Below are 72,089 nucleotides of genomic sequence, written 5' to 3'. Positions count from 1 at the left end.
TACTGATACCTGTCCTGTATGTTCAGAGTGCTGTTCAAGGGAATACAGCACCCTTTCTTCCTATAGTGAAACATTATCACCATCTCTTTGCCAGAAATCATGTCCTCTGCTGTTTAGCTATGGTGCAAATGAGGCTTCAGAATTTGCCTAGGTGGCTGCCCTATGAAGATGGTCCCATCACTGACCATCAGCAGCCCCCAGGTATCCTTCTTAGCAGGGTCAAAGGGATTCAGCCACAAAGTTGTTGCAATTTTGAGGAGCTGAAATGACCATTGCTTGCTTGGCCTTATTTTTCCTGGCAGTCCCTTTCTTGACCCAGGCTTCTATATGATGTTTTCTTTAAGACTGTCTTCTGTTCAATTAACAGGATAACAGTTTACTCACATTTCTAATGAGAATGACTTTTGTGTCTGTTTTACTTTACACAGCTAATCCTGCGTGTGAAATGATGCTAATAAGGTCACTGATGACAGTAGATATTATTGCCTGGGTTAAGCAGATGACTCAGGCGTTCAGTCATTAATTTTTTATTGTCTTGTTTTGTTGGGGTTTTTTTTTTGCTTGTTTGTTTTGCTTTGTTTTCCTTTAGTTTGCTTTGCTTTGCTTTGTTTTGCTTGGGGGTGAGGGGACAAGGTGGGAGGTGACACTTTTCCCAGTGAGAAAACTCAAGTTGTTTAAGAACACCTGAAGTCTAATGTTAGACTTTCTCATCTAGTCTTATCTGAACCTTTGAAATGCAACAAGTCAAAAACCTGCCATTTAGTGAATATCTACAAATGTTTTAAAACAATAAAGAGTTACTGAGTGAGTGATACTTGTTTAAAAATGTAAAAGAGTTTGAATAAGAAACACATCTGACTCTAATATGTCTGCTAGTGAATGTGAGATTTGAGATTACATTACATGAATATTTATTTAAAGTGAGCATAGGACTTCTAAACTAAAAGTTAAGTTTCTTTCAGCATTATAATAAATAATAAATCCTAAATATTTCCCTCAGGAAAAAATAAATCTCCTCCCTCCCATGTATAATGTCCTCTAACCCTTGTCCTGATCTTTACCAGAAACTTTTAGCAGTTCCTCTGCTTCCAGCAGCCTCTCTTCCTTCCCTGTTCTGAGAAAAAAATCTTTTCCTTCCTATATCCTCTGGGAGGCCAGGCTGTGTGCCTGCTCACTTACCCTCTCTGGGGCTTCCCAGCCTCTCCCTGCTGTGGACCCTCTGCTTGCTCTGCATCCTTCACACTCTGCTACTCCCATCACATGCTCCAGAATGTATCACACTCTCCAGAAGCTTCTCCCAGCTGAGCAAGGTCAGCTGCTGTCAGGGAAAGCAGCATCTCCCCTTCGTCCAGAGGATTTCTCCTGACCCAGGCTTGAGCTGTGTTAAAAATGCAAAGCAAATATTTTTCCTCCTTGCTGCTCATCTAGGTCCCTAAAATGGAACAGAATCTAAAACAAACAAACAAACAAATAAATAAATAATAATAATTGCACACAGAACAGACATGCATCCATTTTAATGCAAAGTAAAGCCTACCTCTTACAAATAGCCTCTAATTTTCAGTGTTTGGAAGCCAGAGAACTTGAAAAGAGATGCTGGTTTTAAAATTATAGCCCACATCAGATATAAACAGGGTCACTGGAACAGGAGATTAATGTAACCTGCTAAGGGTGAAACAAATTATAAGGATTAAAATGTGTCTCTGATACTGTACAACATTTTAGGTGGTATTATATCATTTTTATCTAACTTCCTTGATGTTACTATTATCATCACATTAACTCTGTGTATCAATTTCATCCTCGTAATAGCTGCATACTACTGAGAGGAATTATTGATGGTGTACTTGGAGAAGTTGTAACACTGAAACGCTAGGGATGAGATCTGGTACTGTGTGTAGGCCTCTAAAATAACCTTTATTGCAACTTTGGTCCTTAAAGTAAATTTTTGTTCAAAATTAATCCTCTGTGGTGCTCTAACCCTGGAGGTGCCTAAATTTCATAGACTTCTTGGTTCTTCAATTGTAGGATTTTACTTAGGGTTCTGAGCTACTCAAGCACAGATTGGTGCAAATTTGGGTTTCCTCTGAGAGTCCAGGTACAATACCCAAACCCCAACTTAGCCTGTTGCAGAGTTTTATGCAACAGCAACTTGTCAGTTGAAATGCAAAGACATTTTAGGTTTTCTTTGAAAAGGAAAGGAGACTGCTGGTACCCTTTGCTGGCATTGTTTCCCCTTTCTTGTTTAGTAGGAGATTAAACATTTCCCTGGGGTGTAAAAGTGGGTTAATTCCATTCTCTGTCTCTTGGAATTTAAATACACTGTTTTCCAGATAAGTGCCCTCATCACCAAGACCATGTTTCACCTACAGCCCTCATGAGCTTTTCTCTCTCTGCACAGTGACTTTGATGGAAGGGCTAAACAGCCCTTTTCCCTGGAGAGCTGAGCAACCAATCCACTTACATAAAAATCCATTTAAAGAGAGCTTTAAATTCACATCTTTCTAGGGATTGCTCTAACCTAAAACATGCTGCAAAGGGCACATTATGGAAACACCACAATCAATGCAATCAAAATTGCAATTTGTTAATGTTTTGATCGATGTTAATCCATAACTAGAACATACCTATTTGACCAAACTCCCCATAACTAAATGCATGGTACCATCTAGTTTCTGAATATCAAGAGGCTCCTGTAGAGGAGCAGAATATGAAAATTATATGAGTGGTCATGAAATCCCTGGGATGAATGAGGAGACAGCTAAAGACATGCAACTGGCTGCTTAGTGGCTGCTGAGATCATAATTTTGGACTACATGCCTAACAACTAAATTTGATATTCATATTTTCTTTTTGAGGAGGTTGTAAATTTGGAGCTTTAATTCTTTATTTTAGCAGTCCTCAAAAATCTTAATTTACTGCATTAAATTTTAACTGCTAGCCACAACTTTTCCAAAATGCATATGTCATATACTTAAAACCATAGACATTCAAAATAAATGCAGAAAAGACACACAGTTGTATGTTGAATTTAATATTGCCATGTCTTGATCTTTGATCCCCTAAATAGTGACTTTTTTTGAACGGAATACTATTGTCCACTCCATCTGTAACATCTCAGCCTGACATTCCTAGGACTTCAACCAGCAATAAGCCCCCTTCAAGTGAAGACAAAAAATGATTGCTAAAGATGTAAGACAAGAACTTATTCTGGTTCACTTTTTTGCTTTACTAATGGTTTAGCATTTATTGAGAAAAACTGCACAGTGGAAACAGCATTCCTAATTCACAGTCCTCACACCCTGTGCTTTTTATTGTTTGCAAAATACTGCTGTCGTTTTCATCTATAAAAGATGTGACACTAGGGGGAAAAAAGTGATTGTTCATATAAGTAGAATGCTCACAGGACAGAATAAGAATCTATATCCATTGGTTACCAGGTAAATTGAGATAATTCTAGTTCAAACAGAACCTGTTCCTCCTTATTCTAAATTTGCATTACAAAACTACGAAAGAATCCTTCAGGGAGAACAGGGAGAGTTGTAAGGGAACAGTTTTTGGACAGCTGAAGGAAAAGATGGGCACCTGCTGTTCAGTAAGTTGAGGGAATTGGTGCATATTGCAAATTTTCTGTGTGCTACCAGGACAAGCAGATGGCCAGAGACAGCATTTTCTCCTTATGTGTAGTTTATCTCCTTACATCTTCTAATGGCCTATATTAAGGTTTCCCAGCATTAAATTCAGTTCAATTTAACAGAGCTAATATACATTTAAGCAGTACCAGTTGCTGTCAAAATTGCCTACTTGGAATAGATGACTCTTTCAAATACTTTAGCAAGGATGGCAGTAAAAGGGAAACACAGTTTGGATGTAATTTTGGGTGCTAACTCAGACCCCTGGGAATAAAACCCCTGCCTCATTCAAAACACATTAGTCACTTGTGTTTTTCAAAAAATTGTTTTGCCTTGCTGAGCCTTCATAGGGAAAAGGATATAACAGCATTTGTCTCCTGAGAATTATTGTGAGGTTTAATCTATGCTGACAATATGCAGACCTGGCCAATGCTGGTTTCTCGTTAATATCACACCAACTTTTCTTTTTTGAAAATGTTCTTTTGTTCATAAAGTTACACTGTTACATATCTTTGTGGGAAAATTATGCCGGCCTTTAATTGGATAAGGTAACACCTGTAATACTTACTGCTGTTAAATATTATTGGATGTTATTGACATGTATATTTAAATTATTAAAGTACATTAAAAAGCAGTGGATGTTCTTAAGCAGAGAAAACAGAAGGAAATATGGGGAGTCAGTAGCATTCAGTAGTATCTGAGTATATTTATCAAGATGCAGGAAAAGCTGAGATTGCTTGTTTTCTGATACTTTTTCCCTATTAGACTGCCTCCTTTCCAACAGCTGATAAAATTAAATAAACCAAAAAAGAATCTCTGAAAATAAAGGCTGGATCCCAGAACTCCTTTCTATTTCTTATTTTTACTTCCATTTTGTATTTTCTTGAATGCTATATTCTTGTCTGTATAACAGTTTAAACAGCACAAGGTTTAAGTTTGTGGTCTCCAAACTGGTGTAGTTTCACTTTCGGTCTAAGACTGAAAATATCTAACATCTGTGTTGGACAGCTATGTCTCTTTTTGGAAGTAATATTCACCATGCAGTTGCAACCACAATCACAAATCAGACAAAAGACTCCATTATTTTCACTTCAGTGGGATCCCACACACAAAATATTTGCTGTTCCAGTTTTTCCAGTACACATTCCAGTTTTTAGTTTTAATTACTTTTTTTTATCTGTTAGTTTTTTATCATCATTTATAGTGAGATCTGTTACCTAGACCAGATCAAATGACCAGAGAATACAAGAAAAAAATCTTTGAGAAATGGAAATGTATTTCACTTTTTTTTTTCTTAAAGTCAGTGTCAGCTGCTTAAGGCAAGATGATTCCTGAGGAAATGCTCTGTCAGAAACCTTCTGGGAAAAGGCTAAGAACTGGACACTAAAGCACCGCCAGCCCCATTGAATCAGCTTTGACTAAGAGATTTTTATCTCCAGACAGAATCCTGTTAAATTTGAAACAGTGATAAGTGAAAAATAAATAATTTCCATTTCTAAAACAGAACTTGAAGGAACATTTTTGTATGACATGCAAAAGTGCCACCTCCACAGCACAGTACAACAAAATTTTCATCCCAATTGGCTACTTCATGTTACAGAACATTCTCAGTTATTATAAATGAGCCGAATTTACAAAAAAACTCAAAAAAAGTGTGCTCTAAATCACTGGAGATAGATTTAATCTAACCAGCTCTCAAAAAAGTACCCATGACATAATGTTTAGAGTTGTGACTATATATAATTAAGACAACCATGTAAGGAAATATCCATTTAGCTGATTCCTCCCTTACACCAACAAGGTGGTAATGTCAGGTGTGTAAACAACGAAAGTTCATGCACCTCTATATAAAATAAATGACATTATAGAATTGTATGATGCTACTGATGCCAGCCTGAGGCACAGAAAAAAACTTACACTTGTGATGGAATAACAAATCAAAACAAATCTCCACAAAAGCAAATCAACTTCTAAATTTCTATGGATGTCCATTGTACTGAAACATTCTTCTGTGATGACACAGGATTTTACTGACTTTGGCTCACTCCATTATTTTTAGTGTATGCAGGAATAACAGTCACACTAAAATATTGGTTGGCTTGGTTTTGATAAGCATCCAGAAGTCCTGCTGCTCATTTAAATTTTGATGCTGCAAAATTGCTTTCATTGCATTCTGTCATTTTACATTGATTTTATATTTCAGGGTTGTGGGTTTTTTTTCCTTTGGAGAAGGTCTGAGCATATCCTTGTTATCAGAAGGGTCAAATGGACAGTAAAATATGCTGAAAATATCAAAATGTGATAGATATCTTTTTAATGACATCAATTTGAATTCCACACAAACTTCAGCAAATAGACTGAATTTACCATATTTTCATTTCTGCAAGATAAAGTACAGAGAATATTTTTATTACTTGTTTCGTTTCATTGCTAAGTGATTTTTAACAGAAATGTTGAGTTTCTGGTAAATAATTATTTTTATCACTTGAACTTCAGTGATTACTTTTAAGATGTCCAGAGCTCCAAGGTGTGGGGCTGTTGACACACTGGAGGGAAGGGATGCCATCCAGAGGGACCTTGACAGGCTTAAGAACTGCACCCATGTGAACTTCATGAAGGCCAAGAGCAAGATCCTGCACTTGGCTGGGGCAATCCCAAGCACAAATACAGATTGGGCAGTGAATGGATTAAGAGCAGCTCTGGGGAGAAAAATTTGGGTGAGTTAGTGAATAAGATTATCAATATAACAGCAATTTGTGCTTGTAATCCAGAAAACTATCCATATCTTTGGCAGCAAAAAAGGGCAGTGACCAGCAGGTTGAGGGAGATGATTCTGCCCCTCTGGTGAGACCTCACCTGAAGGTTTTATTCAGCCCTGGGGCACACAATGTTAGAAGGACATGGAACTGTTGGAGTGAGTCCAGAAGAGGCCCACAAATATTGTCAGACACCTGCAGCACCTCTACTGTGAAGACAGGCTGAGAGAGCCTGGAGAAAAGAAGGTTTTAGGAAGACCTTATAGCAGCCTTCAGTACCTGAAGAGAGTGTGCAAGAAAGACAGAGAGGAACTTTTTGAAAAGTAGTGACTTGGGGGACTTGATTCAAACTGAAAGAAAGTAGGTTTAGATTAGATATTAGGAAGAAATTCTTTACTAGGAGGATGATGAGGCACTGAAACACATTGCCCAGAAAAGTTGTGGGTGCCTCCCTTCTGTGCAGGTGCTCAAGGTCAGGTTGGATGAGGCTTTGAGCAACCAGGTCTAGTGGAAGGTGTCCCTGTCTGTGGCAGGGGAGTTGGAATCAGGTGACCTGTAATCACAGAATCACAAGGTTGGAAGAGACCTTCAACTTCATCGAGTCCAAGACACCTCAACTAAACCATAGCACCGAGTGCCACATCCAGTTTTTTGTTAAACACATCCAGGGATGGAGATTCCACCACCTCCCTGGGCAGTCCATTCCAGTACTTTATCACTCTTTCTGTGTAATATCCAACCTATATTTCCCTTTGTGCTGCTTGAGACTGTGACCTCTCATTCTGTCAGTTGCTGCCCAGTGAAAGAGACCAACCCCTACCTGACTACATCCACATTTCTGAGAGCTGTAGAGAGGGCTAAATTCGCCTCTGAGTCTCCGTCTCTTCCAACCTACAGCCATTGCATCAGTCCATGATTGTATAAGGTGTTAGGTGTAAGATTGCATTTGTCAACCCCAAATTCTGGCAGCAGGAATGTTGATGCAGTGCCATGTTTCCTTTGGCATGCTTATTGTAGGTACAGCATCCTTGGAGCTGTTTGCCTCACGGCTCTCCGCACCCTAGGCCTGACCCTAATGGCAGCTTGGGGGTGAGGCTGAGGTTCTCAGCATCATAGGTGGCCCAGATCAGAAATTTCTTCAGAGATGTCTGAGCAGTGCTGTTCCCTTTTGGAATGCTTTTTTCCATCTCTCCTGTCCCCGAAGCTGTAACATGTGTTGCTACATGAAGGCCACCCCTGACCTTGACTCTGAGCATAATTTAACTATGGGACACAGGCAGCCCATCTTAGAAGCTGTGAAGGCAATGATGTGGGTGCAGTGCTGCGCTTCCATTGGCCTTTCTCTTCCACTCCTGTGTCCCTGGAGGTGTAGGCATTGCTGGTCTCCAAATCCTTACTCCAACTTTAATGACAGCTTGAGGTCCACTACCATGGCTGGTCCAGATTAGAAACATGGGCAGGCAGCAGTGCTGCTGCAGTGCTGTGCTTCCCTTGGCATGTCTTTGCTCACTGTCCCTGGAACTGTGGCTTTGTGGCTCCCTGGACCCCACTGTCACCATAAGTGCAGTGTGGGTCTGCAGCTGAAACCTGCAGTGCCACTGGTGGTCCAAATCAGAAAACTCTGGAAGGAGTGCTGTGCTGCTTTGGTGTGCCATTCCAGGTACAGCATTCCTGGAGCTGTAGGCTTTGTGGCTCTCTCAACCCCACCTAATGGCAGCTTGGGGCTGCTGTCTATGTTTATCCAGACTAAACCTGAGTAAAAAAAAATTTCCTTTGTATAAATATAATTGACAATCTCACTAGTAATATATCCCCCACCACCTAAGTCCAGGAAGGAGAATCAAGCCTTATTATTGTTTGGCTTGAAGTCCAAAAAATCACAAAAATTATCTGTGGGTTTGGCCTGCATTTATCTAGGGGATGAACAATACCCATATGTTCACCAGATGACTACAGAGCAGAATTGTTTGAGTCAAAGTTCAAGGCCACAACAAAGGACAAACTGTTTCTTCAGGACTGTTTTTGATTAGATTGTTGTTTACAAAGAATTTTTTTTAAAATAAATATTCCAAAACGTGTGGGAGGATCATTGTTCCTTGTTATCTCTTTATTTTTCAGTTATGTTCTATTAAATACAACTGGTTTATGGGCTATTTTCATTAAGCATTTATTTCCATCACAGTGACTCACAGTTGGAATTACAGCATATGTAGTTCTCTCAGTTCAGAAGCCATAAAGCTGTAAATTAATTCTGAATATAAATATCAGGGAACGTGTATGCTCACTCTCATGTTCAAACTCTGTATACATATATGGCCATACATGCATACAGGGGCATTAAAAAAAAAAAATATATATTAATTAATGCACACATGCACACACAAATATATCCCTATATATATACACCTGGTGTTCATATTTATATAGTGTTTTTTACAGGTATTGTAGGGATATTTAAATACATAGGGATTTGTGTATATGTGTGTGTGTCTCTGTGTGTTTGTGTGCAAGCGTGCATGCAAAATTTCGATTTTCTGTTCTTCATCCATTGAGTTACTTAAATTTGGAAAAGAGATGGCATAAGAATCTGAATGTGTTCTGCATCATAATGTCCTTAAGCAAAACCTTAACATTCTCTTATGTTCCAGTCTTTCTCTAAAACAGCTACAGCAAAAACATTAACAATTTTTCCTTGACTAATGTGTGCTTTGTACATCCCAGAAATAGTAGTGATCTGGACTCTGAACATAATTCTTTTATGTTTATGTAAATTGAAATAATGCAAATATAAATCTCCTTTATTCTTTTGTGCAAGGCTATTTACACCTTGAATTTAATGGAGTTATGCTGTGCCTTGAATAGGCAAGGAAAGACTTAGAGGTAGGTAGGAAACATGTCCAAAATTTTTGCTGTTTATCTGCAGATTATTACAGGCTGAGAAATACCTTTTCCCACTGAGATAGAAGGATGCAGTGTAAAATCCTGTTTCTATGTATCAAATGCCTTCTGAAGGCTGCACCTGGAGTGATATGTTGAAGGAAAAATCCTTCCCAGAAAGAATAATAAAATTGCAGAAACTGGAAGAAAGCCTTGCTGTAACCCGAAGGCACATATTGGTAAGTCTGCTTTACCATTACCAAAGGTTTAATTAAATAATTGTTTTTCTTTGGAGTAGAATAATTTAATTGGTTAAAATAATGTTTATTTAACTAAAAATGAAATTATAGGCGATTATATAATGCAGTCCTGCATAATGCAAATAATCGAAAAAGCTGGGAAGAAAGGGGGTGAGAAAACCTTCCAAGTTTGAGAAAGACACTTTGGCGATGCTCACATAATACTCAGACATTTCTACAAGACCACAACATATTGCAAAGTAAGCATGTAGATGGCTGAGTAAAGAAGGAAACAAAGTATTTGCCATTTGCAAAGTTGTATTTTTATACCTCTGTTGATATGAGAGGAACATATCCAAATTTATTGGAAACACAAATATCACAATGAATGATTTTCTAATATTACAACAGAAACCCCTCCTACAAAAGAGTATGGAAAAAAAGCAGCAAATCCTAGTGACATAGAAATATTTATTTCTTGAAACATGGGGAATTTAGTTGCACATTATGACTTTTTTTTGTTATTACTGTTTTTATTTTTTAATCATGAGAGCAGTAAAATCCTGTAGCAAGCTGCCCAGAGGGGTAGAGGGATCTCTGTCTTGAGAGGTGTTTTGCAACCTGCTTGGATTAAACCTGCTTTGAGTAGGGAGTTGGACCAGGTGACCTCTGGATACTCCTTCCAACCTTCCAATCTATGACTCTGTAATTGTATCATTTTTTGATGAACCATCAGAAGATTTTAAAACCATACTAAAATAATGAATTCATAATCTTAGCTCTCTTGTGTTGTACAGGCTGGTTTTTAGTGGCAGTTTTAATATTTTTGTTCACGACAGTGCCATAGGCTATGTTGCCTTCCCTGTTTAGCTGCACCCCTCAGCTGTGTTTGGATATCACCACATTGGAGCCATGTATCTATTTGTCCCCTGGGATCTCAGCTGACTCTTGATTTTAAGCCTATTCATCAGTACAGGATTTGTCAGCTATTACTTCATGAACATAAAACCCAACATTGATCATTCCTGAAACAAGCTGACTTTGTAGTAAATAAATAGTTCTATCTGCCACAGGACATGCTAGATTTTCTACAGTTCTTTATATATATTGCAGACAATATTTGAATACCAACAGGTACTTGAAGTAACTTGAAATGACATTAATTACTCTTTCCAGGTATCTTCTAAATGAGGAAAGTAAATAAAATTACGAATATGTTCAGAGTCTTTTGCAAATGAGAATAAAAAAGAATAAAAGAAGTTGGAAAATTTGGAAAAGAAGTTTCCTTGGTCTTATGTGAAAGAGCACAGACTCCAGTGAAATATCATTCCCAATAATTCTCAATATCAACTTTAAGAAACATGTAGAGTTGTGCTTGTATAAGATATATGTCTGTATACACATACACACTGAAATGCATGGGTCAACAGTGAGTTTTACAACTATACCAGTTCTTTTGGGATGATTGGGAGCAGGTAAATGACCAAATATCAAACAAATAATTAGTTAGATTCCCTAGTAGTTCTTTTTCCTACATGTTGGTTCTCTTGTAATTTTCTCTCACATCATGGGAAAAAGATCCTCAATCTCAAGTGCACTGCAACCTTCCAGGTTTATCAGAATTGAAATAGAGTTTCACTGCCACTTGAAAAAAATCATTGGTTGGAAAAGCTATCATCAGGACCACAAGAGGAAACGATGATAAAAAACAAAACCAGCAGAAACTTATTCTGAAGATAAGTCCGACTATTGACAAAATGCCTGAACAATGAGATGCATATGATACTTATCAGTCTTCCTAAAACATATAATCCATTGAATTTCTTTGACCTAATTGCACAAGTTTTGCATCATTCAACGTTTTTGGTATTGGAAGTTTTGTCCAATGAGGAAAAGTTTTCTTGCAATGTTCCAGAAGTCCAACCTTGAAACAGGAATTTCCATGTAATAGATTTATCATGTTGTACCAGACTCCTACCATTTTTATTTTTGGAGTGGGGTATACAAAAAATATCAGCTGAATGATAATGGGGAAAATAAAATTATGGAATTGGATTAGCCTTGTATTTGCTTATCTATACAGGGAAAAAATATATTTTAAAAAATTGAAAATAGGGTATTTACTAACTCAGTTAAATTTGATTTGGAACCAATCTTCAGTTAAATGTGTATAAAATGCATGAAAAAATATTTCAGTATGTTTTGACCTTCTGCCACTATAAGGAAAATATTTCTAAGATGCCCAGGAACATGAGAAACTGCCTGAATCTTGAGCAACTGTACAGACACACACAAAACAATGAACTCATGCTGGCATGAATCACAGAAAATGCCAATTTGGAAAGGACCCACAAGGATCATTGACTCCGGTTCCTGCCCTGAACAGCACCATCCCCATGAACCACATTATGTGCCTGAGTATTATCCAAATGCTGCTTAACTCCACCAGGGTTGGTGCTCTGACCACTTCCTTGGGGAGCCTATTCCAGTGCCCAAACATTCTCTGGGTAAAGAATCTGTCTGTAATATCCATCCTAACCCTCCCCTGACACAATTTCAGGCCATTCCCTTGGGTCCTCTTACTGGTCTTGTGAGTGAAGAGATCACTGCCCCTCCTCTTCCCCTCACAAGGAAGTTGTAACTGCAGTGAGGTCTTTCTTCAGCCTCCCCCAGGCTGAACAGACCAAGTGACCTCAGCTGCTCCTCATAACGCTTCCCCTTGAGGTCCTTTACCGTCTTTGTGGCCCTCCTTTGTATTCTCCCCAATAACTTTATGTCTTTTTTGTATTGTGGCACCCAAAACGGCCCCCAACAGTCAAGGCGAGGCTGCCCCCAAGGTGAGGCTGCAGAGCAGAGGGGGACAATCCCCTCCCTTGCCTGCCTGGTGATGCTGTGCCTGATGCCCCCCAGGACAGGGCTGGCCCTCCTGGCTGCCAGGGCAATGCTGGCTCATGTTCAACATGCCATCAAACAGGATCCCCAGCTCCCTTTTCAAGAGCACTGCTCTCCAACCCCTCATTCCCAGCCTGTCCGTACATCCATGGTTGCCACATTCCAGGTGCAGAATGCAGCACTTTCCCTTTTTGAACTTCACATGGAGTGTGACTGCCCAGCCCTCTAATTTGTCAAGGTCTCTCTGCCTTCCAGGGAGTCGACAGCTCCTCCCAGTTTTGCATCATCTGTGATCTTGTTTAGTATCCCTGAGTCCAAGTGATCTATGAAGATGTTGACAATGGCATCATAAGACTACTACAGTTTGTTTCATCAAATAGTGACAGAATTTTTAAAAAAAATACTGTAGTATTTTTAATAACTGTGATTTTAATTTTTTTTGCATTATCTGCCATTAAAATGCAGCAGTTTAAATCAAAAAAAACAATACCTGATTTGAAAATTGTTGAAATAGGTATTGCCTTTAACCAGTTCATTTCTTTTTTTCTTTTTTCTCCTCTGAAACAAAAAAATGTTCAGCTCTCTTAACAAAATTTCTAGTTTCCTCATTTAAATGAAGGTTGCTTTCATCAAAACTTTTTCAGTATGCAAACTGTTAAATCCACAATTAAACTCAGATCTGAAGGTCACGTGAAGGAAGCAGCTCTTATTTCATGTCATCGATATGAAACATCACACTTTTTCAGGATATAATAATTGAATTTTCCCTTATAGTTGGTGAATAATGTAATCTGAATAAGCAAGAAACAGTTTCAGGAATGTTAGTTTAAGCCTTATCTCAGGACAGGTATCACCTTGCCTAATAGGAGTACTGCAGTGTAGATTTGTACTTCATGAGTGCTCCTCATAGCTGATGGAGACAAGTAAACAGGTTCAGCATACTTCTGCATGGGAAATAAATTGCCATGTCTTTAGCTGAAGCACCTGTAAAGAATGGCAAGTGGAAACTTCAAAACCCAACCACCTGCGTTGCAATTCCAAGAAAATAAATATTTAAAGCAAGTTGAATATAAAAATAGAATACAAAGACATTTTGCAATAATAAGACCTTTCTTACTTTACATTCTGCTTAATTAATATGAATGACATATTCGACTTATCAAAAGTCTGAAATTATGTTTCCATAATCTATTTTCAATTCTTATATTAAACCTACAGGTCTACTTAGCTTCATTGTATGTTTTATATTTAAAACAAACATAATATTTTTATTATTATCAAAGTTATATTTATGATCATATATTATTATAATATGAATAGCAGTTTGATAGACAATTCTGTCAATCTGATTGTCTAACACTTAAGGGAATAATTTTTCAGTCCTGTTCTACACATACCAATTAAATTCTATACTTCAAAAATAAAAAGGCATATGCATATTTTATTTTATTTTTCCAGTTTTCAGTTCTTAATGACTTCAGGACAGGATATTTTGAAGGGATTAATGATCTGCTAGAAGATGTTCATCGCCCAAGGTATAGAGATTTAGGCTAGTCATTAATACTGGGGAAATATTTTGTACTTCGATCACTGCTGTCAAGTTTTTTAATGTATTCAGACTTTAAATAAGCTCTTAAAGACTGTGATAATGCAAATTTCAAACTCAAAGCATTTGACAAGGCTCACATTGAAACAACCTCTTACGAGAAAAGTCTTCAGAATATCTTTTCCAGCCCCTTATCTATTTTTTTTTCCTTTCTATCTGACCTACTTTTCTCCTGCACTTGTCCTCTGAAGTCCTTCAGTAATCAGGTTGTACATCTATCTAAAGCCCATGAGCAAAGTTTTTGGCCTTTGGCTGAGAAACTTTAAATAGCAGTACTGTCGTATAGCCCACAAAAAGACAAATAGGCATTGTGTGAACTGAACAAGTTTGTTCAGAGCTGGATACATGTAAGCACACACACACATTGATATGCATAAGTGCATGAACATAGACAAGCACACACATTTGCCTTTTTGCTGAGACTGCTGAAAAAACATAAAATATTCAGACTAAGACTTTATTAAGGGTAAAGATCAGAAAATCCTTACTTTGTAGCTCTGATTTCCATTAATCTGTCTGTGATAACTTCACAAGAAAAGAGCCTTCACTAAGGCTTTTTTTGTCATGCTAAGTAAATCAAAGAGAGTATAACAAGAATTTACTATTTAATTTACTTCTTACTTTGAAAGTATCCAAAATATGGTGACTCGAGCATTTTTTAACCTGACTACATTCGGAACTTTTTATTCACATAACATCAAGTTTTTTGCTTCTATTTGGTTTATTTGGTTTCTAAAGGCAGGCTCTTATTTTTACACATGCTGCTGCGGGAACACCTCTTCTGGATGGAATACGCTGCAACACAAGGAAATACCTGCATTACCACCCTCATTCTTGAATTTCTGTTGCAGAGAGTGATACAGTGATACTTTACAGGTACTTGACAGATAGAACTCCACTGAAGCCCAGATGTGGACTTGCCTCTGACTTAGATCGTCCCTTAGTTGTCCTTATACAGTCACTACCTTCTCCAATTTATATTCTGTCCCGATGCCTTCCAGCACATCAGTCTTGCCTCTCTGAAGTGAAGAAAGCAGGAAGACATCATACCATTCCGGCTTAATAGTTTGCCCAAGTCTATGGCAGAAGAAGTTCAACTTTACCCAAGTTCTCTTGCCTGATATCAAAATTGTTCACGTGCATTTCAGATCAACTACAAGGGATGATTTAATGTTCGGATCCATTTAGATTAAAAGAAAAAGTGCTATTCCAGATGCTTTCAAACCATCCCCAAAGGCACCAAATTTAGCCTGGCTGTGTGGTTATGAGAACTGAAGTATTATGGTTATAATCCTAATCTGTTGAATGAGAATTTACCTCTCATCTTGAAGGTTGCTAGTGGTTGTTAATTGAATCTTCTGATTCAATTATTTAATTCAAGAAGATGAGTAAGAAAGAAAAAGTGGATGCAAGGCTGAGATTTAAGTGCTTTATTAATTTAATGAACTTACTTTGCCAGCTTTATTAAATCTTTGATGATCTTGAAAGTATATGTGGCTTAAATATATACAGCCTATGATAAATTTATGTTATTGTTATCACAGTTAGCAGTTTTAAAATATTTACCTAATTGCAAACTTGAAATTTGTCCTCTAGTTTAATATACCTGTATGTGGCTTCATATTTGTATCTTGGAGCCTACATGGACGTGCTGAGCTCACATGTAGGAATATATTTAAATTTTTCAAATTAAATTATTGTAATTCATCTTGAAACGAAGGCAAGCTGAGTTGAGTATTTCCTCATCACCACCAGCATCATCATCAGTACCATATTTTCTGCTGGTCACCTCCTCCCCTTTCACAGAATCACCAAGCCACAGAATGATTAAGGTTGGAAAGAACCACTGTTGGGTTATCTGGTCCAACCTCCTTGCTAAAGCAGGGTGACCTAGTGCATGTTACTATGGATTGTGTCCAGAGGGCTTTTAAAAACCTCCAGTGAGGGAAATGTCCCAACCTCTCTAGACAACCTGTTCCAATGCTCAGTGACCCTCAGATACACTCCAATACCTTCATCTCATGCTATCAAATTACCTTTGAAATCACCTTTAAGGTACTTATTTAGAAAATAAGACTTGGTGATTCAAGTCATGACTTATGAGTCAGAATTGTCTGTCTTGAATCATGTCAAGTGTAGAGTACTAAGAAGGTTAAAAAAAATCTTGTTTGCTTTTAGCACAAGCAGGTATTTACAATATTAAATGCATATCAGGAGCATACCTGTTTTTAAAACTACTACATATACATCTGTCAGAGAGATGCTCACGTAGGTAAGCCATAAAATCTACTCTGGGTTTTTATGGGATAGAAACTTTTTCTGGGATAGAAAAAGCAGTAATTCCCCATAGGGCAAGAGTGTTATGTAAGCAGATACATGCTCCCCACTTAGAGCAGGGGGATCTATTTACATGTGAGTCATATGTATCTTGTTGGGCCATGATTATCAGTCTGAGATAATCTCAGCAAGTCAGGTTAATAACCCATGTACCACTTAGCACATCTTAGCCTTAAGGCTGGGAAAGTGTTAATATTCATATGTAAGGCTTTTGCTGGAAGCTTAGAGTTTGCTTAAGCTTACAATTCTAGTACCAGGTATTCAAGGAAAAAAAAAGTAAAAGAAAATAGAACAAGAAAAAAATCCTACATCTACCTATAAGTCAAGGATTCTATATAGAAATTTGATGTGGGATTTGGTTTATCTAATTTTCAAAAAGATGCTGTGTAATAGAGGCATGTTGTCCAAATTAATTGTTGGTATTTAAAGAAGAAAGCTAAAAATCTTGAGAACAGTTCACCATCAGTCAGACAATTAAAACAGGTGAGGATGTACGGTTCACTGGAAGTGTTCACCTTTTGCTATTGACTGAATACAATACTAGATTAGACTAAAAGTCTAGGAAAACTTTAGACTGGAAGAAAACCTTTTTTACATAAAAATCTGAGGATAACTGCCTTCTTTCTAAGGGAAACTGATGTACCCAGCCGGTTGCAAATGAAATTAGGAGAATTCCAAAAAATATGTGCTTACCATAGAATAAGGATGATTGCAAACCAAACAGAAAGGTTTTTCTTTCTTTTTTTGTCACAAATAGATTTTGAGAGACAGTTGCTTTTTTCTTCTTTGTATGCAATTTTATTTTCAGATATTATTTACAAAGTTAATTGGTATGGCCTATATCAAATGCAAGATAGAGACCCTATTCCAATAAAGGCTTTTTCATGTTCAATACTGTGGCTCTGTGGCTTCTTTGATGTTTTGAGCTTTTTTTTTTTTTTTTGTGGTTAAATGGGTAGCTCAATTTAAGTCGAGAGGCACCTCACTGGACAACATGCTCAAACACTGACTCAATTTACCAACATATGAAAATGGTGAGTTGACCTCTTTCACAGAGGACCAAGTTAAGGCAAATACTTCTCAATATAATGATAAAGGAATGCTGTCTGATCTGGTATTAACTAGAAAGTCTTCCACCTGTTTTCTGTGATGTTCCCTGTATTACAAAGGTGTTTTTCTGTTGCTGTTTCATGTGTCTGTGTTATTCATGCTTCATTATAACCAAAGTGGATGTTAACATAGCACACGTATCTGATGCCTGCCAGTCACCATCAGAAAACAAGATGATCAAGTAACAGTAATGGAAGAAACAGCAGATGTTAGTGAACCCAATATCCCTTACTTTTTGATCCAGTTTTAAATATTCTCATCTGTTTGAATTTGAGGGAAATATGCAAGTTGGACCAGAATTTGCTTTTGCTGCCAGAGTCCCTGCTTAGTGGTTCTGGTGGTAGTGATGATGATAGCAGGCCCAGAAGCAATGTATGCCCCCTTCTCATCACAGAATCAAAGAAAGGTCTGTGTGCTGTGACTGAAAGATATGCAGTTGATTTAGCTCCTTGCAAGACTATTTGTTTCTCTGAAGGCATTCCTTGCTTTGATCAGTAAGTTACCATAAATAAAAAACATAGCAGTTGCATAAAAGAGTCTTTTTCTTGGGAAAGAATAATGTATCCTCAAAATTCAGCAAGCCCATAATCTCTACAATGTGGTATGGCTCCAGATCAAGAGCAATCCTCTCTGCTATTTCCTGGTGTATAGATAATGCGGTTGGATGATTTGTGGGATGTTTTGTCTTTTTCTGGGAACAGCCTGTGTAGCAAAGATTTGGTTGGTGTCTGGTTTTTTTTTTCCCCCAACTAAGTGCAACCTCTTGCTTCAGCATAATAATGACAGTTCAAAGTCAATTATTTAATATTGGAAAAATAAAATGTTGCATTTTTTATTGGACAAATATAATGCTGCAAAAGAAAGAGTCCTGATTTATACAAAAGGAGTTTAAAGGACACGTCCAAGAACAGTTCAAATAAATTAAAAGAGTTCAGATTGCTAGTGTTTGGAACTGTACAAAATAGAAGTAGAAATAGAAGGAAGTAGAAATTATCTCCCTTCTCAGTAGTGCCCTGAGACAGGAACACAGAGAGAAAATAATCTATTTCACAGAGATTGGAATTATGCAGAAATATAGTTTTCCATCATTGTCCATACTATCTTCCCTTTACTGGAAGAGAAATTTTATCTCATGGATTATAATTCTTCCATGCACACAGCACAGCTCATGTGAGTGCAACAAATTGAAAAAACTGCAAATCTGTGTAACTATTTTATTTTGTAGGACTGTATTGGTTGATCTGAGGTAAGAGACTGAATTATTCTTTTAGTTATATGTGATAATATATCTCAGAGCAGCATGTCTGTGATCATTTTACAGAAGAGCAAAAATTCTTTTCTCTTTCTCAGCCTCCATAAGGATGCTCAATTACTGGATATGTTTGCATTCTCTCTGTATCCTGGATGTATCTCTTGCACCCTCTTGGAGTCAAGAAAATAAATCTGTGCCTTTATTCATTAGAATAAAGTTTCCTAATGTACAGAATGGGAGAATTCAAACAAGTATTAAAAGTTCCACACTGGATTGGAATTTTCATTGTTCTTTGGGATTTGAGAAACCTTTTAGGGACATCTCCTATAATTTATAGAATTAAGAAAACACGAATTAAGATGTATATAGCTATAGCTTGGGTTGGCTAGCAGCAGGACTTACATAAGCAAAAATAAAATAAGTTAGGAGGAAAAGAATAATTCATGTTTTACATAGCAGTAACTGTAGTCTCCTATGGCACTAAGTAGTACACATTCTACAAGATGTGATCCATTATGCAAAGTTAAAATTTAATTCACCTTTCAAGACAGGTCCACACAAAGAGATAAACTCATTCAACCACATTTTCTGTACACAGGAAAGTGACAAAAAAATTTGCTCAGCCAAACCACGGAGGACATCATGCTACATCCTTCAGATGTGAGATTACATTACATAATACATATAAAACATCTGGAAAACATTATACAATACTTTGATTCTATTTATGAACTGTTTTGTCGTAGATGGTACATATATTGTGTAGCAGCAATAAATCTTTCCATTTATTTCTTGCAGTTATTTCCAAATAAGCACAGTATATGAGATAAAAATTTGTTTTATTACAACAAGATCTTTGACATGAGACTTTCCAGTTACAGTGCACCAAAGGCACTTTTCTCTTAGACTACTCTCACCTGAAGCAAATGAACAAATAAGAAACAAATGTAAAATTTTTTTATGGGTGAGACAAGATCATGTACCTTTCAATATGAAATACAGAATATCCTAAACAGTTTGGGATTAAATTATGTTGCTGGTTATGGTTCTTTGATAGGCCTTGCCTTAGTCTTTGTGAAGGTCCACCCAAAATGAACGGGTGACGAATGATTTTTGGGTGCAAAAATAACCAACAAAGGCACAGGGGTTTTGCAGTAACAAATCAACAAGGTGCAATTTTATTGATTATAACCACAGCTAAATATGCATTAGGTTAAGGGATCCGGGGAAGAGAAGGGTAAGACAAGGAAAAAAGGGAGGAAAGAAGGTCAGGGAATGGGGTATAGCTACCAAAACGTGACGTCTTCGGGGTCCCGCCGCCGAAACTCGCTGGTACACGTCTTGGGGAGTACTCAAAGGACAGTCGGACCGAACCCCAATATATATACTGTTCTTGGTTGGGGGAAGGGTGGCTGAAATTAGGTTTCTATGGAGGGGAGAAGTCCATTGTTTTCACGGCCGAATGCCCACAGGTCCCAGTCTCTGGAAGGAGGTTGCCATGGGGGTGCCATGGGGGTGCCAATAGGGTGCCAGAGGGGTTCTTGGTTCCTTGATGAGGGGATTCGCATCTCTGTTGGTCTGTCACGGTGGTTGAAGACAGGCAAGAGGGGTCTTCTCATGGAGCAGGGGGGAGCCACCCCAGAGCTCAGTCCAGCCAGATCAGGAGTTTGGAAGAAAGTCCAGTTCAATTGTCCAGAAAAGGGCAGCATGCCCCCTTCGAGTACAGCATGGCGTGTTCTGCAAACATCACTTGTGAGCACACTAGATAAGTAGGAGACTTTCTTTCCCAACTGGCTCAGCAGTTTTAACCCTTCGGTAGTTCTCATGACAGTTGTGAGGCAAAAAATGAAGGATTTTCGGATGGACTTCTACAGTCTTCCATCAGTTTTAGTCATAACTCCATGGAGACAAATTATTCCTCTCTGCTTCATTTCATAATTCCTGAATATTGGAAACAAGTTGTTGAAATATTGTTAAATTCCTTCAACATATTCTGTCAGTAGAAAGTCCCTGCAAATGAACATAATCACACTCTTGAAGAGACCAGCACCTTGATTAAAGATGTAGATTTTTCTGGAAATGCCACTTTAATTATATTATGAAAGATACCTACAACAGTCTCAACTCTGACTTTCTTACACAGAAGATTAAATTCCTGAAAGAGATGACCAATTAGAACAGTAGGCTATTCAAATGAGATGAAAAATTACAAAGAAATATTGTTATTCTTGAAAATAATTTGTATATTGATTTGTATATTGACTATTCCATTACACTCCAGAAACACTAATTTTTCAGAGTTTAATTAGAAGTCTTAATTCTTAACTCCATAAAGCATACAAGAAGACCATGATTCTCATAACTAGTTAATTTATTCTGTTAGCTTCTTGAAAATAAATAGCAAGCAGGAATTACCTGCAGCAGCTCTGTCAGGACACCTCCTTATAAAAAAAAAAATCTGTAAAAGAATTCTATGGTCTTTTTTCTTCTTCTTTGCAAAGGAGGAAAATTTTCTACATGCATGGTAAAGTAAACAGGACTTCCTATTTGGAGGATTTTCCCAAAATAATTTCAGTTTCCTAGCGCTGTCAAGAATCAAAAAGCAGGAAGCTATTTTCTGGGAGATTATTTGAAATAACCAATCCACACTGAAGGGAAATCCTAAATTTCTGTGGGTGCCCACCCAAGCAGCTGCATCACTCCTCTTTACCGATAGACAAGGGAGAAAAAATATAACAAGTGATTATAATAATAATATAACAAATGGGCTGAAATAAGGACAAGGAGAGATCACTCAACAGTTATCATGTCACCACATTAAAACCAGACTCAACTTGGGAAAATCAGTTTAATTTATTAACAAATCAGAGTAAGACAATGAGAAATAAACCCAAATCTCAAAGACACTTTGCTATCACCCTTCCCTCCTTCCCAGGCTTAAATTCACTCCTAAATTCTCTACCTCCTTCCCTGTAGTACTAGAGTACAATGAGAGTTGCAGTCAGGTATGCAGTTGCATCCGCGGCCCACCCTCCTCAGTGGGAGGACCTGTAACACCCCTCTCCTGCTTCTGAGTGAGGTCCCTCTCACAAGAGACAGTCCTCCACAAATAACTTGTGTGAGACCTTGTGAAAGGGCTCCAGGTCATCATGACCTTCTCCAGGGTAGGCCCTTTCCATGGAGCGTGTCTCTTCAGGAAGAGGCAGCTCCAGCGTGGGTCCCCTATGTGGTCACAAGTCCTGCAAGTCTACTGAATCAGAGACGGGCTCCTCTCTTCATGAGTCACAGATCCTGCCAGGAGCCTGCTCCAGCATGGGCTTCCCTTGGGATCACAGCCCCCTTCAGGTACACCCAGCTGCTCTGGCATGGGGGGGATCTCTGCGGGCCCATGGCCCTCCATGGGCTGCAGGGCCACACTTCCCTCATCATGGTCTGCACCAGGGGCTGCAGGGGAATCTGCTCCAGTGCCTGGAGCACCCCATCCCCTCCTTTTACACTGACCTTGATGTCTGCAGAGCTGTTTCTCCCACATCCTCACTCATCTCTTGGGCTGCAGTTGCACAGGTCTTTCTAAATAATCCAGATTATTATAATCCTTTCTAATAATCTAGTTATCCCAGATATGCTACCACCATCACTGACAGGCATGGGCTTGGCCCTGGCCAGCAACTGCTCCATCTTGGAGCAGCTGGCACTGCCTTAGTTGGACCTGAGGAAAACTTCTAGGAACTCCTCATAGAAGCCACTCCTACAGCCCCTCCCACAATCAACAACCATGACCATCCCACCCACAGTTAAAAAAATCTGGCCATGAAAACCAAATAAAACTTCCAGCGCTTCTCTTTTCAGAATGAAAATGTTACAGATAGGTAAAGAAATTTTGGCTGCAACAGAACTGTCTTGTGAAGCAAAGATCTAGGAACAAGCAGCTGAGGACATAAAGACTATTAAAAAAAAAAAAAAAACAAACCAAAACAAAACAACCCAGTTTATAAATCCTATAAAATCAAACAACACAAAAAAAAAAAAACTTTTGATTTATTTTATATTCATACTGCAGGCATTTTATCATGCTTATTTTTAGTGAAACAATCAACTTTTAGCAATATCACATTTCCCTCCAAGCAACATTCACAATAATATTTCACTTTTTCTTTGGACAATTATTTCCTCAGTTTTTCAACAAAGTAGTTGCAGTGGGAGATCTACCATCCATGGAGGATTTCAAAGTGATTCACCCAGCTGAATAGAAGCTATTATTTTATGCTTGATAATGACCTTGCTTAATTACAGCTGAAAGCACAACCTGACTTCACAGAGCAAACTGGTAAAAAAGCAAAATATCAGCTGTCTACCACACCACCTGGTATCCTCAATCCTTCTAAGGCAGTCCTTTAATCTGGGGAATAGTAGAGTCAGTACTTGCTGCTTTAGCTTGTAACTTCCTTCTATCCAGAAACAGCCAAGTGTGTCATTTCTTATAATACCAAATTTCCCCGTGGTACTTGGTGCAGCAAAACCTCCAGTGCTGCTGTCCTGCCTTCCAGAGATGACAAGGACAAATTAACATGCCCTTCCAGTCAAGCTGAACCTCTTGGCTACCTAGCTGTTGCCAAGGAAATGTCCCCTCATCGCTGGTACCTGCACATCTGGAGGACAGTGGGGCTCAGTGGCGCTTCCAGCCTAGTCCAAAGCCATGGGAAGCTGATGGGGGGAATGGCTGATGGCAGCAGGAGAGGCAGAGCGCTGTTCATCCCCTCTGCTAAGCGTAAATAGCACCACCTTGTGTTCCCGCAGCACCGCCTGCCAGACTGCCCTACTGTAAATCACTGCTGTACACTCCTTTCTGTAGTAATTAAAACAACGCTCTTTGCTGTGCCCCTGGGTTAATACAATTTGTTTTATTCACAGCCTAAGTCATTTGCCTCCCTGCAGCACACTGCTATATTATGTCTATCCAGCAGTGTTGAGGGAGCAAGTGGAGTACATTTCAAGGTGTACATAAATCCAGTTCAGGTTATTTCAAATGAAATAATAAGGTAAGTGCTATGTGCTTGACTCCCATAGGGAAAACTCATAGGAAGATAAAGAAAGACTCGGGAAAATCAAAGCTTTGCTTCAGGTTCCTTCATTTAAAAAAAATGAGGAGAGGGAGAAATACAAAGAGGAAAATAAAGAACTGGGCACTCTGGAAATGCCATATAGGACAAGGCTATGGCCACCAGGGGAATTCCAATCTCTGTTTTGAAAGTGGGTCCCAGTATCATACCCTTCTTTCCAAGATGATTGAAGTAAAAATATCCATTTAAAAATATTGACACATTAAAATCAGAGGAAATCTCTAAAGATCTCTAAAAGGACCTGTCTTAGAAACCAAATATTACAGAAAAAGCCACAACTAGCTAGTCCAGTTCATCTAATGAAGGAAAAGAATAGAACAAGTATATATAATTGTGATTTCCTCTCAGCTTCTGACAATTTTTCATTTACAGATTTTCCTATATATTTTATGGTTCAAATATAGACATAACAGATCTTACAAGTATTTCTAGTAGTTTACACAATTTTCTGTGGAAATTAATTCTGTCTCTAGGGTTTGGACTTGGCTTTCAGTTATGTAATTTGATGGTCACTTTCTCTTTTAGTGAAAGAGGCAGAAAGATGTCTCTCCCTGTCATGCTCCTTTATACCACTGATGATTTCTATAGAATTCCTAGTGACCTCTTTCCAAGCTGAAAAGTTTCGGCCTATTTCATTGTTTACCATCAAGAAACTGTCATTAAAGACCTTTGGCCAACTTTGCTGATCACTAATTTATACATCTGCTTAGTGGGCTTTTCTGATTAGCTCTCTATTCCTTTCCTAATAATGTGTAACATTTGATTTGAAGTTTGAATGCAACCAAGACCTGAATTGTTTTCACACGGTCATTTGTCATGACTCCAAACACTTTGTGTTTGTCAGCATAGTGTTCATTATTTTATACAAGAAAATAGTTCTCTTTCTCCCCACACCTGTAACTTTACATTTACATTGAATACCATCTGCCACTGACAAGTCATTTAGTCCTTCTGAAATATTTTACAGGTGTCTCTCAACTCTGGTACATTGAGAGACCTTGCTTATTCTGATTTAATTTGAGTAAAATAAGATAAGTTTCTGTGTGAACTTTTAAACAATGGAGTTTGAAGTGGACACTGAAGTCAATAGGAAAGATAAGAACCAACTGAAAAAAGGAGTCTGTAGTAGTCATAAGCCACTGAAAGTAGTGCAAAAGATTATATTGGGAACTGAGACGGCACAGCTTATCCCTTTTGTTTGATTCACTTTATGCTCCAAATAATTATGCACTGCAGTCAACAAAATATTTAACTGGTGCTCTGTATCCTGGGAATGACTTGTTAGATTTTAATCTGAATATTGACAAGAGCTTAGTGACAGCACTGCAATGAACTCATGTTTTGTCTCAGTAAGATCAAAAACCTTCAGTAATCAAGAAGCAAAAAGTATCTCTAGCATGAGAACCATTCTGAAAAACAAAGAAAAAAAAATAAAAAAGAGGTAATAATTTGCTGAAGGCTGTATTCTGCATATTGTTCAAATTCTCCCTGGAGTTCCATCTGAACTTTTTAGGGGTGAAATACTGCCCCATGGTAATACATCCTATGAATAGAATGCCGTGGTTACAAGTATTGGAAGAGGTCTCAGGATCATTCAATTTATTCTATCATTTTTGCAATACCGAATTATTTTATTTTTCTTCTTTCAGCCCCTGTGAATAATCTTTGTAACCCAGCGCATTTTTGAGCAGGATAATGATAGTTCTAAAATAATTTACTGTATGATGAACTAGTTTATTCCCTGTTGTTTGTTTATGAAGAATAAAGCATCTAAGGAAGTAATTAAACAGATGTTTATTGACATGAGTTTTACCACTTTGGAGGAATGTGAATAATGAGGTTTAACTCAGAAGGGTATTCACTAATAGCAGTAGAAAGTTCCAAATCTAGATCAATAGGGACCTAGAAGCTTTAGGAGCAAGTGTTTCATTGTGCTTACATCATCTTCATTTATTTAGCGAAAACACTTTTGTGCTAAAGGGACAGCATCACCTTACTGCCTTGAAAAAATGATGGAAAACAACCATAACTAACATCAAGAAGTCATTTCTTTCCAGGCAGCACAGGGAGAATTACCTGTCACCTATGACTCATCATCTGCTATATCTTTTCCAACAGATCCTCTTTGTTACTGACTAATTGGAAGAACAATACTGGGCATGCAAAATATTCTGAGCAAGATAATGAAAAGCCTAGATTCCTATTGTTCTATTAAAGATGTAGCAATTCATCACTTAGCATCATTAGTGGCTGATAACTGGAACTGTGTCTATAATATCCATTCAACATTTTATTGTGCTTCAGTCAACATAAAGCATAGGTTAACTGTAATAGCTGTCTGTATTAAAATTTAGACACTGCCTGTTTAAACCGGATAGTAATTTGGTGATTATTCATATTTTTAAACATTCTGCATTGCACTAATTTATTATGCAAAATTAAATTAGAGGGCATGGAGCATATGGATTTTTTCCATTTTTTATACTTATTTGTGGCAGTGATGAATGGTAGATAATTTATAACACTGAAGTTTAATAATTAAAATTACTTTTATTATTCTGTTTACTAGTTTCTTCTTTCTGCAGTCTCTTGTAATTTTGCCACATGATTAGCAACAAATTTTGCACAGCAGCACCTTCTAATAGAACACAGCATGGACAATTTTCCATGCAGATTCAATCTCTGTCTATATTCCACTAATCCCTTGATTGTTCCTGGGGAAAATAATCAGATCCCTGTTGTGTTCCTGATGCAATGAGCATTTGTAAAGATAATAACAAGATTCAGTGCATCAAAGAACTCAGAAAATGCATCTGTTCTTTGGCCTAACTGAAAAGGGCCACACAAGGAGTCTGGTCAATTATTCTCTGAAGATTAATTAATACAGCTTCATTTGTGGACTGTTTCTACTTGTAGTGGAAATATGGTGGTGTGCTGGGTTAATCTTGCCTGGCTCACAGGTGCCCAGCAAGCTGCTCTCTCACACTCTATCCTCACCATAAGATGGGGATAAAATAAGATGAAAAATCTTGTGGGTTGAGATAAGGATGGAGAGATCACTCAGCAATTGCCATCATAACCAAAACATCTTGACTTGGGGAAGATCAGTTTAATTCAGTGTCTATTACTAACAAATTAAGATAGTGAGAAAAGTAAACAAAACTAAATATACAACTCCTTTTTCCAGGCTCAACTTCAATCTTGACTCTTCTGCCTCCTTCACTGCAAGTGGTGCAGAGGGAGAGGGAATGGAGGTTTTGCTCAGTTCGTGTTAATCTCTGTTGCTCCTTTCTCCCTGCTCCAGCGTGGTTCCTTCCCACAGGCTGCAGTTCCTTGAATTGCTCCAGCATGGGTAGGACGCAGTCCTTCAGGAATGGATTGCTCCAGCAGGGGTTCTCCATGGGCTGCAGTTCCTGCCAGAAACTCTGCTCCACCATGGATTCTCCAAGGATTGCAGCTTTCTTCAGGTTACAATTATCTGTTCCAGCATGGAGCCCTCAATGGGGTGAGGTGTGGGTATCTCTTCTACTGTGGTCCTCTGTGGAGTGTACAGGGGATAACCTGTTTTTCCATGGTCTGCTGCATGGGCTGCACGAGAATCTCTGCTCCCACTCCTTCCTACATGACCTTGGTATCCCCAGTTGTTCCTTAGAGTTGTTATGCAGCATTTTTTACCCTTTCTTAAATAAGAAAGTGTGAAAAATAATAATGACACCGCTGGTGTCACTGACCAGATCAGCCTTGAGCAGTGGAGCATCTCTTGGAGCCATCTGTAACTGGATCTGTTCAGTTTGGGGGCAGCTCCTGCCCTCTTCTCTGAGAAGCCATCCCTGCAGCCCTCTGCTGCCAAAATCTTGCCATGTAAACCCAGGTGTCAAACTAGCCAGCTAGCCAGAGACACCTCAGTTGAAAAGAAACAAATATCTTTTCACAGAATGCTTACTTGACCTTCACTGGGACCCAGCTGACCTTTCAGCAGATACAGCTGATGTAAGTGCCAATTAAAGACTTGGAGCAATGAGCTCTAATGAAGTCTAGATGATCAGTTCAAGTTTGTTGTTATCTACAGCTGCCATCATAGAAAAGAAGCACTTGACTAGGGATCTCCCACTTGGTTTTACTGCTGAATCAAACTCAATTATTGGAATTTATCTGTTCATCTGGGTACACTTACCAGAATTCCCTGCTTCCCATGGGCAGGTGGGTGTTCAGCCCCCCCCAGGAGAGCAGGGCCCCATCACACCTAGCAGTGACTTGGGAACACAAATGCCTTCACTGCAAATGTCCTTCCCCTTCCTCCTTCTTCCCCTGCCTTATATACCGAGCATGATGTCCCATGGTCAGGAATGTCCCTTTGGTCAGTTTGGGTCACCTGCCCCAGCTGTGTCCCCTCCCAACCTCCCAAGCTCCCCCAGCCTCCCCATCAGCATGGCAGTACAAAATTCAGAAAAAACCTTGGCTCTGTGCAAGTCCTGCTCAGCAAAAACAAAAACATCTCCACATCATCATCACTTTATTTAGCACAGATCCAAAACACAGCCCCACGCAAGTCACTGTGAAGAAAATTAAGTGGACCACAGCCGAAACCAGCACAATGTGGTAACACCACAAACCAGAAAGAGCCCCTGACACCTTATCTTATTTCATTTTGTTCACCAAAAAGAAAGCATTCTGACATTAGCCCTCTTTATTATCTGCCCAAAGAATAAAAAGAGAAACATCCCTAAGGAAATACTCTGTCTGCCATGAACGATTTCAGTCTGAATGTTTCACTTTGGCCATCTAAAAAGTTTATTAATTAGAAACAAAAAATATGTTTTATTTTTTTCTCTTAAAAATTAACAGCTTCCTTTTTCTCTTTTAAGTGATGAAAATGGTACAAATGTACAAAAGACTGATGTAATACAGATTTACATGATTCTGCTAAAGATATTTTACATGTATGTGCTTGTTAAATTAAAAGTAAATTGCACAATGTTGAAATATAGGATTTTCTTTTACAGTATAATTAAACTCAGATATCAAATATTTGTAAGAAGTATATTAGAAACACAAGTAGAAATTGAAATGTGTAGCATTCCCTATAAAGTATCTTACCAAAATGTGCTTTGCAAACTATGAGTATTTTAAGTAACTGCAAATAAAATTGTCATTTTTTCATCTGGAAAATTAGGTATTGTCCTGACAATGGTAAAATAATTTGAAATTCCAACTGAATATACCGTAAAGGCAAATTACAAATAACTATATTTTCTAAAGAAAGGTGAAATGATAACATATTTCTATGCTCTGTTAAGGGAATTTTGTGTGTCAAGATGCTAAATCACAATGACTAAAAAAACTGAAAGGAAATTTTAAAAAATGTTTTAGTGCTTCTTTAAGTATACAAGTAATGCATGACATTAATTTAAAATATAAATTTGGATTTTTCTTTCAGTACATTTGCATCGCACATGGAGAAAGGTGCTTAAAAACTGAAATTTAAAATGTCTTTTTACATATCCTCAGGAACACCTTCCTTGATTTGGAATGATCTATGATGGTATGTCAGCTTCATTTCAATACTGTGAGAAAAAGCAGCATGTGAAATATATACTTGGAGAAACATTGTTAAGTCAGCATTATGGTTTTCTTACAAATTGCCGCTCAGTAATAGCAGTACTACCTTAGTAGTAGCTTAGTTGTGGATTCTCTGAGAGCGTACATCACATTGTTTTGTTCACAAAATTTATTTCCTAATTCTCCTTGCCTCAACATTCATGCTTTTTGTATATTAGAATAGCACCAGTAAAAAGAAGGACGTCATGGTGCTCTTCAAAAGCAATGTACTGAATTTAAAATCTTTGTGATAGTTATAATAAAACACATATATGGTATTGCTTTAAGACTTTCAAATACACATTAATATGGAAAAATATCACACAGTTTAAAGAGCTACTTCTGTTTCAATTTGGTATGGTGAACTCAACTAATGGTGTTATAATGAATCAGTAGCAAGGTGGGCTGAAACATAAATTGCATACAGAAAATATTGAAGATAATGAAACAGAAATTCTGTTTCCAAAAATTATGACTGTGCATAGTACTGGAGAAAATGGAAGCCCTGAGTAAAAATCTTAGATTAAAATATAGCCATACATCTTCCAGAGACATGGCTCAATGGTATACTGAGAGTTTTACACACTATATGTCACAGCAGTCTCTCATTCTACATTTTCCTCAATAAAGTTCACCATGGAAAACAAACTGCTTATCACCTCTTCAACAATTGTTTCACTTGTTCAAAGAAGCAGAGATTAAAACTGGCACAGTTTTAATCACAGTTCTCTCATAGGTGTGTGTCTAGTTGTCTGCTCTTGAAAATAAAAAGCACAAGAATATATTGTGGATTTAACCCACATACACAGACAAGGATTTTATAGCTTTTGACTGTCATTCAGGAAACAGCATCCTGTGGTTATATACCACATGTGATAATGCTGAAGTTTTACTCTTAAAACATTGATATGAATTAAGAGTATAAATCCATTAGGAAGTGGCAAATGGGGTGTACAACTATTTTATACTATTTTGACAAGATTTAAAAAAAAATTATTTTATTATACAACTATATGAATTAGGGTACAAAATAAACCAGTATTCATAAATAAAACAGATCTGGATGATATATGGGAGTGATAACACAGAGAGCTCTGAGATGGCTTAAAATACCTTTCTCATATTAGTTACCATAAGGCCACAGGCAGAAAACATTTCCTTGTGTGAGAGATAAGCAATTTTCTGTTGAAATATACTATATTTTGACATCAGATAGTCCCAGAACACCCATAAGGAAAAGGAATGTTGTTTCATCCCTCTTAAAAAAAAAAAAAAAAAGCCATAGGGAGAGAAAAAAGAGGGAACACAAATGTAAATTATGGTATCTTAGCAGAGGAAAATGGAAATTATACAACAGCAGTTTTCCATCAGTGCAAAACCAGAATTCTATTTCTGTTCATGCTGTTCCTTTGGGTTTAATTTTTAAAATCTTTGTTGAAATTTTAAACATTACATTGAGATAGTTTTTTTTCCCAGATATGCAGCACTGAAGAATTCCTAAAATGCACAGTACAACATTGGGAAGTAAAAACGGAGGAAGGTAAGTACAAGAATTGCTTAAGGAAGTAATGACACACAATATGAACATTTTAGCTCTGCAGTAGCCTGAAGATCAGCTATAGAGTACAGGAGGCACTGCTGTACATGTGGCAATGAGGCAGGCAGCCATTCATTAGATGTGGGACTTATTCAATCTTCACTCCAAAGAGGCTTCTTCTTGAGACACTACATATGGCTGGTTTTTAGAAAAAGTTGCTGAACTTGCATGTGATATGGTATATGAGATTTTAACTCAAAAAACCTCTCGTTTGGTAGCATGAGGAAAATATGTCTAGCTGAGAAAGCAGACATTGTTCAGAAGCAACAATCACTATCGAAGAGGAAACAAACGTAGGGAGGTTGTTGTTTCCTGATGGCTGGTGTGTGTCCAGTGTATTTGTAAAATGCCATTTTTGCTATTGCCTAACTTGTCCATGAGGTTCTGTGATAATTTATAATGTCAAATATTTAAGGAAAGAATATTAACAAATACCAATAAATTATCTTTGCTCATTGACCTCCCAAATTAAGTAAAGGGTTTAAGTGCCACATGGTTTAAGTGCCACAGTACCTCCAGAGCAAGAATCCAGCCCCAACTGGACCACTCAGTTTGAGTGTATTAGGTGCCTAGGTGTCTAGGATCCTTTTACAATAAACAGTTATAAAATCAACAATGTGTATATGACAAATATGAAGAACTAAAAGGACACAGTACAAGAATAAATATTATTTCAATTTCTATCAGGAGCTTTGCTGTGTGACTGTAGACTGTATATTAAGGTATCACTGCTCATTTAATTTTCAGAATCTGAGGGGTTTGTTGCTGTAGTTGTGGTTTCTTTCCTGAGCATAGATTTAATTGTGCTGTGATTATTCTTGAAAGACTGAGAGAGACAGGCAGCCCACAAAGTGAGAAATTTAAATTCTTAAACATTTTTTGCCTGAGTTTACAGTTTTCATACTCTCCTAAAAGGTGGCAAACATTTTAGCCAAGGCAGGTTTGCCTTTGTTGTGTAAATAAGATAGCTAAAATAAGATCACACACTTTTCTAATACTTTAAAAAAAATCAGAGAAGACAGGTAGTGGCTGTGTTTACACTGAAAATATTATTACCTTCTTTTCTACTGAAAATCAGCCATTGTGAACTCAAGAATAAAAGAGGCGTGAGGCCAGTCAGAGAACAAATATCTAGGCAGGCATTCAGGGAGCTGACTAGAGAAGTCTTTTACTTTCTTTTTTATCCAAGGATGGTCTAATAAACAGGTATTGTATTGCACAAGTCATGTTTCCAAATCCTGTGACTTTGCTTGTACCAAGTGTCTGCTGATTTAGAAACATAAGAAAAGCTGAAGACGATCACATAACTGAATAGGTCATCAGTTTCTTAGGTACATAAGTCTTTAGGCAGTCACATAGTGATTTAGAGACAATTTAGAAGACTGTGCTGTATATATTAAGCAAATATATATACAAATATATATACAAATACAAAGCCAGACAGGAGTAAATATTTTCTATTGCCTACTTCAGCTATAAAACTGAGCAGCTATATTCATATCACCACCCCTGTCCCTCCCCACCACAAATAAAAATTCAATGATGCCAGATGATGCCATCTACTTCTGAAAACTTCAGAGGAGACTCGTAATATTTTGCACATACTCAGATACCTAGCTGAAATCAGGTGAAAAGTGCAGCCACTATATAACATCAGAACAGTGCTAATTCCTACCCCTCCTGCCTTCCCAAGGAAAGCAGTTTTGTGTAATCATGTTCAGTGTAAGCCTGCCTATTAGTTCTCCCCTAGGGACATTTTAGACTGCTAGTTTAAGAGAAAGGGGAGATGCAGAGATAGAACATCCTACAGGAAAACAACAAAGCATGTTCCCTGGGAATTAAATCCTTTGTTTGGTCTTCCAGGCACTAGGACATATTCTGCTTGCCTCACACAGTGGCAAGAATATGCAACCTGGCACTAAGATTATGCATGTTTTCCAGCCACTCAAAGTCTGTATCTCCAAACCAACCAACCCATGACTGGCTAAACATCCAGCAGAATTTCAAAATTGTTAAAGGAAAAAACAAAAGAATTAGAAATATCAAAGTGAGATTTATTGTGGTAGATGTATAATTTTAAGGTCATGTCAGTTTTACGATGATAGGGAAAAAGAAATGCACTGCTCTCTTACTGCAGGCAAAAAGCCAAAAGAAGTGTATCTATCTGCTGTTTACAGAAGTATTTAACAATTTAATGGTAGTGACAAATATTAGATTTGCACATCTAATATTGATTGTGCCCATAGCACAATCACAAAATATTCTTAAGATGCAGCTTTGCACAATGACTCACCTGCAGATCTCAGTCTCGAGTCTGCAAGAGGATATTTTACTCATAACCCCTCCCTGCCAGAGAATTTGCCAAAAGTCTGACTCAGATACAGTGCTAAAGGAAGGACACGCCGGAGTAATGCCACATCACACTCCTGAGAGTGCATGTTGTACTGTGCTTCATAGGCCATTCTTGTGGAGGTTCAAAATTAATCTGTATGCCTCTTCAAATTTTGGGCAACACTGAATCAGAAGAGTTTACTGTTACCTCTTCTTGATATCTTCTGACTTCTGTAAATTTCCATGCTGTGCCTACCACAAAACCTTGACCCCTCTACTAAGATTTATCAAAACTGTTTATTTGCAAGTTGGAGTTAGGACCCTGGTCTAAATAATTCAAATACAATAATGATACTCAAGGTTATTTAAAATGTTGGGTGCTGACTTGTTTCTTTTAGGATTAGCACAAAACCATCCTACAACAACATGCAAATGGAGTTTGAGTACCTTGCAGGAAGATATTCAGAGGGTCTCACCTTTGAATAAAATGAAGGGAAATTTTGCTGTTCAGAGCCCCTCCTCTCCCATTCCCCCACAACAGAGGAAGTGTTACCAGAAAGGACAGAAGAGACAGAGCCTAGGAAATAGACAGATGGGTATCAGCCTGACATAAGGCCTGGAATATGCAAGTATTGTTCAGGCAGTCCCAGGGGATTTGCAGTGGCACATTTTTTGACATTGAGGAAGTTACAGTGAGCTCAGTGACTTATTTAAAATCTTCATTGCATACATCCCTCTGCTATGCTGTATTCATATTGTAATTTGATCCAGATCACACCCTTTGGTAAGACAAAAGAAAACACAAAAACAAAAAAACATGGAACAGGGATGAGAGGATTTTGCTCACACTGAATATGTACTCTTGCTATGTGGTACAAGTTTATGAGCAGATGTTTGTATGAGGAGAAGCAAATCAGGAAGATCAAAATAATCACAACATGGCTGAGAGGCTGAATTTAAGTCTCTTTCATATAATAAAAGATCATTGGCTGTCAGAGAAAAATGAAAGCTTATACAAAACAGATGAATATATGAGCAAGACAAATAACATATGGGAATTTTGAATCAGGATAGATAAAGCTTTCAGAATTTATTCCCTGGTCAAACCATAAACAAATGCTTTACAGTTTGTTGTAAGTTTTAAGAATAATAGAAAAGGGTTTTTTGAGGTTCAGATTGGAAAAATGCAGCAAACTTGCAGCTCAAGGGATATGCAATATCCATTGGTTTCAAGCCTGGGAGAATAGTTGGAAATATTAATGTACCTTTCCAAGTTCTGATTCCAAATCCAAAAATTCTTTTCAATGAAAAAACATTTAGAGATGCTTCAATTTTTTTCATGAAAATATTTCTGTATTTAACTCCAAGTGCAGTTAGGTTCTGATTGCATTAACAAAGACAAAAATCCAAAGCCCTGTTGAAGTCAGTGGAAATAAGGTATTATTGGTTATGAGGCTCATGCTATAAAATACTGCTAAAAAAATTGTGCTGTCTGCATATGTCAAGATAGCATGAGGTCTGTTGTGTTTCCTCCTTCTTTTTCTTACTGTGCATAGTGCAGCAAAACCTGTATGTCCCTATCAGCTGACATTCCATATTAAAGACCAGGTCATGCCATCAATTTTTAAACACAACTACCCACTGAGATCAATGCAGAGTGCTACTTAAATCTTGACAGTAAGGTGTGACCCTATAATACCAAGAAATGGTTCTTTACTTGTCTAAAAGCCTGGTTTGAGTCACAACGGCAGTCTATCAGCATTAAATACTGCATTTGTATCATTCCAGTGCTATATCCTACTGTGTTTTCAAATGTGATCCCTGCTTATGCTTTTCAGCTATCAAAACTTCATTCTAGTTCATACTATTAATAACAATAGTAAAAAACACAAGTGCAGCAGCACCACAATTTGAGAATTGAGTAAAGAACTACTGAGGGTGCACATCCAGACCAAAAATTTCCTAATGCACATAGAGATCCTTGTGCTCTACAAGGTCTTACTGGTCTCTCCAGGACCTCCAAAGTGGAGGGTAGGAGAGTCCGAATGGTTTGAGTTGGAAGGGACCTTAAAGATCAATATTTTCCAACATCTCTGCCATGAGCAGGGATGCCATTCATCAGATCAGGGTTGTCGGGGCTCCATCCAGCCTGGCCTTGAGCACTTCCAGGAATGGGGCATCCACAACTTCCTGGGCAATTTGTTCCAGTGCCTCACCACTCCCTCAGTAAAGAATTTTTTCCTGTTATCTAATCTCACCCTGCCCAGGATGTGGTTGGCCTTGTGGGCTGCAAGAACACAGACTTGTGTCCTGTCCTTTAATCAGAGGTACAGACCCTTATCCTAAAAGATTTGTGTACATCTGTCGTGGTTTGACCGGAAATGGGACATCTGGGATATTTTGTTTTGCTGTGATTACCAATGGGTAATTGGAATTTAAGATGGGCACTTAGTTTGACCAGTGGGACATTTGGATCCGCCTCTTGAGACTACGAACTCAAGGGGTTAAAAGCAGGGCTCTTGGCCTTCGGAGCCCTCTTGGGATTTCCGGCGTGAAGAAGTCTCTCCCCCGGCCCAGTTTCTGGCTGGGCTGGGGGAGGGGAGAGCCACGTGGGCCATCTACGGTAGGCCCGGGTTCGGAGGAAGGGTGGCAGACCCTTGAGCGACCAGTTTATTCCCCCCCCAGAGAATGCAGCCCGTGCTCGAACTGTATATCTTGAAACTTGATATCATGTGCCGGCAGGCAGCACGGCTGGGAGGAGAAAGGGGGGGGCAGCGGGCAGTCCGGCCGCCTGGGAGACCTTTTAACCCTTTGGGGAATGAAGGCTTCGCAGAACATTGCCTTTCCTGGGAAAGGGACAGGAGTGGAAGATGAAGGAAGAAAATTAGGCCAGTAAGGAGGGTCTGGCAAAGGGAGAAGAGAGATGTTGAAGGAATGGAGGAAGATGGAGTGGCAGTTTTTGCTGGACTCTTTTTTGTTGTATTTCCATGGACTGTTTCCTGGTGAGGCAGAGGCTGTATTGCAGGGGGAAGCGGAAGCTCGGCGTCAAGAGAGTTTGGTTTTGAGACCCCTCGGCCCCAGGGGGTATAGAAGACATGGGGGGGACAGAGGTCCCAGGATTGTGACTGTACTCTGCTTGGAACGAGACGAGGCATTCTTAAAAGGCCCTGAAGGCAGGCCCCTGCCCCATCCCATGCCAGGTGGTGAGAGCACCTCGGCATGGAAAGGAGATGTCACGAGGTAGCAAGATACCGGGCGGATTGCTGATTGTGACAAGAAGTCCGTGGCACAAGGAAGGACTCCGTCTATCCCTTATGAGCTGAAGATTTGATTTTTTTTTTCAAAGGGTGGTGCCAGACCGAGTGTGGATAATTTTTTGGGAAATGTAAATGTGTTTGGGAATTTGGTGGGAGGAGGATAAGGAAGTGTTTCTGTGTAGTTCTCATTCTCCTTGTTTTTTTCCCTGTGTGTGTGTAGGTTAGTAATTGTGTGTGTAGTTTAGTAATTGTGTGTGTAGTTTAGTTAATAAACTTCTCTTTATGTTTAAGTTGGAGCCTGCTTTGCTTATTTCCTGGCCACATCTCACAGCAGATATCAGGTAAAAGGTATATTTATGGGGGCCTTGGCTTTGCCAGGCCTAAACCATAACAACATCTTTAGCCACACAGCAAATAGTGTAGCAAGGGCAAAGAAGGGTGTTCAGAATTCAGAGCATGATGCAAATTGATAAGGTCTTTGAAGGGCTGAAGTCTTCCATTTATTTCCAAATTTTTACTCTCCCCTTTTCAGCTGTCATGCACCCTGCAAAAACACTGATAGTTTATTAATGGGAATAGTCTGCCTCATATTCCAGCATAAGTGATTTCAGGTGAGGTAAAAACAGGTAAAATGTTATAGCTGCAACTGTAGCTAGATCATTACAGATAAGCTAGGCAAATTTATCATGCCAGTAATTCGATTCATCCTCTGCATTTTACAAACTCATTTTGCTTTCAGCAAGCCAGTCAAAAGCACCAACCATCTAAAATTCATTTCACCCCTCTGCTTTGTCCTTATGTGTTTATTTCCACACATACACCTCACTGTATACAGGTAAAAACGATTTTGATTAATTTTCCTGGCACAGGCATGTCATTGCCTTTCCATGAAAGAACAGAAGAAAAACATTTGCTAGGTATATTGCTTTAACATGGAGGGAAAAAGCAAGGGAATATACTCCAGGTAGACATTGAAAGCTAAAACCTCCCATAGTTTAGAAGTCCCTTACAACTGTGACATTTTCAAAAAGGATTTTAAACCAGCTTTTCCAAGGGGCTTAAAGATTGCATTAAGTACAAGATGTGATTTTCAAAAGGGCAAAAACAGATGACATGTAACTTCCAAGTTTTTTTCAAAGTAAGGCTGAATTATTAAATGCTAAAGTCACCTCTGAAATGTGATTTAAGCTGTTAAATCAGGTAATGGCTTTTGAAAAATTTAACTGCCATTAGTAGAAGGATAGGGCTCCACATAAAAGAGGTGATTTTTTGGACACCATTTCATGAATTTCAGTGCTTTTTGACATAGGAAGTTTTGGTCAGGAAACGATATTTTTCAGGGAATTAATAATAGTTTTAGAATATTCTTCTAGCAAAATTCAGCCTTGTGATCTTCTCCTACCAAAGAGTAAGTGAAATTTCACAGAGTTTAAGAACTCCCTTACTTTCACTGAGTGTAAAATCTTATGCTGTGAAACACAGGATTAGGAATTTGGGGTCTGCATTATTATTTTACCTAAGCAGGATTTAAATGTGTTTGTTTTGATCAGAGAGAAGTTTGACAGTCAGAATAAAAGCTAAATTCCTCTTGTAGCTAACCTTCAAACTTGTTTTACTGTTGCTTTTTAAAGCCTGAAGTACAGTTTTTGGTAGAAAATAATGACTTCTCTATCAGATCTAAAATATTTTTGTTCCAAGAGGCACAAAATCAATGCCAAATCCCCTTCCTCCTGTGTTACACTGCAGCAAAGAACCTCTTTCCCATTGTAAAAAGCATTATAGGCAGTCACATGAAAATATGATATCTGTTCCAAGTACCTTAAGCAACTTTCATTAAGCCAAGTTCAAACTGCTTCTTTTACCTATTGCCTTTGACCTCTGGTGATTATGATCCATCATAGTAAAAATATTTACAATACAGAAATAGCCAGAGGTTTTTTGTGTATAAAAGACTGTAAAATTTATGCCTTGCATGATGGTATTTCTGAAGCAAGCTAGTTCACAGTAAAACAAAAATAATTATTGTCACAGCCAGTGCTCAGATCTGGCCTGATTTCCCTGGATACCAAAATACATGTTCTTACAAAGTATCCCAAATGTTTCTATCTTTAATGTGACATAAATTGAGCCATAGACACAAGAATAGTTGTAGAATTCATTCAGCTTCTGCTGCATGTTTTTGATGTTCCATTTATAAGCCCGAAAATGACAAACATACCAACAGAAGGATATAAATAATGCTGTGGTACAAGTTTGTGGAAGACATTAGGCCTGCCAGCTTTCCACAAAACACTTTCCACAAAACACTTTACATTTTAGTCGGTAGCAGAACTCCAGTTTGTAAAACATAAAAGAGATTGTATCGCCTCTGTTGCCTGTGACACTACTAAATACTTCCATCAGCTACTGTTAATGCATTGAAAGTTACTTAAATTACATATCAAGGTCGGCGCTCCCCAGTAGCACCTAGCACTAAACAACATCACATAGTTTGGCTTTTAAAGCTGCACGTGTTGCAGGACCCAGACACCCATAATTTACTGCAACATGGAATTAGATGAGGTGCAATCTGACACCATGCAATTACCAACTTGTGATACAGCACTCTGGCTTCAGAGGCCACACAATATGCAACAAGGGAACTATCTGCAGATTTGAGCCTAAAGCTGATCATTTGCATACTAAAGGCACTCCAAAGGAAGACCAAAACATTCTTTTGTTGTATTGTTATTTGAGATATTGGACATCATTCATCTATTTGTAAATGTATTCATCTGTGGTGTTGTCACTGAAAGTGTCGAAATTCTCAGCTGAATTCTCTTTTGACAATAATTCCATATTGAACTTTTCCTTTATTCCCCTGGCAGAAGAAATGATTTGCAATGGCAGCTACAGTTAAAAGTTTGTAAGTGTAAACATACAAATGTTTAGAGAAAAGGAAACTCTGGGGACTTTCCTTTCAACTTTTAAAGGCAGTTACTGTGGAAAAGACAGACATCTGAAACATCTGAAGTGATAAACAGTCCAAAAGTGGTTGAACCAGTGTAGGACAACAGAGGCACCAAGCATGGGCATTAGTAGGAAAGGTTAACCTCTTAGCAGGCTGTCCACAGTGAGGGTTATGCTGAATAAACACTGACAGCTAAATTTTGTGTAAAATAATAATTTCTTTTAATTAATACACCAGGGTAGGTATTTGGATCGCTCAGTGTCTGCTTGGTTTAGCTAGGATCTTTAATGCCATTATTCCAGTTAGAGGGAATTTTTTTATAAAATTATGGTGATGGTAATAGATGGCTCCGAAAAAATGAAAAACATTTAATGATTAACAGAATTCCAGTTTTCAGCACAGTCACGTAACTTTGATTACCCTCTCTTGTCTTGCTTACAACAGGGATATTATAACAAAGAAAAGAACAGACCTTCACTTGCTGAGGACAGCAGGTATTTTGAAGGCTGAAATTTCTTTCTTTTATAAAATCACAGCCTTGAATTCCTGCCTTGTTAAAGTGCTAAGGAAAGACTCCACTTTTCTGGAAATGAAAAGTAGGACACTGATGTTCTTGGTTCTCTCTGAATTTTGTGAAGGAGAATCTTACAAAGATGATAGCAGGCCTCTTTTTCCTTCATTGCTTTTTATTACAATATGAATTAAATAATTATCCCAGCTTCTGGCCCATATAAAAATGTCACCTGCTATGTTTAATCTCTGTGGCTGCGATGTTCTTGGAAAACACCTGAAATCTGCACAGCAGTTGGAGAATTTGAGTACACTAAAGAAATTATAACTGTACATTTAAACTTGGTGCTGTTGTACGAAAAATGTTTCAAGTGCTATCACAGACAAAAGAAAAGTGTATTCAGAAAGATTCACTTAGTGTGAATCAGATCTGATGGGAGCAAGTTTTCCCCAAATGCCTTTAGCTATCAACTCTATCACATAATCCATCTTTAGAACTAATGAGAAACTAAAGTTAGCAGGACAGACAACATTTTTCATCTGACAACATCATAGTCTGCAGCTGAAAGATTGTACAGTGTTGGCTATCATGAACACCACAACTAGCAATGGGTGAAAGAATCTCAAGTCAGTAGAAGTACTTATAATGTGCAAAATTCTAGCATTAACATGTTCTTTTGAGGAGTCGGATATTTCACAGTGTTCAGAAGAGCATTTGCACACACACACACACAAACCCCTTTTAAACTACTGTCTGCTCATTTGAGTAATTGCTCAAAGGTTAGTAAAGGATCTTATCATTGCTCTTTGGGACCAGCTTTCATGAAAAACCTACTGAGTATTTCAATAACATTAACATGTACAGTGTATTAAAAGCCTTGAATATGAGCTTACTTCAATTGCCCAGAGGTTTTTAGTCTTACACATGCTGCATAGCTAGACATTCCCCTCTCCTTCTTACTTCTTCTTATCTTTACTCCCTTTTCCTGCCATATGCCACTAATGTAACCAGAGGCCATTAGGGCAACTCACTCCCAGGCTCAGATATTGGAAAGTATAGTAAATGATCAAAGCCCAGGTCAGTGGGAGCACCTGGTTGGCTTTGATCACCCTCATTAGTTATGACAAGCAGGAATCCCTCTTGTCCTCTCAGAAAAGTATTCACACTGGTGGTGCATTTATTTTGAGCTCATACTGAGAATAAAAGTAGACTTGTGGTTAAAACCTGGAGCATTCTAGTGGAAAGCAAAGTTACCTCAAAGTGATGGGGATGGATTGCATGTACCTCAAAAATGAAAAATATAGTATGATGTTTTTAGTCCACAGTGTCCTTCTCAAAAACACCTGCCCAGAACAAATATGTCTAGCTGTCTGAAAGAAGGATAAAATGCAAGAGCTTTAAACAGAAAGAAAATAGATAGCTCGCACTCTGTTTTTCAATCCTGTTGTCCTGAAAGCTCACAGTTCTTTTTGTGGCTAGAAACATCTTCTACCATCCCTTTAAATTTCCCTTTAAGAAGTGTAAAATAAAATTATGCTCCATTAAAGAAGGGTTTTCCAAAAGGTAAATTTCTCCTGAGCTTTCATTTGTGATATGATGGCTCATTCCCTGCAGAGTGAGTATTTAGTTTTCTTCCAAACACATTTTGAAATTCTGATTATTTTGTGTATTTTCCATGTGAGTGTCTACATTAGTTTAGATCCCAAACTATTTTGCTTTAATATAGTTTTTTATCAATTATTTTCACTAGTTAATTGTTACCACATGAGGAAAGTGGAATCATTGAGCACCTTTACTTCTGTCTTTTAATTTTAACTTACACTTTCTTGTTCTGTCTAAAAAAATGTGGAAGAAGTTTCATAGTTTTTGATGTTTCCCATGCTCATTTGTCTTTTCTTTCTCTGATTGTAATTTATTTTCCTCTCTCTAACACTTTACATTCTAAATTCAATTGTACGCAATCACATGAAAATAACAAACAGCGTGGAAATCAGGAATAGTAGATAATAAAAGGAAAAACCCCAACAAGCCTAGATGGTAAATTACCCATGAACAATAAAAAAAATGGACTGTTCTGGTCTAGTGATTTTCTATCAGGTGGCTGAAATTCTGTGGAATACTTGCATGATTTAGGGAACCCTCTAAATAGATGTTCTGAATTAGCTTTTACAAGAATCTTCCTCTCCATTACTCTCTTCCTTCTCCCTTCTCTCTCTGCATTTACCCACAGACATGCACACATACAAATGAAAACGCACACACATATATGTGTCTATATATATATATATATGTAATTTCAGAAAAAAGTTAATCTCCTGGCATTGACATTTCCAAAGGAGCTACCCTTGGCAGCATATTGTCTTTGTATTCCAATATAGAGTGTTTCACATTTCAGATGGGGGCTGTTCACCAATGTGTTAATTTCACGAAGAGCTCATTACACCCATGAACAATGATTCCCTGCACTTCCTGTCAACAACAGTCTTAAATACCCACACAACTCTTGGCAAGCTCTGAAAGTCAGTTTGAGGTTTAGACTCCTAAGTATTCTCTGTTTACCTCCACATTATATTACACAAAATCATCTTTGTGTGAATTAGTAGCAGCAGGTCTGTCAAAAATTCTGCTCAACATGCTTTTACAAAGACCATTTTATCTTTGGAGTTCAGTTCTTATAATCTTGTGTTGAAAAATGTGGTGTGTCGTCTTCATGCTCTATTTCCATACAGTACTTGAAAAGGAATTTTTTGGGTTTCTTTCAGTGATAATCAGTTATCCTTTTCGCTTTGTCCTTCTCATGGTATATCTACTCCCTTCTTACTAATTCATTTCCCCCAATTCCTGCAAGAAATATGTTGTCCTCTTTGGAAATTCAACAGTTCTGAGTTGAAAGTTACTTAGTACTATCTCTTGGCTTCTGGAAAAAAAAAAAAGGTGGAGAGGAATCTGTGCTAGGCAGAAAATGACCAGAAAACCCTCTCCTTTTTACTAGAAGTTCCTTATGAGAAGTATATGAAATTCCTTACATATAAAATTCATGAGATAACACATATTCTCTCAAACTGAAAAGTTTTATAATAAATACACCAAATTTTTATATCATTTGGATTTGTAAGAGATAATTTGAACCATGTTTCTGATTTAGCTGTTTCTGTATTGAATCATAGCAAAAAGTACCAGGCACTAAATACATTAGGAATGTTTATAGCAATTTAGAGGGATTAGTGACCTTTATAGATTACCTTAAGCAGTAAGAGGGCTAGACATACTTACTTCTGAATAAATTTCAGCTTTCTCTTACATATTTAATATCACTTCAATCTAGAATATGCAATCTGTTTTACTTCCTCAGAAATTACTTTCCTGCCATATTTCCTGCAAGTTCTTTGATAGTTCTTATTTGTGTTGTGGTGCCACTAAGTGAAACGTAGATACTGTACAAACACACCCTCCGTCCACTTTGTGTGAACAGAGACTAAATGGAAAAGACACATTAAGTATCAGTGGGGAAATAAATGGGACTTGCTCATGGTTGCCCCACAATGTGGAGGTAGAGCTGAAACCAGAATCTCTAATTGCATTGAGTGCTAAATTCCAACACTTGCCTGAGTGAGGTGCATTGCAGGCATTGCTAAGGCTTGTCATGTATTTGGGAGCATTGTAGGGGGTCTGAATTTGTTAAAAGAATTTTCCCAATGCCTGTCTAGATTTTTAATAAGCATATTCTAGTGCTCCTTGTTCTTATAAATGACTATGCATTTCCCAAACTGCTCTTTAAAAGAACTGGAGATCGAATGCCTGTTTTTCACAAACTGATCTACTGCCACTTTAAGCTACACTGCTTTTTTATTTCATTCTGTGTTGTTTGAGATCTCATTTAGCTGCAACAACATGAGTCTAATGCAGCAGGCATATGGATGTTTAGGGCAGCATGTTATTGACAAATTCTTTACACTGATGATTTATTATGTACATCAATGGACGACTCTTGTTCTGTCTATGAAGCCTGTGTTCTCACCTCTGCTCAGCTAGGAGAGACATGCTGTGCACAAGTGGATACATGGTTTGTTTTATCCACTTGAGCCTTCTATGGAGCCACGTATTTCATTCTGATTTATGTCTGGTTTAGCTCCTTCAGTCTGTTCTGTGACCTGCAGGTACACCATTCCAAACTGAATCGCACTTAAATACTTAAGTGGTGCTCAAGGTGCAGGGGAATGCTAGGAAGAGCTATTCTTTAAACAATGTGCTCCTTGAGAGATTGAAAACATCACTTGAAAACCATGCATTGAGTCCTGTCAACAGCATTTTTAATGCTGATGAATATTTTTGATTCAAAAAGGCCCAGTATGAAAATGTACATCAAGTGGCTCTTCTGAATTTCTCCTGCTAATGCTACTAATGTTAATTCTACTGAACTCAGTAGAATCAGGTCCCATATTCTTAGAAAATAAAGATTTATTATGTTTGCAAAAGCTGTATATTTTTGGCTGAAAAGTGTTTTCCAAAAAGACAGGTATTTATAACCAAACCCCACATTTCAGGTTCATCAGAGGATGTGTACCTTCAATATTAAGAAAACAAAACGCACTGTCATTTTCTGGAAGGAATCAGTGAATATCATGAGAGCAGCTGAAGCAGATATACTATAGAACTGCTTTAGCTAAGTTAAACACTTTACTCACTTTTTAGATCAACTTTATTTTTGGAACTAACAGAATTTTCTTTTCTTTCTTCCACAGCTATTGGAAGCAGTGAAAAAGAGTAAGGTCCTTGAGTGACATGAGATCAAATGTGGCAAGTCCTCAGGGACTTTCTTGTGTGAAGTCTTCTGAATCATATGCTGGCATGTACAAGAGGTATCTCACTGCATAAGATGAAGTTACCCTTACTGAAAGCATAATTTAACATATTGAATGTACAATCCTGACAGCTGCCATTATGAATAATTAAATTAGATAATTGCAGATTTCTCAGGTTGCATTACACAACACTCCTCACTATACAAACTTCTAGGTAAGCTCATAAACTAGATTTGGCTGGATTTCCTATAAAAGGCCTTGCACAATCTGATCTCCACATGAGTCTTCATGTCTGAACTGAGTTGGGTTTTTTTTTATTTTCTGGTTTTTTTGGTTTTTTTTTTTGCCATCCTTCACATTTGCAGATCTGAAGATAAAAACTTTGATTTCAGCTAGAACCTACTTACTTTGAAACTGGGACATGAGACAAATTCACTAATGCATCACAAGCTTCCAGCCTTCCTCAGGATTCCTCCTGGGATACATCCTGGGATGACTCCTGCAACTAACACAGTGAAAATAGAAGATGTTGATGCATCTTACTATGGAGAGTAAAGGAAAGTCATTCCAGAAATATTTTGTAAGTACTTACACAAATTGAGCACTTACATGGCTCTATGGAGCCATGTATTCACTGTATACTTTGAATATGTAAATCAGAAGCATGATTAAAATCTAAAAGTTCAGGATTTCTTTATTCTGATTACAATCCTGGTAACTCCAATAATTTTTTTTAAATTTTACAAGCATCCTTAATCTCAAAGGTATTATTTTCAGATTTTTGTGGATTTTTAAACTTTATTAATGTGTTTTCTGCTCTATGACTATTATTTATGAAACTAAAACAAGTGGCTAATCAAAATAAAAAATATTCAGTTCAAAATGTTTTAGCTCCAAAAATTTCTGTATTTTAAAAACTTTCAGCTATTTCCTTTCTTGTTCCTGAAATAGCAGAATTTGAGAAAAAGATGCTTTTTACTGCTGATTCAAAGTTCTCACCTTGCACCTGAAATAGTAGTCTGGTCAGATGAACAAAGGAAAATTGAATTTAGTTACAAATTTGATCATCAATGTTCAATCTGTCATATACCTTGGGCACCTTTTTACGGTCGGATTTTTGCTAATTTGGAAAGCGGAATATTCACAACTAACATCAGTTAGTCATATCTAAACTAGTCTTTACGATGGAATTCACCATTTAATTCACCATGAATTAAATTTTAGTGGATTCTTTTCCCCCTACACTGGCAATATGCAGAACCCATAACTTGGTCTAGTTGACTGACTTTTAGATTGCTCAAAATAAATGAAAAGTTCTCAGCCCCAAAAAGCCATCTCTGGGACTTTGCAAGGAAATAGATCTGATTACAGGACCAAGACCTAGAGATTATAATGACAATGTCTTTCTGCTATTTTTGCCACAACAATTCTATGAAAGTTATGAAGTGACAGCAATAGAGGTCATGCTGTCAGAATCTTAAAATGTGCAAGCTGAAGGCCCTATTTGTCGTTCCTTTTAGCTGTCATTTTAGGACCAGCTCACTTTACAGTGCATTTCTCTTTTATGAGAAGGTGTCAGCTGCAAAAGGTGGTTTTAGATAGACAGCAGTGCTTGTACTTTAGAGAAAATTGGGTACATGCATACATATGAACATATGTATATACTTACATATGTATGTTTAAATACAAAATGAATATACAGGTGGAAAAATTAGGTACAAAATAGTATAAAGACTTATGTTTTCACCTATATTTCAATATATAATTTTCCACAAGAAGCTTAGGAAATTATGATTCAGACAATTGTTTGAATTAAACACTTGATTTCTACAAGGCAGAGGACAAGAAACACATCATGACTAAATACCGAATGAGTCATAGATGTCCCCTGATATTAAATTGATGGTGAATAGCTTGCTCAAATCTATTATGACTTCCTCATGTTAAAATAATGAAATATTTTACAAAATCATTTTTCCATTTTTAAATTTATTATATACGCACAACTCTAAGATAAAAAAGGTTTCATCATATATTAGAAGCCTGAATTCAAACTGAAATACATTCTTAAAAACACAGCAAAAAAAGCTATCTTGATTGGCTTCTTCTGGGGTGGGAGGGGGGTGGGATAAACATTGTTTTTCACTAATGCTCACACAATTTTGCAGTAAAATAATTTTTGGCTAAGTTAAAAAAACTTTAGAATTGTTTCATAAAAAACAATGTCAAGGGTTTGGGTTTTCAAACATTCTTATTATTTTTGCTATTTCATTCTTTTAGATTTCACCTGAATATTGGGATGACTAAAAAACTGACCCTGTGAAAGCTGATCAGTGCATTCTGGTTGGTTCTGTAGTAATAGGATGTTCTGCTTCCTAAGAAAATATTTATAAAGACACAGTGATTTGCATGCATTGATGTATCATATTTTTTAAGAGGCATGGCTAATGTGTATAATTTTTGTATTTAATGGCATAAAATTTTGAAAAGGGGCTAATTATATCTAGCATTATCTCTTGATGACAGAGTATCAACAGTCTATTTTAAGTGACAAGCAATTTGTAGAAGAAGCTTTGCCACTTTTAAATGTCAGTTAAAAATAAAATCAATCTTTTTTAGATTACAGATTTCAGGAAGGCATGAAGGATTGGTCCTAAAAAACACGAAAGACTAATTATTCATTTGAAGCTATGCAAAAAGTGAATTTGAAAATTTTCAGGTACAGAGAGTTCTATTAAAACCACAGTAAATGTTGCTTTAAAATGTCACTGCAACACATCCTTTTTGAGGCACTGGACAATAGCAGACCCTGCTGATCCATGGGGTATTCAATATTGAATTTTTAATGATGCTCACTCTATTACTCTGTTCTGATTATCCACTCAGCATCTGTAATATTGGTAGAGACCTTGATATATCAGCACATTCTTGTTTTTCTACTCAACACTTCTTACATTAGAAATTTTATGGCACAGAATAATTCATCTTACATTAGATCAACTATTTTCAGTTATCAACCAGATCAATAGACAAACCTGCTCAACAGCAAATGCATCTTTTGAAAATCTTAATATCGGTCTAATTCTCTCAGATTGAAAATTACTTTGGAAATAGGGTTTGGAAATAGCAAGTTTATTCACAATAAAAACACAAGCACTCTATGCTTGGGACTTAGGTATCTTTCAGAGTTTAAGATGGCTGCAGATGCTTGCATTTAGGCAGCTGAATCACTCCCTTGATTTTCTCAGAAAAACTTAACATCCAGTGAACAATACAGTGAACAAACATTTAAAGAGATTAGTTCTGAATCTTTCTAATACTTGGTAGAGTATCTTTATTTATTTACCTATGTATATAATGAATGTAAGTAGATATGTGACCCATACCATTTCTAAAACAGCATCAAACTGAGAGAGAAACATCCATTTTTGTAATAGAGGCATGTGTGCAATTGAGGGGTTACTAACGAATTAGAATACAAATTTTAATCACATTCTTCACAGTTATGCTGGTTTCATGTGCCTTTGTGGTATGTACAATTGTCTTGTTGGCATGCAGAAAGTACACATCAGGACACACAAAATTCAAAGATCATTTCAACCAAACATCCCTCTCCCCACTGCTTTAAATATGTCTTTAAAAGAAAAAAATGTTTGATGAATTCGGAGCTGCAAACATAGCCTAAAGAATATGTTTTTTAAAAATCTCCAGACAGCCAGAAGGCATGGTCCCAACCCTAAATGATCAAACCTAATAACAATGTGAATCTGAGGACTTGAAACACTGTATTTTCTTCATCCTGTGTTGTTACAGCTCCCGAGCTTTGTTATATTTCATTGTGACAAAGAACTCCTTTAGAAACCATAAAAACACTAATTTGAGTGATTGGCCTGTTTTGAATATCATTCCCTCCATTTTGCAGACCTTGCTCGTGAGTAACATCATTCAGCAAACCTGCATCAGAGTTCCAGGTCTGTTCCAGTCACAGACCTTTGCTGTAAAGGATCTAATTCAGGCCCTTGCCATTTCTTATCATCATTGTTGTCTTGATTGGGTTTTCCTAGAAGATACATATTCTCCCATTCCAAATCAAAGTCTGGATATTTTGGCATCTTTTGTAAAACATTATCCATTCCCAAGATTCCACCAATAACTCACACATTCATCATTCATCACACAAACTGGAAGTTTCTAAAATTTCAGTTTTGCCTTCTCTTCCTTCCTCCTGACCCCTGTCATAGCACTGATAATCTCTCAGTGATTCTAGTCCCTATCCCATAATCATTGCACTTTCTTCTGAGAAGTTCTTAAGGAATTCTGGCCAAATATTTTTGTTTCAGACCAGGATATTTTAGATTTACTTTCTGAGCTGTGAGTGCACATTGCTGTCTCATGTCCAGCCTCACAAGAGGAAAATCAGAGGAAATAAGCACCCTTACAGCAAAGGACAACAACATTGTTTGTTGTTGCATTAGGGAAAGCATTGCCAGGAGTTCAACAGGGTGATCTTTCCCCTCCACTCATCCTTTGTGAGACACACTAGAAGAGCAGGGTCCTGTTCTTAACCTCTGGGTACAGGAGAGACAGGAATGCAGTGGAAACAAAGCAGCAAAGGACCACAAAAGGGATCAAGGGATTAGAGCACCTTTTGTGGAGGAAAGGGAATGAAAGTAGGAATGATTCAGCATGGAAAACATCTCATGAGGATCTGTTCAATACCTACAAAATTCTGAAAAAAGCAGATGATTGTGCCCGTTGACAATACAAGTGGTGATGTATACAAATTAAAGCCTGGGAAACTCCATCTGTACATAACAAAAAATTTTTCTGCTGTGAGTGCAATCAAACATAGAAAAAAGGTTTTCCAAACAGAATATGGAGGTAGCCAAGGTAGGTGACCCAGCTTAGTCTAGAGGACCTCAAGAAGTCTCTTCCCCTCTTAATCATTCTGAGAAGCAGGGCTTGATAACTTTATAAAAAATAATCTGCTGTAGTTTAAACGTGCAATTATCCAGGACTGTTCTGTAATCTGAAAGTCATGGATTTCCAGGTTTGGATCTTTATTTTGGCCATTCTGCCATCCCCTTTAAACTAATGTCAAATATTATAGGATTTCTAAAAATTATTTCCTAACTTGAATTTTAAAAGAGGTCAATAATAAATGATAAAATTATAAACAACTTCAGATGTTATTTAAAAGACCAAATACAAAGATAATTCTTGATATTGAAACAAAACCAAGTTGCATATAGCAAAGCCCTGCTATAAATTTTTAATTTTTAACCCCTTCTGTGTCAAAATTCAATATTATTTACAGTAGCTAGACTCCTAAAGAGGGCTTTCCTGAGTTGTCTTTCTGTCTTTGATATGAAATATAGAATTATTTTCTGGAGTGAATGAAAAAAAAAGTAAGGAGTATATTAAAAGTTTATTTCATTGTACATTAATTTTCTAGAACTGCAAAATTTGAAAGGTTTGTAGAACTCCTAAGTTGTATAGTTATGGAATTTGATTTTTTAATAAGATTTGTAGCATTCAGCCTATTTCTGTACTGCTCTAAGTATTTTCCTCATTTTTCTATCCTAGAAAAAAAGCCTGACTAGAAATAGAAAACAAAATCCTTGTTCTTCTGAGATGAGAAACAAAGCAGCCAAAGGGGATGGGATTTCACCTAGAAAGTTATTGCTTTTAGTCTGATTAGCTCTTCAGACAGTCCCTGAATTGTACTTAGAAGTGGGAAGAATTTAGGTCACTTTGGGCATATATTCACTGAAATTCAGGAAGTTATGAGGAATATGCTTAGTATATTCTCTGAGATAGGAGTAAGATTAAGAATATGGTGATTTTAGCAGGCCTACATATTTATTCAATTTCTGTAACATGTTAAAATAAAGAAAAGTTTCTTTCTAAGGTCAGTAAGAGGTTAGGTCCATAAGCTGGAAGTGTACTGCAGTGAAGTAATGCAATTGGGAGTGGTGATGGTGCTGTGTTAGCTGATTTTATTTTCCTTATGGATGAAGATTTTTGCCTTTTAAAAAAAACCTCACAAATTTACATAAAACTGTTCCTGTCATAACATGTTAGGTTTGAAATGTGACGTGCTTGTATGTGTATGCACATATATATGCACACACCTGGTTATTTGGTTCTCATTTAGCATATGGAGAATTCAAATTGAAATTCAGTTTACACTCTTTATGTCATGGTGCTGTTTGCTTGCTCAAAAAACTCACTGAAAAAGGCTTTATTTCCTAATTTTCACACTTAATGTAAAAATGCCCTCTTCAAGATCTCAAATAAATAGTGTAGTAAGGATAGGCAGAGCAGTGCTTATCACAGCTTTTGGGAATTTTCATTAATAACATTTTTTATGAGTATTTTTTATATCTTTTATTACTAAAAAGACTAAGTATTAGTTTTCACAGTTCTCTGAAGACCATAAATTATAGTAACTTTTTAAGTTATGCATTCTGAAATGAATATATTTATTTTGCCTTCAAAATAATGATAAGATGAAAATTTTCTTTCATTATCCAAGAATACAACTTACATTGGCCATTTTCAAAGGCAATGTAGAGATATCTTTTCCCAATTTCTGGGGTTTTTTTAAAGCTGATAAATCTTAGCAACTGGGAAATTTAATATGTGATTGAAAAATAAAATATATACTTTGTCATTTTGGACAGCTTTAAAGACAACAGCAAAAGAGTTTTTATCCAAACACACTAAAAAGACAAAGGGTCTTGTTTTATGTTCTAAGGCATATAAAGAGTAGAAATCATAGGCATAGCACGATGTATAAAAATGCTTGATTGTTTTTCTCTTTCTATTTACATTTGTCTTATTACATTTGTGTATGTGGTGAGTTCACAGCAAGGATAGGGATTTTAAATACTCAGAGAAAATGTTTAAGGGCATGAAATTTATTTCTATTACTGATTGCCAAGTCAGCACAGTTCTATTACAGTTTGTTCCAACTGTAAACTAAAGACACTTAGAAGGACCCTGAGAAGCAATATAGAAACTTGAGAGGATGAACACTCTATCCTGATTTCAAGAAAACTTCTCTGAATGTTTATTACACTTATAACCTTTATTGTGAGCAGTTGTCACTTTTTTTGCAGTTTAAATCTGTTTGTTTTCTCTTCCAGGATTAGGAATTCTCTCTGCCTCCTACACATCTACTTTTATGAAATGTCTTCTCAGTATTTCCCTGCTGATCACAAAGTTACTTTAAAACATCATCTTTTATAAAAGCACTATAAATTAAAGTGAAAATGAAACAAAAAAAACCCAAAAAGCAAAAAAATATATTTTCAGTAAGTTTCCCAAACCTACATCATGACAAAATGTTATAGCATATTTAAATTAATAAAACACTTTTAAAAACCTTAATAGTGATTCACTGAGTATCCATTATGCACAGTACACATTGATTTTGCACTGTCACATTTATTTAAAGATAATGTCCACACAATTTTGGCATGTAATGCTTATATCTTCTGCACATCACCTCCCCCTCAAACTATTAAAAAATGTAATATGAAGTGCTTTACTTCTCCTTTTCCAAGAAATCATAAAGTCACGCAATTAGAATGTAATTGGCCTAAGGTGAGGATCTTGAAAGCAGATCTGAATTATGTCATCAAGGCTCCAGAGGCAGAGAACACTTAGGAAAACAATGGCTGGAAGATATTCTGGGCTTTAGTAACAGGGATGAGGTTTACAGGAGCTATAGCAAATTGTATCCCAAAGCAGGAGATGCTATTGTGCATGCCAAATATGAAAATTACTATCTCAGAAGAGGCAGAAAGGTGTTTACCTAGAACAAGAGATAGGTAGATCTGAAAATATCAGATGCATTTCATGTATTGTCACAGCTGTTTTTCAAAGTATACATGAAGCATGGATATACCATTACACAAAAGGGGCAGGTCAGAATACTTTGTAAAGGAACATAAATCTTTAACTGCATTTTATTTTGGAATTTTGTTTGCAAGTAATGTGGACCTCAAAGTTAGCAGGTCACAGCTAATACTGTTGAACCATTTTTTTGCCACATTTGAAGTGAATAGGGTAAAGGTTTTAGAGGCATTTGCAAGAGTTCAAAAAGTTTTAAATGCTTTTTTGGAACTTTGTAAAGAAAAAGATCAAGAAGCCATATTTAATTTACTCTGTGCCTTTAGCTGAGAACTAGGGTAAAGGGGAAAAGTGTAAGTGGTTTTTCTCTATTTTTAAGGCATAAAAAGATTTAAAGTGGAATGTCTCATTGGCTTTAAAATACATTATGTAGGGCATTCAACAATCAGATTTAGAGGCTAAACTGTTGATAGCATTATGTAACCATTCTATCATCAAACAATTGCTCCTGTTTACAGGTAGCTTGTTTTAAAAACTAGGATATGTAAACAGAGATGTGAAAACATCACCATAAAGAAGGGCTTCTGTGGTTTCTGTATATAAAAGAGCACCCTGTAAATTGGGGGGGGGGGTGGGGGAAATAAGCAAGTGTGAGAAAGCTAGTCTTAGTTTTTCTAGGATTATGCTCTAATTGGGATAGAAATGAAAAATATTTTTAATTTTGCACTATGAATCTCAAAACAAAATACACTCACTTGCTCAAAGTTAACCCTTCTGTATCCACTCTCATTTATTTATCTATATGGTAGTTCTTTTGGAAAGGTTTGCCAAGGAAAAGGAGACTTTACAAGCTAAGCAGATGAGGCATTTTGACATTTAAGCTATTAAAATGATACAGGATATTTATACGCAATATCAAAATCTGTTGACTCTGTAAATAGCTGAAAACTTGGAGAATGTGTTTTCTACTTTGATTTCTGGCATATTGGATTGCCCTTACTTTGAAAAATCACAGGACACAAGAGTTGAAACTTCCTATTTTAAAACTCGAGTGATTGGAAATGAGGCAGATTTAAAGGCTTTTCCCCTCCAATTCTTTATTAACTTCTCAGGGGTAATTGTATAGAACAGCTGTTTTTTCCCCAATAATACTGCAAGCACTACAACTTTCTGACAGGAAGCCCAGGCTTAAGAGCAGACTATACTTTCCTTGTCATTTCTACTGCTTCTTTTATACTTTTTCCTTTCATAGATAAAAAATACACACCTCTTCTTTCAGTGTTGCTTAGCATTTAATTTCTTTCTGTTTCCCATTTTAAATCCCTTTTCTCCTATTTTCTTAGTTATATGAACAGTGGAGAGTGAATTTATTAATATTAAAGTTCCTCTTTTACCTTAGGTTGTTCCCTTCTCTCCCATTTTCTCTATTGATTGCTAAGGAAACAGAACTTTAAAAAACTCTGTTTCAGTTAATTTTTATCAGGCTAAAGAGATAAACAATAAAGTGATACAGAAAAAAGATTCTAGTAGAAGAAATATGCTGTTTGAACTGAAGAAACCTCTGGAGTTAATGAACATGCCTCACAATTTGTCAGAAATTTCTAAGTAGCAGCAACATCCGCTTCCAGTGTAACATAACTAGAATGCACTAACTTTGTTTAACTATAAATCTTGATAAATGGTTATTATGTAATAAACACTGCATTCCAGAAGAAGAGGAAGAAGACTGATTTATTTTGTTATCATCTAGTTCACTAAATTCTCTCATTTTTTGATAGTGTGTTTCTGTAATGTTTCACTATCAGCCTCATTCCATGAACTTTTCTTCAACCAGTCTCTGTTTTTTAGCCATGAACCTGCACATTACAGAAAGAGACAGAAAATTAAAGTCAGAATTTGAAATTTGAAAAAAGTTTAAAAAAGGTGTGAAGATTAATATCGCATGAAAGATGAAGTAATAACTCTAAAAATGATGCTATTGTCAAAAGACAATGCTGCTTTGGAATTTAGAAGCTTTAATTGAAATAAAGGGAAAAGGTGTGACGAGAAAAAGGTGTGATTTTATTACTGCACCAACAGTGTTTTGTCCTTATAATCAGGAATGCCTATTTAAAAAAAAAACCTAAAGTTCAACTGAATACAACAAATACCATACGAGATCAATGTAGGTGTGTGCAGCATTTGGACAAAAAGCAAGAGTGACTGCATTGTTCTGTCTTCTCACTCTCAAACCACCTATGATAGGAGAAGAGTCACAGATTCACTTTGTGCAACAATATCTTCTGGAAATTCATTAAGATCTGTAAAGCCCTGGAAGGAAATGTAATCTATATCAACAGATGAAATAAATTGGTTATTTTGGCCCTGAGGGAGAGAGTCAGAACCCAGCATGTGTCCTTGCAGGTCCTTGCAGGTTTGCAGTCCACTCTCAAACAACTCAGAGAGCTCATCCAGGTTTCTCATCTGAATATCCTACACACTGTTATAAGTGGAGGCATGGGTCAACATAAGGTTTCAAAAGTGTTTAAATTACATAAGCGCACTAAGTGATTAATATTTGTGATCCCTAAATAAGTTATTTGGAGGTGTGTTAGCTGGGTAGTTATTAATCTTCATATTTTGAACCAAATAAATGAGTTCACAGACAGGACATTTTGGTTAGAGTTAGCTGCAATTCCTCCAAAAACAACAGGATTTCATTAAAGTACATGATTAGCACCTTCTGTTGTAGTGAGCATGTGCTTATTACCTTACACAGACTCTATACTACTTGTGTAGTAACATATAAAATCATTATTTAAACCACAGTTTTAAAGTATGTGGTGAATTTGTACCACAGAAAATGAGACTCCTTTTTCTTTCACAAGTTCATCCTTGCAAAATGGTTGTTTGTTTTGTTAGGGTATAGCTCCATGGGAAGAAAGCTGAAAAAAAGAATACTACAAATGCTTTTTGTAATTTAATCTCTCAGGATTAGGTGTTCATAGATCAGGATTTGGAGATTTGCTCTTGGCTAAGCTCACTACATTCTCATCTAAATCAATTCTGTTGCCATCATTAATTTCAAGGGAAACCAAGAGAGACTAATCTCAAGGAATTTCAAAACTCCAAATCCTGAAGTTGGTATTTGATTTTTATTTAAGTTCCTACTCACCTGACTTTTGCTACCTTGATAAATATCCTGGCAAACTCCAACTTTTGGAGGCAGAAAAACTTTTTCATTTGACTTTTGCCATAGACCTTAAATTTAACACCCAATTGCATGTTGAAGGCAGTTTAATCACCATCTGGACTATCTCAGGGTATAAAATAATTAGTTTCATTTGAAACCTTTATTTTTTTTTTTAACTCTTTGCAGGGTATGACTATAGAAACAATGGATAATGAAAGAGAAGTATCTTAACCAAATCAAATTTTATTTGCAAAAGTTCAGCATACAGTAAAATACATCCTCCTATACCCCTTACAAAAATCTGCTTTGATGCTTAGGTGCAAACCTCAAACTGCTTGCTACAAGAAGCTCTCTCCTACAACCACACAAAATAAATGAATCGTCCTTTGGCTCTCAGCTCCTGTGGGAGCTTTCCTCGGTTTGAATCCTCACGTTGTGAGCCTCCCTCACACGCCAAAGCGCAGTGTGATCTCTGGGCTGCAGCCTGCTGCCCCAGTCGCTCCGGCTACAGCCTCCCGACATTTTCAGGACATCAGGCATCTTCTCTTTCACTGGCCACATACGACAGCCAGTGCAAGCCTTCCACGAGGGAAAAAACCTTTCTTCTAAACTCATGTAGTAATTTCCTCTAACATTTCAAGAACTCCTTTGATCCTGTGACATACAATTATTTGCCTTTCCCACACAGTGGTTTCTTACCTGCTGGAGCTCATCCAATGTGCCGTGACTTTCCCAGATGGAAGTGTAAATCTTTCACACCGTTGCCATTCACTCCTGCAGCAACACTTTTCAGCCTCAGTATTCCCTTGAATGCCAATTAGGATGTCACCATCCTGATTTCAGCTGTTAAACTACAAAATATTTATGAGACTCTCTCTTTTCTATCAGATAAATGTAAATCTATTTTATTTAGTATAAAATGATTTTTATCAGTAATCCAAATCAATATCAACTATGATTTCTTGACAGATCTTGTCCAATATTACAAACAATACCATTCAGTGATGCTAATTTTGAAATTGTTGAGCATTTTTAATGCTAAAGGAATCACAAATTACTTTAAATGCTAATAGGTAATAGATACATTTTTAAAAAGTAGAATATTTAAAATAAGACAAAGCTTCTGCTTTGTACTGGCATTTTAGCGAAGATTTTTAAGTCCACCATGATAACATTATATTATCACATATTATTCTGTGAATTCTGTGAACATTATAATATGTGGGGAGACTTGAGAGAGTGAGTGTGTCTAAGCTCCCAGTAAAACTATGGGGAAATTTCTCTTACTCAACTAAAAAAGCTCTGCAGAGGAAGTCTAGGGCAACTTAAATGTGAAGTGTGCATGTTCCACCCTTGTATCTCATAGTATACTTTGTAAAATACAAATAATGCAATTTTTATATCCTTGGAACAAGAAGATCCATTACTGGGCACAAATTGCTAGCATTTGAAAGTCTTATAAAGGACTTGATTTTACACCATATCTCTGAATTTATTTTTCAAGATAAATGAGGAGGAGGAAAAAATGCCTGAAAGGTAATTCAGAGGAGTGAAGAGAAAGCAACAAATATCATGTATCTTTTCACCACAGATAACAGATCTGGAGGAAAGAAAAAGCAGTTTCTTAAGAAAATATTCTTTACTTCATTAGTCAGAAAGATTTATTCTTATTATTTTATTAATAAGATTTATTATTATTTAGCAGACTTTTCAGATATTTCATCTCTAGGGAGAATAACTTTCAAATAAATTGAATATCCAGGTATAATCTGTGAGGCCTTAAATTCAGCTGAACAGCTTGAACTGAAGCAGTGTCTGAGGTTTAGTATGTGTTTCAAAAATCTCAGGAATTCTGAAATTCTTTTTTCTCCCATTTATATGCTGTGTGAATATTGATGCTTTGCTTTAATTTTTTGTATTTCAATTCCCCACAACCCTATACACACTCCATGATAAATGTAGGAATCTCTAGATGGAAGTATTCTATATCATTATAATGAGCCTTTATTTGAGTTTAACTGGCTTTTAATAAGCAGTACTGTGAATACTGAACTCCTAGTTGGATCCAGGTGGAGATGAAGTGAAGAGGGAGAATTAAAAAGGTTTTTTTCCAATTTTTTTTCATTTTAAATTTTATCCTTAATTCAACACTGAAAAAAAAAATGCAACCTATGTAACAACAAAGAAAATTAGGATTTTTCCTTCCAGAAACTGAAATATGAGTACTTCAGGTAAAAAAAATTAGAAAAAATTTGTTAACTCTTCTGAATCCATTTTCCCTTGAAGTGCTACTTCAGTACTTCTTTCTGAAAGACAGATGTTGAGAAAATTTTTTGTCATACATTTGGTCAAACAACATGCTTACGTTATTCTTGATTTTTAATGATATCTGAGCCTGTGTGTCCTAGCATTTTTGGATAAAATACAATATGAAGTTGAGGGGAGGGTGCCAGTGTGACAGGGAGACAGAGACAGGGTGCAATGGGATGGACACAAGGGATAACTGCTGTTGTATAAACTTACACCTATGCAGAGAGTTGCCAGGCCTCACAAATTTCTTTTCTGCTATAAACAGTGGGTCTATGGAAGGAAAATGAAAGTCATGTTAGTGCTCACTACTACAAGAGATCCTAAATAAAACTGCCCTGAACCTGTGAACATCTAAATCACCTAAACATATGTGGAGTTTTCTTCATGTTGACGTTATTATTCCTCTGCTGAACTTAAGCACATGCTTAAAGGATTTGCTTGGCTGGAGCCTGTGAGCTTAAGCTGACCTTGTTGGTTTTTTTTTTTCTTTCAAGTTAAGTGTGCATAAATATATGCAAGAAGTGTGTAATATAAACCAGTGCACCTAGTACAGATTTGCAATGGTACAAAGAAACACATTTGCATCAGCTTTTTCTCAGTCTTTTGGATTATCTTTCAATGGTCTCCTTCGATGTATTGAAAATCTCAACATTTTAAAGGAAATAACTTCTCACTTGATTGTAATTTCCATAGTCAGAAGTTTAATGTATCAATCTTTTGCAAAAACTCATCAAGCCTGGGAGATTTAACTTACACACTTTAATGCATCCTTTTAATTGCTAGTGTTGCTGAAACATGCAATCAGGTTTCTTCGGTACCATTTAATAAAATTAAACATATCAATCAGTAGCTTTTTCCTTCAATTTTCTAACAGCTTTTGGAAACAAAGGCTGCTTGTGTCTGCTCTGTTTTGTCTAGGGGAAATGGTGAGAGTGTATATTTCTTTCAAAATATATAACCTATCACAAACCATCTATCTACAAAATGCAGAAATATTTTATTAGCAGCCTTTCTGGGCATAGTCTAGAAATTAAATGTTCCCCACATGAATGGGAGTATAGCTGTTCTGAAGCACTAAAGCATAAACATACTGATGATATTTTGGTTTCATAGGCACATATTATTTGGCTCCTTGCTACAGACTTACTAAGCCTGAGCTTTGTGGCTGCCAAGCTAGAAACAGTGGCAAAGGGCGTTGAAAAAGGTAACTTCATATTAAGGTGGGGGGAAAGAAGTAAACATTTTCCACATCTCCTTTAACAGAAGAATCACCAGGCTACTTTTTTTTTTTTTGATTAGCAAGTTCCTCTTTTCACTACAGGTCTTTTCAGTGTTCTGCTTTACAGCTAAAGTCCCTGAGACCTGACGTGGGATTTAGTAAGCTTTAGATAACATAATCTCCATCTAATGGGAATTTCTGAAGCCAGTCACTAAGTGTATGAATTATTATAAGAGAATAAAATCAAATTTAATATCAAAGAACTAACTTTAGAAGTTCAAGCAGCGGACAATATTCATTTTCCATCGACAGAATTGTTTAATAAGAATCTATCAGCAGTACAGGAAACACTAGGTACTCTGGCAATAAGTGAATCATGATGGCTTATTTCCTTTTAATTCTATGATCCCAGCTGGAACAAGGTGTGATTGGAGAATGGTTTAATTGTTCATAGACATCTGTCTTTGGATTCAATTGAAAAATAATATCCTGGGCATAAAATGGCCTACAGAATTTTTGACATTTTTATATCTTTCACAATCAAGGCATTGTCAGAAAGTCAGGTAGTGGAGCTCTGAAAAACTTATGGATATATTTAAAGTAGAAGAGGATAAAACCCTGGTAATATATCAATATACACAGCTGGAAAGCAGATGTTCAATTGAGTGCACTCAGTTCTTAAAAAAAGCTATTAAAGCTGTTACTCACTCAAATGAGAAATTTCTGTAATTTATTGTTCTCACATTTTTGATTTCCCTCTTTACCTTCATTTTAAGCAGAGTATAGGACTTTTTTTCATATTTTTGAGGTCAATTACCCTGGAAGTCTGACTCATTGCAGTATTCTAAATGATTTCTAAAGAATGCCCAAGGCTACTGTCAATCAAATTAGCCAGTGACTTATGAGTTGTTTACTGTACTGTGAAATGAAGTGATAATGTTTGTCAACCAGTAAAATGTGACATTTAGTACTGGATATCCCCACTTGAAATAGGTTTTGCATCAGCTTTATTCACTTCTTACCAGACTGGCACATATATTTGACTAAGTCCTGATTATGAAAAGAGACATTATATTAAACTTTATAGAGCACTGGTAAGCAGACAGCTCAAGCCTTGAAAAGCCTTGCGTGGTCCAGTAACTGAGGTGTCATGCCGCTGAGGAGTCACATTTATTTTCTTCTTGACAGTTTATTTGATTCAAAGGAAAAAAATTTGGCAGAGAACTTCGGGTTCAAGTAATTAAAAAAATGGTGACCCAGAATGAAGAAAGGATTGCGTGTTTTTTACCCCTTTTAAGTTTGAAATAAAAATCAGAGTGGGAAATCATCGCTCGGTGTAACATATTAGGAAGAAGGTTACATTGCATAATTTCTTAGACAGTGACTTACTAAAGTACACTACTGAGGTCACACTGCAGGGAAACTCTATCCTCCTCAAGTTCTGAAAGTTTAATTAGTAGTTTGTGAAAGAAAACCAGAGCACTGGAAGCTCAAACCAAAAAAAAACCAAAAAACTCTAATTTTTCCTCCAAAAGGAGATGGTTTGCCACTCCTACCAAATGTTTTCCTAAATATTAGATTTAAAAGCCTCAAAATTCCTCTTCACACAATACAGAAGTGAACTCACATCTTGGCATAGTCCAAATAGACAAGCACTTCTGTAAAAACTGTTAGAAATACAAAGAAGGAAAAGCTACAGACAGCTTCATTTTTTTCTCAATATTTAAATTCTTGCTATAGTTCTGTAGAACACTTTTCCCAAAGACAATGACAATTTGAAAATTAGTTTCATTGTCCATGATAGATGAACATGTTTTATTTTTGCCATATTATTTTCTTCTTAGAATAGTCTTTAAAATAGACAGTCTTTTTCAGATGAATTAAACATGAAAAGTAAATATAAAATCAACAATTCTTAAACATTTTAAGTATTAAGGCAGCATTAAATAAGGTCTTGGCTTATAGACACAACACTAAGGAAATAATCAAACAATTTTTCAAAATGCTTACACTGAAGATTGGAAATCAACCATATTCTTGGGTCCAAATCAGATCTCGCATCGTGACTGCTTATTGGATATTTGAATTCAAGTGGAGTATTAAGCTACGCCCTATTCTATTGAAGGTATTGTGATTTTAGGGTTTTATCCATGAAGAGGCTGTGCTGTATATTCTTTCAAGAAAACTATGCTTGTTCAACTTCCTGAAGACTGGTTGTTAGGTTGACATAACAAATACACTCAAATGAATATCTTCTTTAAAAGGATTAATTCCATTATTAAAGGATGTGGTAAGAATCTTTTTGTCTTACCTAAAAGAAAACAGATGTGCTAGTAAGTAGATGAGATATCTGGGGAGTGGTTTCAGGTTTCATTTTTTTGTCATTCGTCCATATTTAATGCCATTTCTTTCTATAGTTTGATATCATTATTTTAAAATCTGCAAAGATGTTTTTGAAAGAACATTTATATTGTTTGCCACAAATGTGGCACAGATCCATTTCAATTTCTATTTTGTTTCTTAGTTATTGTTTGGTGTAGATGAACTTGATATGGCTCCTCATTCTAAATGCACGTGCACTGTTCAAGTTCACAAATATCTTTATGAAAGTTAAATGAAGTAAGCTTAGAGGTGGTTAGGGCTGAAATTAAAATATAATTTGCCTTATTGCTTTGTACATGTCTTACCTTAAATTTTCAGTTCTTGGCTTTTGCATGTAACATGCCATCTGGTCCCCATGGGATAGTACCTGAGTGAGGAAATCCACTGGACTCAGCAAACTCCTTAAGGGGATCTCTTCATATGTGGGGATTCTCATTATGGGGAAGAGGTGACAAGCAAGAGCAGACAAGCCTTTTTCTACTCCTAAAATAATCACTAAACTGACATGCATGGAAATGCTAGAGCAACTATTTTGTCTTTTCCAAGATTTTCCTTTCTTTGCATCCCAGGGGAAATCTTGAATGGGCAAACGCATCCTGCTTCCAGTTTCTTTTCAGACCTGTCCAACAATTCAAAAAAGCCAAGCACAGCATGAGGAGTCTGTTCCAATACATCTAGCTTTTCTGAGGGAAACAATAGAAATAAATAATGACCATCATGGAATATAATGTACCAAAATGATTAATTCACACTAAGAAGAAAATTTTAGAATCCTTTACAAGTCTTGTTTGAAGAAAATATTACTTACCTATCTTTCCTTTTTTTCTTTAAATACACTGAGTGCATAACTCTGTATTTTAGGGACAGCATTTTCAATATTTTCCAAGTGAATCTAGACATGCATGCTTTCTCAGTTCTCTAATAATCTGTGATCTTTCTTTTTCCTGATGCAAAATCTTAGTTTTTCTAGGCCACTTAAACTGGAAAATTAAAATCCTATACTGGACTGCCTCTGCTGGGCGAAAGCATTAAAGCGAAAATATATTTCTGTATATAGTTCTGTATTTTTTCAGTCCTGCACCTTGTAAAAGATGTGAAAAACATGTTTACATCACTGTCTTTACTTCATTTCACAATTGCTGTTTTGAATTTTCTCATTTCCCCTTCAGTCTTGTAAGTCTGGAAATCCCTCCAACTTATCCATCACTCTTTTTATTCTGGTCTACTCTTGCTTTTGGGTACAGCATGAATTTCTGCCAAAGGAGTATGCAGTGCATTTTCAGGTGTCTGGCCAAAGAAGGTGCTCATTGACCCAATTTTAAAATAAGTGGTGGCAATGATACTGCACTCAGAGGTGTGGTTGTAATGCCAATAAATGGAAGAATTCCTAAAGCATTTGGTTTCAGTTTTTCATGTCCTTTTCCTCAGGGTAAGGTTTTAGGGCTTTCTTCTTATAGCAGGCTCTGATATTTTCTCTGTTTGAAATAAAAAGGATGAGAAAAAATTACTTAAGAAATAATCACAGAATCAGACAATGCAAGCATGTCTGTGCATTGCAAGTGTCTGCAGGTTGCACTCAGAGGATTTAATCCCATGGCAAAGGTTTAATCTCATCAATCACATCTTGACCAAGCAGAAAATCAGAGACCTGGGAAGGGATTGCGACGGCTCCATATGTAAAATTTAATTCAAATAAAACATAAGGCTGATAAAAGAGTTGCTGGCAGTACTCCTGGATTTTCCTCCCTGGGAAAAAAGGTCAGTGAGCAGTCAGCACATAGAGATCCACCCAGTACACAGAAGTCCTTGGACAACCAATTTAGAGAAAGTCATGGAAATCAATATCTAAACTCCTGTTGTGTTCAGCAGGGCAGGATTTTACCTACCAGGTCTGAAACTAGAGAACACAAGCAATTCACTGCAGCAAGGGTATGTGAGTAGGGCTGGCAACAAAAGCAGCAGAGTAACATTCCCACTGCAAAGGACACAACAGATCATGCATCTTTCCAGTTTCCTGACCATTCACATGGCTGAACTGTACTGCTGTGCTCCATATTCTGATGTGTGTTGACACACTAAAAATTATGCATAGCTTAAAGATTCATGCATTCCAGCAAAAGACAGCTTTAGTAACTCAGTTCACTGCTTGCTTTTCAGCATGTTCCTCACACCAACTGCAGGCAGCAAAACCGAGATTCAGCACTCTGGCAAACCCTTCTTGTGACATTGCCCTACTGCTGTAGGCTGTACTCTCAACAAACATCACAGCAAACAGTTCTCACATGTAATCAGATATTATCCCTCCTTTGGGTTTTCAGCATGATTTTTGTTACCTCTTAAAAAAGAATCTGCTTTCAATACAGTGTCCATGTAAACTTCAGGCAGTGTCTTTTTCTTCTTTGGCCACAACTCCTGCATTGGTAATTCATACCTTCTGTGACACAAAACTGTAAAAGATATTGTATTTCTCCCCCCACCTGGGCTCAGGAGCAGGTAGCATTTTAAATCACTTCTGGTGCTCATGGTTTGTGGGCAAGATTTGCCAACTTACTTAATACTTTATACTGAAGTCCTGATGTCATGGCGCACTTCACCCTGCTAAAATGCAACTTACACCTACAGCTCAGGGTCATCTGAGCAGTGTTCTAATCTCACAATACTTCTGAATTCCTCTAGGTTACTGTGCTAGAACTCATATTCTTTGACAGGCATGTTCCACTGATTGTTCTTTCCTAGTCTTTACATATTTTGCCAGTGTTATATCCATGATGTTGCTTTCTAACACACAATTATACATACGCTCATCCATTCTCTGCATGCCATATGACATGAAGGCATGAGTATCATCAAGAGAATATCATGAGTCTACTTAGTTTTTTGTACAATAAATATCACCATAATTGTAAACCTGATCTCTTCACGGCAAGTCTTCTAATATGGAACCCTGTTAAGGTGAACAAGAACCTGTTTAAGTGTTTTCAAATTAAGGAGCGTGGTGGAAAGATGCTTGAGATGCGTAGCTCTCATGTAGCCTGTGCACAGCATGGTTTGTGTAGCTGACTGGCCATATGACTGGGAGAAAAGAGGTTATTGTTCCTCCTTTTTGGAAGGTTACAGGGACATGAAGAGGCAGCAAAAGTATACAAAGAAATTTCCTGGTAAGCTGCAATAAATTTAACAGGAGATAGCAAATATCATTGTTGAAATATTTAATCTGCAGTTTGTAATCATAGTTGCCATGTTTGCAGATGCAGTTATAAAGATTACATGGCAGTGGGAAGAAAAGCCACATAAATATGCCTCCTTTCCTAAGGACTGTGTTGAGGATTCACTTTAAATATTTTCAAAGAGGAAGCTAACAAGGTGAAACAAATCTGAATAAAGGAACATATAGGTGAGTGTTACTTTAATATCTTCTCTGAAACTGTTGTAATAGTGATGATGTGGTGACATGTTTTTCCTTTAAGAAAAATTGTTTGCATACTACTGGAACTGCTCGTCAAGTACATGCCAAACTGTGTGTTAATTAGTCTATTCTCTTCTCTAGTGTACCAGCTAATTTGTTTTTTTGCCTTTATTAGCACTTACAAAGAGCTGGTGAAATGATTCAGTCTCTGAGAGAGACTCCCCCCTGCGGCGGTTAATAGTTTGTGTTAAAATTCATCTTCATCCAGAACTCAGGCTTCAGGTTTAAGGCAGTTTTGAGGCTTTCACTTATACACATTGCAGAGAAATCTCTACCTGCTAATAGTTTAGTACAAGTTTTTAATCAAATATACTTTTTTTAAAGGTGTGATGAATTGCATTTTAAAGCAAGAGTGTTGGTTAGGTTTCTATTGACTATATAGAAAAAGCCTACCCCCGATTAAAATTTCTGTGTTGTATATCGCTAACATGAATTAAGAAGCAATAACTGATTTCCAGATGGATAAAATTACATAAAATTAATTACAGCTGGTGTATTATCCAGATAGATGGATAAAACTGGTAAAAACTTCTGTTTCTCTCTAGAAGGTATGTAAGCAAAATGCTAAAATAATTCAAAATCAACTCTGTAAGTCTTATGTTCCTTCCAGAAACATTTCTGCAGAGCAAGTGTTAATGCAATCTCCAGCTGCATGAGTCCATCCACACCATTATTATTATTAATTTTTTTTAATGTCTCATTTAATGAAACAAGGCTCCTGAAAAGACCTGTACATATTTCTTTTTCTTGCTAGAAACAAAATCAGCAGTGCAAAGTTTCTTGCCGTGAAGTCTGCACAATGTTTTCTGCAGCTTTAATTTGTGGATGAAGAAGGTATGCAGTAAGCAATATACCCTCAAAATGCTTAAGGTAAAATAAAACATAAATTGTTAACTAATGTGATAGAGAAATTTCTATTGACCCACATTACTTGCCCTTCAAAGAATTACCCAATACAGCAGTCTTTTTATCTAAAGCATTAGCAGTCATTTGTTTGTTAAATGAGTTTAGACATCTAGTTAGACATAATTTAAATACCTTTAAAACTCCATTAGATATGTTCATTGCTAAAAATTTAAATAACATTCTCTTACTTCTTCTCCATTGCTTTAAAAAATGGCAAATGTACAAATGTCTGGCAATGCTAATTACCCCTCTGGTTTGTTTGCTAATTACCCCCTTCTGAGGCAAAAGTTTGACATCAATGTGGTCTTTTGACTACTAATGTTCTACACCAGTAAGTCTCCACTAATATGGCAACCAAAAAAAAAAAAAATTAAGAGAGGTAAGTAGACAGAACTATTTTGTGTTGTGCTGGAATTTGCAGACCCAAAAAATACCAAAAAATCTCGGAATTTTTAAGACTTCTGTCATATTTACATAAAAGCTGAAATTTCTCTGAAAAATACCATAATCAAAAGAGAAATAAAGATTTTATGTCACCATGAGCCTTATCAAATGATATTTTTAGAACTTTTTATAGTGAAGAGTTGTTCAATATGAATGTTTGAACAATTTTTTATAGCGCATCTCACAACTCATGATGACCAGATATATAAGAACTGTTCACAGCTTTGTAGGAACCTAGAGAAATCTTGATTTGTTTGAGAAATAGAAATAGTTGTAATTAAGAAAACTCATCATCACCAAAAATAGCAGTCTGGGAAACTGAAATACAAACAAGCAAATCCTAAAACCTAAACAAAATCAGCCTATAATATCTACTTGTACTAAACTTGATCTATAAGTCAGAAAACTTCAAAGGTTTATTATTTCAGACTCTTTCAGATAAGTCTTACAATTCTAACAATCTATTTGTTCATGTATTAGGAAAGATGCAAATAAAATGAGTTGCTAAAATACATGAATATATGCCATGTAAAATGAAAAATAATTGGCAGTGCACGATCATACCAACAAAATATTATTGGAAAATGTCCATCCAAACTGAATTTTGCAGGAAAAAGTATTTAATTTTGTCCTTTTTTTCAAGCACCTCCTTATTAGTCAAATTTACTGCATTTCTAAATACTAAAAAAATTAATGTATTTTTTAATCTAAGCACTGAGAAGCATTACTTTATGCCTTATATTTTCAGTCAAGAAAAGCTGATTTACTGAACACTCAAGAAGACAATAGCTAGTCCTTTTGTATACCACTAAATATTCCTTTTCTACAAGGAAAAATTTTATACATGATTCACATAAATACGTATTTTCCAGAATAAAGCTTTTTTTTTAAGGGACTTTTTTTTTTGATGACTTCAACAACCTTCAATATCTTTTGTTTTACAAAATACTGTTTCTCTGTCTAGAATAAAGGTAAAAGCATATTTCTAGTGGTTAATATTTTATTTCTGGAATGTACTAAAAATTGTTTGCATCTATATTATATTTGTTATGAAGCATAAATTCTGCATATTTGATGAAATCAATGACAATAGAAAAATGAGATTAGAATCTTCTAACCAAATCCAGTAAAGTCAGATCATCTGTGCAATAGCTTCTGCTAGTGAGTAATAAAAAATACAAAATTCCCCTCTATTCTACACTATTTGTGTAGCTTGTCATTAACCACACTTTCAACAGGCTTGACCTTCCCCTTGCTTTTATAAGGAATTCCACAGGTAAATGTCACCAGAGAAAAATACACATTTATTCAAAATGTAGCAGACAGCACACACCTCTATAAATGTCTAGCACATATGACTGCCTGAAGAATTTTTAAAATAAATGTCTTCCCATGAAGGGAATAGTGTTGGCTGAATTAATCACTGGAAATGCTCCTGCTCCATGTACTCTCTCTCACCTGGACAGTTACAATTGCAGCACGTAGCTCACCCTCTGTCTGTGTCAGTTCCAAAATCTCCTCACCACGGCACAGAACATAAATCAGATATCGAATTGAACAGACCTTTCGGACTCTATTCTGGTCATTTATAGTTACACTAGGCTGAATTATACCATGTGCCCTTTATGTGGCCCATGGGATGATTTCTCTGCCAAGAATTCTACCTCTCAGACCAATAAAATGTATGGCAATACAGCAGCCTGGACTGAAAAGAAGGGTTTCATTATTTTTTTATTTTATTAAACAGTTTATCACAGCATATTGAGGCATTTATTCTTCCACCTACGGATACACAGTCTACTTGAGTTAAAGTGTTTGTCTAGAGATGCTATAGATGCTAATATATACCAATGTGATTTCATATATTTTCCTGGAAATCAGAAGCTCAATGTCAGCAGTAACAATATGAGGGAGAACATACACATATACTTCAAGGAAAATAGTCAAAATGTATATGCATTCTGAAAAATGACTGAAAGCATTACAGAAAATTACTCAAACATAAATGTGAAAAACACATTTCTCAGATATAGACATTTGCAAATCCCTGTAAAACAGGATGAAAAATGCCTGACCTAGGAGGAAAGAGTAGAAGCAGGATATCATTCTTAACTGACATCTGGCCACAAAATTTTGAAGTTAATATTCAATATTAACAATATTCTGATGTGTTGAGATTTTATGTTACTAAAAGACAGACGGATTGAATTAATTGATAGATAAATAGATAGGATGTGTTTGACCTGTCCTGAAGTAATAATAATGCACTATGAACTTAAACAAAAGGAAGTAAGATTAAAAACAGATCCAAGGGAAGCTGATGAGAAGATTCCTAGTAACTTTAAGGAGATTAACCTTGCCAAACACCTATTTAACTGCATTATGTTAAATATGAAACACTGTATCTGTTATGTCAAAAGATACAACAACAACTTGGCATTTGTGGCTCTAGAAACAATAATAATACACCCTTTAATTATAACGTAATAGGTCATGGTACTGCTGCAATGCCCAAAAGTCAGTCACTACCTTCAAGGATAGCTAAATGAGTTCATAATAGATATCTGTCACCTGGCAAAAGCTCTGAAGAAAGCAACGTTGCAGAAAGAAAATAGATCACCAAACTATGAGAATTGTCCTTTGTTTATCTGGGTCTGCTACCCTTATAAAAATAAAGCAATCCCCTCACACAATGAGTTAAGTTATCAGTAGGATTTTATTCTGTTTCTTGCAGTTTGGGAGGGTTGTTTTTTTATTTCCTAGGAGGACTAATATTATATAATTTCAAACAAGTAGTGTTTCATTAATTAAAGCTCTTGACAGTCTCTTCGTCACCCTCCTTCTCTCTTTCCCTTCCTGCCTCTGTCTTCTTATAAACTTTGCTATTGCAATTTAAGATTTCTGTGCCTAAATAGTAACTTTGGATTGAGTTTCCTTTCAGCATTTTACTGTGTCTGGCTGAAATGAAGTTAACTTTTTTAATAGCAGACCACCGTATGTCCTCTGGGATGGCACAGCGTTTTAAATCTGTGACTAAAAAGGAGTTGATGACACAGCAATATTTTGGATATTACAAAATCACAGACTGGGTGAGGTAGCCAGGGATCTCTGAAGGGCATCTGGTCAAATCCCCTGCTCAAGTAGGACAATCTACAGCCAGCTGCCCATGGCCATGTGTGAGAGTCTGTCCGAATTTTCCCTCATCTGCCTCACGATTGTCATTGGGGGACCACTGAAGAGAAGACCCCCCCTGTCTAGAATCTCTGGCTCTGAAGGAGAAAGTCACATGCCAAAGGCCCTGAGACCTGAAAGCTCAGTGTTATTTGTTTTCACTGATTTTTTTGTTTTGTTATTTGCTGTATGCTAAGAAGGGGGCATGGTGCCCTTTTTGCAACAATAGCTTTGGAAGCTGTTCCAGCTCTCAGCCTGGCTGGACTTCTCCTGAGTTTCGGGTGGTCTCCCACAGAAGATCCTCACCTGTTTTACAACCACCGTGACAGACTGAGATGTAAGAAGCTTCTCCATCAAGGACTGAGACATGAAACTCCTAAAAGGCCCCTCTGCTCCTTCCAAGGACTGGGACTGAAACCCCCAGCCCGGGGGAGGTGTGTGGGGAGGCAAGCTGACCGAAGCGAGATGTTTGCCTGCAGGTTGTGACTGCTGGACCATGAAAACAATGGCTCTGGTTCACTGCTGAGAACATAGACTACCTGTTACATCTGTTCCCTATTGTATCTGTTTCCCTCCCCCTCACAATTTTCAGTAATAAAAACCTCTGAGTTAGCTAGAGATTTTGAGATCTCCCCAGTGTAGCAGGCGGATCCTCAACTGGACTGGACCAAAGGACTTCATCTCTACGTTGGTAGCTATATCCCTCTCTCTCTCTCTTCTCTCTTTTTCTCTATCTTTTTCTCTCCCTTAAGCCCTCTATCACATTTTGCTGTGGTCATTCAATGAAGGTGCATTTGTTTTGATTATTACAACACACCCCCTTGTACTGTGTTGGTTTTTGCACCCTGAGATCACTCCTACGAACCATCACGTCATCCATTCACTAGGACAGATCGTGACACCATGTCCAGAGAGCTTCTGAATATCTCCATGCCTGGAGACTCCATAATGTCCTTGGCCAACCTGTGTACTCCATCACCCTCAAGTAACAGTGTTTGCTTGTTCAGAGGAATTCTCCTGTTTTCCAGTTTGTGGCTACTGCCTCCTGCCTTTTCACAGAGCACCACTGGAAAGAGCCTGGCCCTGTCTTCTTTGCATCCTTCCTTCAGGAGTTTCTGTACATTAGTAAGATCCCCCTGAGACTTTTCTGCTCCAGACTGAACACTTTCAGCCTTTCCTCAAAGCAGAGATGCTCCAGTCCCTCAGTCACCATAGTGATTTCTTGCGGTTTGTAACCAGCTGGAAATTAAGCTCCAAGCAGCTGCTTCCTTTCCCCCCATCCTCTCCAGTAAGAAAGGAACAAAAGGCAGAGATTATTGATTGGGATAACAATTTCCTAGAAAAAAGCAGTGAGATAAGGAACAATAACAGTACCGGCAACAATACTAATAACGGCGCATAAAAGAGGGTGATTTCTGGTGGAAGTTCTACTGACCAGATATTACTGGGGCCAGAGACACTCAAGACACTTCCCAAGACAAAGGGGGAAATGCCATGCCAGCATTTTTTCCTTTGAGCACAATTTCCCCTGAGCCCAAGGTAACAAAGCACAATGACAGAGAAACCCCTCAAGCTGGACCACACCACTCTATTTGCTACTTTGCTACCCCAGAAAAAGGAAAATGGTCACTTAAATTCCTAAGGAAGCATCCCTTGAGTGGTGTATTATTTCAGTGAGTTCATCAGCCTATATTGGCCAGAGCTTTTGGTGCTAGCGTCATATCTAGAACGGCAATGAATATTAATTTTTATTACTGTAATTAGTACTTTCTTTGGAGGAAACAACTTCAAAATGAATGTTTTGCCATGCAAAGAGTTAAATTAATCATGCTTCCTGTCTTTCCCCTTTGAATTAGAGCAAAATTATTCAAGTGGGACCCTTCAGAAAGGGACACTAAAGGGCCTCTAATGTTTATTGCTCCCATTGAAATGAACTGAATTAAAGCATCCTAATGTTTATTGCTCCCTTTGAAATGAATACAATTAACAGAGACAGCACACCTGATGGTATTATCATGCCTGGTTCATCTATCCCAGACAACACATTACCTAATGCTAAACCGACTCACTTTAAAGAGAGGCACACATTTCTTACTGAAATTATTCCAAAGTTTCTTTTACTTGCCTTTCATATACCCAGACAAATAATTTGACTATATTCCATACATATGCATGTGCTTCAGCTTCAAAATCTAACACAGTTTGTTGTATTATTGTTCCTAATGAGAATGAAATAAAACCCAACAGAGACCTGACCCAGAACCTTTCACTTCCCCTTAACTGTCAGTTTGA

This window comes from Melozone crissalis, unplaced genomic scaffold, assembly GCF_028551555.1.
Source record: "Melozone crissalis strain CALT ecotype California unplaced genomic scaffold, PUWL_Pcris_2 ptg000027l_1, whole genome shotgun sequence".
NCBI classification, from domain to species: Eukaryota; Metazoa; Chordata; class Aves; order Passeriformes; family Passerellidae; genus Melozone; species Melozone crissalis.
Note: the sequence above shows the minus strand (reverse complement) of the source record.